The sequence below is a fragment of the Styela clava genome, chromosome 13 (genome assembly GCF_964204865.1).
Source record: "Styela clava chromosome 13, kaStyClav1.hap1.2, whole genome shotgun sequence".
Taxonomy (NCBI): domain Eukaryota; kingdom Metazoa; phylum Chordata; class Ascidiacea; order Stolidobranchia; family Styelidae; genus Styela; species Styela clava.
The window spans coordinates 3695625-3767713 of NC_135262.1; the positions used below are offsets into that span (position 1 = coordinate 3695625).

A 72089-nucleotide genomic window follows, 5' to 3' on the forward strand; every position below is an offset into this window, starting at 1 on the left:
GTTATGAAGTCAGTTCTTAATATATCTTAACTAGGTTTGTTGTTTTTTAATCAAATATTTCCACTTCATTTAATACATTTGTGAGGGCCAAAACAATATATGGTATCGATAAATCCCCTTTTTAAAAAATTTAAGACTTTATGCAGACCCTATATAATTGTCATATGATACAAACTTACTTGGAAATACCCAAGGCCAACCAACCATAATGATATTGGAATAAATAATATTGGATTGAAAACTAATATAACGGGACTGTTGATGTCGAATCAAGTGAACTCCCTTTATAATAGGAGTCTAGACTAATTATAGCCGTAATTAAATTTGCTACTAATGGTAAGAAGCAATACCATACAATCCTTATTTTTATCTAGGTATTTTTCTAAGAGTATTTGCTAACACTTCACTCAACTCATGAGTAATGGAGACATATTTCTGAGACAATAGTCACGGGATACTGCTAAAATATTACAAGATACTCAAACTGTATGGGATTATGAATTATACGCCAGTAAATACTGATTGTCGCAAGATTAATAAAAAGTCTAGTCTATACGATACTCACAAACCCACAGCACAATACTTACATCATATGAAGATTCTCCTTCAGACTTGGGGCTACGCATCTATAGCGCCGTGTAACAATCGGATTAGATAAAGACCCCCCAATACTTCATTAGGCTTGAATTTGGACCCGGGCAAACTGAGGCCCGCGGGCCAAATCCGGCCGGTTGTGTAGTTCAATCTGGCCGCCTGATGCTGCGCAAACAAATTAAATTGGGATGTTTTAGGTAAAAAATAGTTCAAGAAATTTGTTGAGATTGTGAATAAATTTAGTTTTGGCACGAGGCTTATTGTTTTCCACATTTGATTTTGTGACACTGCAAATATTGTTAATACAATGTATTTTTTTACGTCACACTTACATGGCCCGCCAGTCTAGGTGGGCGGATTTTTGGCCCCTGGTTCAAAAACCTTGCCCTCCCTTGGGCTTTTTTTCCAAGATCTCCCAATCCCCCCAAACCTCTTTTGGGGCGAGTGTCTTTATATTATCCCAATATTTCACAATTTGACTTGAACTGAAGGTTTGATATCACACATCAACATCAAATTTAGTCATGTCGATTTCCGGTCTAGGTAACTCAACGAGACGTTGGTATTGTGGTTTTATTCGCTGGTTATATTTGATTATTTATTCTTGATATTTATCATTAAATTCACAAAAAATGGTTTCGTTGGACTGATAAAGTGTGACAGGTGCCGAAAATGTTACCATAAAGTGTTAATGTGTAATTAATAAGGCAAGAGAGAGAGCGAGAGGGGCGTTGTGGGAGAGAGAATGAGCAAGCGAGAAGTGGGAGGGGGAGAGAATGAGTAGGAGAGAGGGCCACGTAGAGATAGAAATATTACGTTATGTCGGGAAAGGGGCGGGGCTACGTAGAGAGAAAAAGAGTGAGTTATAGCGGGATAGGGAGGCTAAGAAAACGGGGGCGAGGCAGAAGCAGGACGGAGTAGGAGATCCAGGATAGACAAGATAGAGAGAATACGCAGAGTCAGAGTGCGGGTGCAAAAAATGAGAAAAGGTGGGAGAATGGGAGTAAAATGGGCGAGCAAAAACAGGAAAGAAGTGGGGATCCAGAGTATAGGTGTGAGAGATTATATTGGATTTAGCGATCTCTTGAATATTAGGAAATTATGTAACAAAAGCGTGGAATATGAAAATGGGCGAAGAGAACCAGGAAAGAAGTGAAGACCCAGAGTGTAGGTTAGAGAGAATAATATATTGGATTTACTGATATCTTGAATATTAGGATAATTTACAAGATTTGTTATATAGCAAAAGCGTTGGATATGATTTCGCATATGTCCTTTCGGACACAATAATTGAACATTTTGAGTAAGAATAATACTATGGATACAAATTCACAAATTTGCTACATCATTAGCATATCTGAAAATATCATTTAATTGCAGAGTTTTGCAGCAAACTAATATGCCAATAAATATAAAAGTGTGGTAAACTAATGAAAATATATTTTAACACCGTAACCTTCTGAGCCCTCGTTTCGCAGAACTAAAAACTGTGGCATAAACGATGTCGCCGCAGACTGATCTTATCGAAGACATTTTATGTTCGATAGTACAAGTAAGCAAACAAACATCGCGAGCCGCACTTTGAATCAGACAAACGCTGTCGACCTTTTATTTTTTTGAACTTGTTGTGGCTTTAATTATTCTGCAGTCGGATGATTTCATGGCGGCATTCCCGGAACAGGTAAGAATCTTGATAGCCAAAATTTTCCTATTTTTATGAATCACGGACGCAGATGTTACTAAGCAACACGAGTGAGCTAGTGAATTATCTATTAGTACAATATCACACCAAGTGCGACACCTTCAACCAAGCATGAGGTGAATGCATTCGGACTATGTCGAATTGAAACGTCTTCTGCCGAAAAACGCAATTTTTATGAATCAAACTCGCATGTTAATTCTACTAGTCTGGCCTGAACAAACTACACCCCAACTCGGACCAACTGAAAAATTCCCCCTATGGGGTGAGCCCAACTGGATAATCTCCTCCCCAGGCGGGTCCGGGGGAGATTCTTAAGTTGATCCCAAAAGTCTATTTTCAGATGTATTTTTTTTTATATATATAACGTTTATACATGTATTTCACTCCGAACATGGCATAGTACAGGCACGCACACCACGTCATATACTAGCTATCTGATTTTACAAATGCCTAATAGTTACGTTAATATCTCACTTACGTAAGCTGGGCCGTCGGTGTAAGCAATCCACAAAAATAGGAGAACTTCGGACATCAAGATTCTAGTTCGAATGTTCTGCCATCACAATATCATATTACCGCGGGATTATAAACCACAACGTGAAAAGGAAATCGACGCGGGAGATTGATGGCAACCACTAAAATTTTGAAACGAGGTACAAGCTTTGTTGATCCAATATAATTGTCTCGAAAGCGTTAGTTAATAGGGTACTCCCGTAGTATAAGTACCAGGTTAGGGTCAGGCCATAATTTTATTCCGATTTTCTATATTGTAGTTCTATTACGAGTTCGGGGACTGTCTGTGTTAGCCAAGTGAATATACACCCTGCCCATGTGTTTCAGTCGTTTTACACAACCTGATATAAGTAGTTGAACAAAATTAGTTACTTCTATAAGGGTACACACACTTCTGGAGCGCCGTTAAAACAAATAAATGAAAAATGATCACTCAACGTTTCCCTTATCAACAAATAAATAAAAGTTTAGTTTCTAGACTGCAGTTTATCTCGAGATATCCCTGCACTTTCTTGGATTACAAAACACACCCATGGGTTTGGCGCATTTATATTTACAAAAGATTGTTAAGTGTTTTGATAAAGATAGCATTATCGTACACAAATAGAAATAATTTTACGAGACGATTTATTGAATAATCATTTTGTTGGTAATTTTATTGCGTGATAGACAAGTGTGTTTGCTTGGAGCAAATTCAACTTAAGATAAACAAACTCATTTGATTCAATCTCAACAAATTTCTTGAGCTATTTCCAGCTAAAAACATCAAAATTGGGTTTAAGTTTGGTTTTTGCACCATCAGGCGGGCCAGATTGAATTACCCAATGGGCCGGATTTGGCCCGCAGGCCATAGTTTGTCCATGTCGGCTCTAGAACCTTAATGCCATCATTATGACGTAGAAGCAATCTAAAATGACATTTTATTCCAGTACAAAAAGGGCGCTCCCGAAGTATGTGCGCCAAGATGGCGCACAACCTGAACCCTAACCTGGTACACATACTATGTTCAGGTTGTGCGCCATCTTGGTGTACATACTTCAGGCGGTTCCAAAAAATGATACCCAAGTGCTTCACCATGTCCAACGAAACTGTTCCAATATTCTCGCTCAGTATTGGTATTCATATCAATCGCAACTAGTTCCGAATTCGTGCGTAATCTCAGCTCACATCTTGTCTAAGCAAAACACACCGCTCCTAGAGAATGAACATAATGAACTTCCTAAACATTCATTTATATTAGAAACAAATAAACAACTATTTTTGTAAGACGAGATAATGACAAGTTTCAGTATCTGCAGAATCAACCAGTAATTGTAGGTTTCATTTGCTCTGAACAAATTAACTGTTTTCTTTAGCCTTGCAAATATTAGAATTTGAACGCGTGCCACACAAATCGTATAAAGCAGTGATATTTTTTCTGAGATGGTCTAAACAAACTATATTAACACTGAGTTTGAATATGATTTAAATATATCTGAGCAATTGCCCCAATTGTGTGTAATCGCTCTTCTGCATTTTCACAAGTGTACATCCTCTTATAACCAATTGAGATCAGGTATATTCAGGCGTACCATACGTGAGGGGTGTGCACCATTTTTGTCGGTGGACCCTACAACCAACTTTAGACATCTAGGTGAGCCACACAAAAATGACGAATGCGGTTATTGCTTAGCCTTACAGTAAAAAAAAAACGGGCAAAACGGCGAAAGATTTAACGCAGGGACAAGAGCAAAAAACATCATGTACATATACCATGTAAGCGACTATTTAGACATTAATTGTCCGATTAAGATTTTATGATTGATGGAGAAAAATTTTCAGTTTTGACAAGGGCCACACTAAATGGCTCGGTGTACCGGATTGTGGCCCGCGGGCCTCCATTTGCGCACCCCTGTCATAAGTTATACTATGAAAAAAGGTGACAATACGACTGCTCGACAATGCATTTGAGCTATGAACAAGGCACAGAAAAAACAGCTTCGAGCAAGGATTTAATATTGTCTGGAGTATTCCGAATCTTTTCGGATTATTTTGACAGGTTAAATTTACTTCTTACATTTTACAGCTTACCATCTGTTTTGTTTTTTTCAGCACGTATTGAAACTAAGAAAACATCCTAGTTAACGATATTTATCAAAAAACAAATAAACTTAATGAAGTCAAGAGTTTATCTTTCCTACTTTTGACGTCATTTGCCATTCACAAATATAATTATCGACATAGTTGGTCCAGGAAATAAAGTAGCAAGACTTTTCCTTACACACGGATATCTTTGCATCCTACGTAAGGATTGGGCGACGTTAATAAAAATACAAGAATAGTGTTGAGAGGGTATTAGCCAAACATCACAGTATGCAGCTGACATGGGCAAACTACGGCGGGCTAAATCCGGCCCGTTGGGTAATTCAATCTGGCCCGCATGATGCTGCCACAACTAAACTAAAACCAAATTTTCATGTTTTAGCTGAAAATATCACCGAAGGTATGTGCTGAGATTGCGATTAAATTTAGTTTTGGCACGGGGTTTATTATTTTCCACTTTTGCTTTCGTGACACTGTAAATATTGTTCATGCAATGTTTTTACGTCACACTTACATGGCCCTCCAGTTTAGTTGGGCAAAATGTTCGGCCTCTAGTTCAACAATCTTGCCCAAGCGCACCCATGGTATACAACATACATTTTCCATCTCAACATTCGTATCATAAACTCGAGATTTTTTAGTAAGGCATTTTCCCGGTTCGGTTTTGCCTTTCTAATTTATTTAAATCTTTTTCTTAAATGTTAAACGAGAATATCGGTCGGAGACCGAAGACTTATCGATCTTAGATCGGTAATTAGTCAATAACTCGCTCGACATAATTAACCCAAAATCGATAGGCGTCTGGTCCGAGGTAAGGTGCATGCACATGCAAAATTTGGAGCAGATTCAACCACGCGTTCGTGAGATATCGCGTTCATCTAACAGACACACACACACACACACAGACATACAAATACCTATCAATATACTTACCGATCTTAAGATCGATAAGTAATAACTTGGGTTCTTTGTCAATAGTTTTTTTTTCTAATCTTCTCTGGGTGTTTCCCGGGTTATGTATTTTATATTTTCCCTGTGCGATACACTAAAAGTGTGAAACTTATTTATAGATATTTTGATGTCAGCATTTTTGCGTATTTTCCACCTGATCAGTCAATAAATTTAATTTATTGACTAAAAGCAATTTTAAATAATTTGTGTAAGAACACTGTAAGCAAGAACTGACGCAGAAAATCTATGTACCAATGAGATCATTGCATTTTTTAACCGTTCCTACCTAGATTTCATTTCGCTTCTCGAAGCCTTTTTTCGCTGAATCATAGTTGCAAATCGAATTAATTCGAACTTGCAAAATTTTGCGCAACATCATTATGAGTCATCGTTTTAATATAGAAACAATTTTATTAGTCACATATAAAGTATAATATTTTATTATATTTGATTTGTTTAGCGTAATTAAATTTTGAAAGATTATATTAATTTTTTTGTGGCCAAATAGCCTTTTTCAGACAATCCTTCTTATTGTGATTTTTTTTATTATCGATTTCATTTGTATACAAATAAACACAAAATTGCACAGCAAGCTCGTAAAAATTATTGGTGTTTGGTAATAATAATACACAATTACGTACATAGACATATTGACATATAAGTGATAAATGATCCAAGACCACGCATTCGTGTTGAACAGCATGTATATACCACGAACTTCGTGGCACTGACTTTACAAAATTAAATATTAACTTTGACGTCACGCGGCAGAAAATAATGTAAATTGACTTTGCTTTTAGGATATATGGTTACAATTTCAAATTGTGTGAAATTCATACCGTGGTAACTCTTATTATTCATATTTATTAAATCAAACATTCCCAAAATAATTTGCTGCAGAATACTATATTTTATCAAGTCCACACATTTTTGGCACAAAGGAGCCACTCTCTCCATAGGCCTAATAAGAGTAAAGTTGTCTCAATCATTGATATTTGTGGCGTCTTTATTATAGGAAAATTCACGCAACCCTCATTCATTCAAGCTGTAATTAGAATAACAAATAGCCCACTGAACTAATATAAAGAATCTACAACTGATAAATTATTATTCTACCACATCAACGAGATAAGAAATCACGGTGCTCCCGTAGTATGTGAACCAAGATGGCGGACACCGGAACGTAGTATGTGTACCTGGTTAGGGTTAGATCACAATTTGGGTACAGATACTACGGGAGTTACTTGGCAAGTCTCCGAACTCGTAATAGAGCTAAAATAGGGAAAATTAGAATAAAATTGGCCTAACCCTAACCTGGTACACATACTATGTTCAGGTATCCGCCATCTTGGTTCACATACTACGGAAGCACCGAAGTTACTACGCCGAACGTAAAAGTATTTGGCCTTGTATTCGGTATGTATGTCTGTCTACTTATAGAGTGTGGTAATAAACTTTAGCTGCCATAAAGTTACGCCGTTGTATTAAAAGCAATTCACTGCAAAGAAAGGTTTGTTTCAAGTTTGCTGACAATTTAAATATTGAACATGGAACCTGTTTTATGCGGGGGCGTTCCGTGGGCGGGTTACTTTAGTTCAGTGTTGAACGATCGACTCGATCATTGTCAACGTGGCGTCTCAGACCTGTAGTTAAATTTAGACACGTGACCACGCTATTATAAAAAGCTTAAATAAATATCATTTAACGGTCGTCTCTATTGTGAGTCTGTAGAAGAACATATAAAAGAGATAACATAGTACGAAAATGTGAGTTGCTTGGTTGTTGTTAGGACCGGTGTTAAAATTTATTGTCTTAGCCAGGCCCACGTATGATCCATGCTAGAAGAAGATAAACAAATTGCCATTGTGTGAATTAAGGCTTTTGTAATATTAAAGTGATGGTAAATAGTAGTAAGCTTAAAGCAACGCCCATCACAGTAACCAAACTTGTAACATGGTTACCTATGCCGCAAGTACTTCTGCAGAGACCACATCGTTAAAGTACGAATGAGAAAAGTCACGTTCAGATTCAAATCCACTTCAGGTCATGTGATTTTTTGTGGATTTCATAATAACTAGACTGTCGCGATAATCACAGCTGTAAGCGGGGTTTCTTGCTCAGCACGGAACATAAAATACCATTCAGATACGTGAAAGCACGGTCGTGGGCCCAAGAAAATCCCCACAAAACCTTTATACATCATGATAGTTCTACAGAACCTACGCCACGGGTTAGGTATTAGGCTCATTCCAAAATCTCCCGGCCCTACCCTGGCTTACACATGATAGAACAACTAACAGATTTGAATGAGAACATAATACAACTGACTCAAATATATGCACAGGGACGATGTATACATCTGGGATAATCATTCTCATGGAGTAAGCGAAACACCATCATTGGAAGTTAAACACAACAATACGTTAGTAAACAACCCATGTTGTCCATTACAAAGTGTCGCAGAACAGACCAATATCAGCTACTGCTAGGGTACGTAAATGCCCGATAATGCGCCATTTTATCAGTGCGATTTTATCGCCACTACTTTCTACCCCAGACGCATAAACCGTGTACTACGTCGGAGAGAGAACCCCATTATACCATTTTTTTCACCTTTTGACTATGTCACTATCCTCAAAACAACAAGGAGGTCATCCATGACTGATATACCAGCTAGGACACGCAAATGGCCATGAATACTTTCTACCTCGGATGCATAAACCGTAATGTCCGGCGGAGAGCGAATTCTATCATTTAACTTTTGTTGAAAAATTTGACTATATCACCACCCCCCAAAGCAACAAGCAGGAAATCCATAACTGATTTGATTAATTTGGTGTTTTATTGTTTTTTTAAAGGTTTTCGTTTTTATAAAGAACAAATTAAATAAAAAATACTCAACAGAAATAAAAAGAAAATGCAGCACGTAAAATAAGATATAGCAAAGCAATTTCGCTAATGCTGACAAAGAAAATACAGAGTAAAAGATTCATTGTGAAGTCACATATGGGCCGACTATAAATTCAGATAATCAATCAAGTCGGACTTATAAATGGCCCATACATAACCAAGATTATGAACAATAAATCTCGTACCCAAAAGTTTAACGTTATATCACAGTGGAAACATTTAGAACAAAAAAAACACTTTCCGGTATCATTTCCGGGTCGATAACCTTTATTTTGACGATTTTTATCAACTGAAACAAAATTTTATCACCTCCACCAAATTTTATAACAAAAATCGAAAATCATTGACCCGAAATAAAGCCGATAACACACAAAAAGGAATGAATATTTGTAGATGATTTGATTCGGACAATTCTAAAATATTCGGCAGATTTGGAACTGTTCGCTGTAGCGCCTTGACCTCCTTCAGTTCACCTTTCAACCTTTGACATCTCTTTTCCCAACAGCTTTTGAGGAAGCTATGGTTCGTTACGATATCAGGGGCTTCCTATGATAGCCCAAGAACATTTCTTTCGTTGTAGCTTGAAGCTTAGTCTCTTATATAGTTCATGACGAAGAATTGATGATAGAAATCCAAAGCATTGATAAAATAGTGAAAAATAATGTTGAGAAAAGGCTCAAACTCAAATTTGAGGCTCCGTTTCCGCCGTCGCCATTGGTGGATCTTGAAGCAGCGATTGCCAAGTTTTTTCCGGAGTTAAGTGAGGTCGGTGTTACGGGTACGATTTCTGGGACGACTGGGGTTGGTTTATGTTCTTTCTTTGATTCTTTTTCGTTGTGATTTTCCTTGATTCTGTCGATGAAAGAAGTTGTTGGCTTTTTGGTGGGAGGAACAACGGTAGCTTTGGGTTCCGATTTTTCAATTTCGTCTTTTTCTGGAAAAATAAGAAAAATACAAATTTAGCAACTGAAGAAATTGCAGCAAACAGCAATATTTTTTGCAAAAAGTAATTTGCAAGAAACAGTGGTTTTATTGAGCTATATATCTCGGTTTTCGAGGAATATAGAAATTCTAATAATGACATGGCCTAGGGCGCTGGTTCTGTTTACAGTTTGGTCGGGTTATCTGCTTTTTCCGCGTATAAATTTAACTTAAAAAATAAATACTGTTTATAAATCGCGAGAATTGTGTTTATTTTGTATTTTTCAGTCAGCGTACGAAAGTTTACATTCGGAGAACAAATAAAACGTCAATTTTAACCCAAAATTTATTTTTTTTCATTCCGAGAAATTTAATACACTTTTCATCTAATTTTGTATCAAAACGTGTCGAAAAAATCGATATTTCAGCTTTTAATGAAATTTGACACGAATATATTACACGCCTATCTCAGTCATCGCACGTATTTCTTCACCCATGAGTCAGAAAAATCTAATAATATTACAAATAATACTCTTTTGTTTATAATCTTTTAAATCAGCGTAAAGACGAAGTAAAGTCCACGTAGCAATCAATACATTGTTCTAAATATGACATATTATACACCCAAATATGATATTTGATATCCTCACTGGTGTTTTGTATTTAATTACACATGGAAGGCGAAAACAGTCTGATTTTTAAACAAAGCAATCTTACAGAGTTCTGGTTTTATAAATTGCTCGGTTTAAAACAATATTTATTCCCAAGGGTCGAAATAGTCACCTCTTGGTTTATTTTTAGGTTGTTTTTATAAACATTGAAGTATAGAAAAGATTTGCCAAACATTGTGCTGAACCCAAACCATCAGCTCAAGGCTATATTTTCAAATCAAAATTGCCATTATTACAGGACAATTATGTACTCGAGTGGGAACGTGCGTCGAATTACGTGATTGTGCGTCACAATTGGATTGGACGAGACGACGACAACTCAATATCTAATGAAGACCGGTGAACTCAATTACATTTTCCAGACGGTATTGAGCGAATATTGATAAGATCCAACTTTTGCAAAGTTATACAAAACCTCATAGTAGATTCACCCGCGATTTGGAAACTTGGTTAGTCAAAAAACTCTAAATATACGCCTGGAGCAATCGGTTTGAATTTTGATGATTCTTAGATGGAAAACGACACTGTGTGGTTGCCTATAACCTACTAACATGTTATTTAGAAAATAAAGTGGGTATTTCATGCTATTTTGCACGACAAGATATTTTTATGCAAAAGTATTAAAACATGGGCTTGTCTTAATGCATCGAAACTACGATAAGCCGATCCTAGGTTTAACGGACAACATTACCAACAAGAATTATCTCACAATCTCCGTTTACACATTGATTCGAAGTTATAAACAAAGTAAAAATAAAGAGTAAACGCCAATTTTGGAGAGTCTATGTGCGTATTAACCCCTTTAATGCATTCAGACTCAACTTAGTAACAGTATTAGAGATTAAATATTACGGATGGTTCATAAGTTGTTAAGATCAAAGAGTTCGGTCAATATCACATTGCACTGCGGGCTATGCTCGTCGTATTAAGTCTTTGTTTCCATAACATTCGCACTGGCTTAATGTCAGGAATTAAGTTAAGAATTAAATTATTTAAAATTTGGGATTTTTCGGCGAATTTTATCGTGAAATTTGTGACTGAAGTTGCGAAATCTTACTTAGTTTTTGTTTTTGTTGAAATCTAAGGAATCTGCTAAGCGATTACGTTAACGGTGAAATGAGTCTAAGTTTTAAAATATTTATAAATCTCGAACAATAAGGAATTCTTGTTAAATTATTGTAGATATAAAACCACTGTTCCAAGTTCATATATATCAAGAGTTCAACTTACCATCAGAACATCCAACACGGATTCTCAATCTCTCAGAATCTTTTGTGCACTTGTAATGTTTTTTGCCACTGGCTTTATCAAGGGGAGATGATCTTTTGACGGCTAAAAAGTAAATAGAAACAATTATAAATTATTGCAATGCTGTATTTACCACTCCAACTATTGGTAAAACCGATAACCGTTATTTATATCGTAAGGTTAAAAGTGCGGTTGAATATCACTGAACTGGAAATCGGTGTTCAAGGATAATTGCACACTACATTTCAAAATACAATTTTAAATCACAAGCCATGTCTCCTCGTTCCAGAATGCGGTTTATTCAAAACATCAAGACTAATAGACGAATGGTGATAAGGTCACAAAAGCTTGAATATATCAAATTTCGGCATTCCTCGCTCTGAAATTGCACACGCCATATTTGGTATCATTAACAATACACTCGTCGACTTCGGAACTTCAAGTCCGAATGTACACTAGTGATTTCAAACGAAGACCATTTTGATGTCACAGTCGTTTTTACAACGCTTGATTGCTCATAGTTATTACATCACAACGGATATAGACACTTACCAAGAAAATAATATTCTTGACATTCTTGAAATCTGAATCCGAAGGGTGATGGGCTGATACTTTGAAACTTAATTGTCAATTTGTTTTCTTGGTCTGGCAAACTGCAAGCGAAGATAAGTCTTCCTCCTGTTGACGAAAATACAATTTGATTATTATGACAACACAATACGCTTTATGAAATGTCAATATGATAAATTGTGAGCAAACAAACACACATATGCTTAATTGAATTTTATAAACTCGAAACTTTTTAAATATGCCAGAATCAGCCCAAATTAGGATATTATCAAACATGGCAATACATATGGAAAATGTAAGCCAGCTTGTGTATTGGCAACTATCTATTTTAAAGTGGCAACAGGTGAGTGCATACACAACCCTAAAGCCGGGTTAAATACAACGACGTGCCCTATCTTTGTTTGCACTTGGCGTATGGGTACATATACTAATACGTGGCACTGTGACTGATTACCCATATTAGGCAAGTCAAGAGACGATGACGCAACCTTTTAAATAATGCATACGTAACAATGTTTTATACAATTTATTATTCTTTTCCAATATGTCTGAACGTGGGCGAATCGAGTTAAATCATAGTAACGAATAGGTCATTTTCGACAACTCCATAAAAGCCCTTCCGTCATGCTTTTGTGGCGGAAATGTATACAATTGTGACGTTATAATAGTGTCTCGAAATACGCATTAAGTCATCAGAGTGGGCTCGATTGATGGCATTTTGTATTCACAACCGGTACCCACCACACACATTAATGGTATAAAACCCGATTGAAAACAATAGATAATTTACGCGTAGCTCAATGGGTGTTGTTTTAAGGGTCCACTTTGTAAGCGCGAGCTAGTTGGGTGTGAAAACACCCCGAAAAAGACACCGAAAGGTAAACAACACTAATTGGGTTGGAAAACGACACCACAACTAATGGCGTGCGACAAAACCTACTTAGCAAAACATTAATCTCAAATTACTGCCCTAAATGAAACTTAAACACCGAAAATTTTGGGAATTAACATTATTTACCACCTAATTGGATTTCGTGTAACGTGTACGAATCCTCGATTATTGATATATTCATTTCATACATCGCCAGAACATGGAAACCAATATATATATATACAATTTATTCTTTATTGAGCTATGGAGATTATGTGGTGTTCTCGTTACATGGGAGTGCGGTGCGTAAACCTAAATACGATGCGTCAGACTTTGATATTGTATAGATGAGAACATTAGATAGCAATATTCGCACGGTTGAACACACTAAAATTGTCGAACAAGGGAGTCAAGTTGTCAAAAAAAATGGTTCAAAGTCAAGGAAGCGCTTCAAATTATGGTGTTCACAGCGAGGTGAAACCAGAGGCGTGAAATGAAGGTTTTGGAATAAACAGGAACCGCCTTAGTCGCAATGAGACAATATATCTACCGTTGAAACTGTGGTATGTCAGGGTCACACGCTAACGTCAAGTTATTTTTTGGGGTAACGTTGTGGAACAGTGCGCGTAGACTTGGCGATGTTACTCGCGGCCAAATCTCGCTTTACCATCAACGGAACAATATCTGAAGGATATTGCTTAGAGTCACGCATCACTGCACTTTTTAAAAATGATTGAAAGGGTAATCCATTCAGGTTTAATCCACGTGCAAATATCATCCTTTTACTGAATTTCTGTTCTATTTTGAGTAATTTTAAACCATTTCCACTGATGCAAACCAAAAAATTATGAACGATAGGCCGCAACATAAAGGATTTGGACTAATAATGTGGGCATTCTTATATATTCATGGAAATATTATTGTGGTGATATACTATGGCACTATGCTTATGCTTAGATATAAGCAATAAAGGTTCCATTGGGAATATCGAAACTATAAATACACCTATCAACGGTTTATGCCAATTGCCTTCTACCGGCAGTTGGATTTATTTAACCCAAGAGAATAATGATTTAAATTGTACGTTTGCAAACAATATAATGGAGTATGAAGGGTTAAATGAAATAAGTTGTGCCGCTAAATGCCTTTGGGAGTATTTTTATAATGTTTGAAATCACGCTCCCACGTGTGGTTACGATAACACAAAGGACTTAGTAGTTGCTGTCGAAAATTATGCTGTCGAAAATTACAATAAACAATCAAAGTTATTGATAACTTACCTAATGGGTTGCAGGTATCAAATCCTTCCTTTGTGACATTGTAAAGGTCGAAAAGCGCGGGGGGTTCTGGGTTATCAGTAATTCCGAGATTTGAGAGAGGGCATACAATATCCATAAAATGTCCCATTTGGACTTGAAGACTGTAGTTTGGGTCTTTAATACTGAAATACAAAATATGGATTGTAAGTAAAATGGAAAATAAACATAATTTAAAGATTATACTGTAATAACGTTCACACGAGGTTTGAATATGCAATTATATGTTTTGAAGACGCTTTCTAAGCCTGTAGGATTAAAGAAAACCCCTGCATGCATAGTGCGCGAGATAATAGGGCAGTTATGGGAATTGAAAATCAGTTATTTTCGTATTAAAAGCTTATATGCATGAAGACATATATTACAGCTATACCACTTAATTCAATTATAAGCCAAAGGCGAACTAAACGTATTTAAAGCATTATCTTTTTCATTCAGGTGCGGGCAAAACCATGTAAATTGTGCAACACTAAAAACCCTAACTATTCCTACACGGAAAACATCAGATTTTACATCACTGAAATATGCGGTTTCGTCTGTCGTTTTTTTTATTTAGCATTGAAAAGGGAATTACACGGCTCGATATACGGTTTCAATGAGCAATTCCACTTCGATTAGTATTGATTTTTTGCTTTCAGTCGACGTAGTGTGGTCATAATTCAAGAGGTCCCGTGGCGCGGGTTCGATTTCAAACAAAAACACTTGGATATCCGTGAAATTAAGTATCGAAATTTTGGCAAGCATTGGGAGCTCCACGAGTTCAATTTGAAGAGACAAATCGGGCCAATTAATGATTTAGATACACCAATTTAAAATCGTATTCAACAATTATAGAATAGAGAGGATATTTCGATCTTTTGAGAGTCTATTTAGACCGGGGAAAACTGCCATCCTCATTAATATTAACGATAAGGGGAGACGAGCGGATATTTCTGGTAGCTTTCAATTTTCCAAGTGGTTGCGCCCCGTCGGGTGCAAGGTACGCGAGACGGGATACTAATGGTATCTGCGGCGCAAATGTGACGTCAATATTACCACCCAAAGCTCACAAAATCCTCCCATGAAAGCGAACAAGCTGTGGAAACTTGTCTTTTATCAAAACATTTTAAGCTAATGCTTGAATAACAACATTATGTTTAGGTTTGATGTATAATACACGACTCGTATATCAACAACAATTAAATCTTTCGCGGTACAAAATGGAATTTTTTCTGTACATAAAACCAACTATACACAATTAATAAACGAAACAGGTACCGGGATTCATAAATTATTAATGCCCAAAAGACGACAAAAGCGTATTAGATCATAATTTTCCGTAAAGGGTGGAAAGGTGTAACACGGGAGCTGTCTACTTCATGTTAGCGGTAATTAAATTTCTGTGACGGCGTCAGCGACCTGTTGTCGGTTTTCCGTCAAAAGCTGCCGCATGGACCTCCAGACATATCACGCCCTACATTTGACATTAATACAAGATTTCAAAATATGATTTCATGGTTGCCATATGTCGTAAATTTTTATATGGTGGTTACATTAATATTGTTACATTAATATTGACCAAAAATCGAAACGGTAACAGCGAGATTTTATCAAATTATTACAATAAGTTACCAAATCAGTAAAAATGCATGTTTTTCGTGGTGGGAAACCTTTAACGATTACGGTTAGTAAAATCTAAGTACGATAAGAAGTAAACATAAAGCGCATGCTGAATGACTACAGAGATGGATTTGGTAGTTTACTTTAGATGTCTTACACCAGTCTCTCGCCACACGACCATTTTAAGCAGCTTTTTCAGCCTGCTGCTTGCAATTTGACACGGCCCGTCGGTGTTTTAGTTGAAAGATTTATATTTGCATAACCCAACGGATTTATAACTCATTGTTTACATCACTATGGTAAACAAATCGTCACAAACTAATAGAGACGTGTGCGTCTTCCACGAAGATATGGACCACGAGGAGTATTAAACAAATACTAATAAAAAAAACACGATTCGCTTCGCGTATATCACATTAGTAATATATACACCTCCATGGGAAAATAATATTCAAACAAGGATATTAAATAAGACGTGTACCGTGACAATAGCTAACAAGGATTTTAATAAGATAAGACGAAACAAATATCGGCGTTGACAATCGAGGAACGGCGTTTGTGGTGTCGTCGACGCGACTGCGGAGTTGATTGGGTAGAATGATGGTCTGAAAGGGCGCCTGCTTGTCCGGGGTCTGTCGGTTAATAAAAATCGCCACGAGCAAGAACAAGTGTATTTTTCGGTATTAAATAATCGAAGAAGTGTTGATCATTAGCACTACACCTAAGCCTTGAACAGGCAACCTTTTTTTAAATTACACGTAAAGGCATGCGAATACGAGCAACCTACAAGAACGTGGAGTTGCGTCACTTTATTGTGGGAATATCTAATTAACTATGGAACGGTTACTAATAACCAATGATGTTTATTACTGTAATCCGAAGATGGAAAGTTGTAAACAAAGAATAAAATAAGTTTCCCACTGAGATGTTGTAAACCACTAAAAGGCAATTAAAGAATAACCATCTATTAGGGTCATTGGAAAGTAATAAATGTAACACAAAACACAGGGAAATTGTCATGGATTGGATTTATTTATATGGATGGTGTCGATTTTACAAAAGGTTGTCATTGGTATAGTCTCTTGTTCTATTTACCACAGTTTAATTCATTTGCTAACTTAGAAGCGACTTTGTGTCGCCATTTGACCAAAAGTTACACCGTAAGACGCCATGAACCGGTAGTAGAATTAGATAAGGCTCGTTTTTAAATCGAACGCGATGGTATGGTCTTATCTGCACCTTTTCGATAAAACGTCATGTATGCTTTTAGCAAATAAAACAAAGGCTATAGGCAAATAAACATCTTCATTAGGCGAACGGGCTTGCTATTTCAATACGTCTATTAATTTTGAGCGCCACAGGTGGTTGAAGATAAATTTTAAAGGTAAACAACAATTCCGAATTATCATTGTGATGTCATCATAATTGTAACAATAGGGCACTGTGCAGAATTACAACGAAGCCGTAAATCTGTCTAATGTAAAGTAATTAACAAACAAAATTCGAAAGTACCCAAATGTATTAAATAGGCACACGAGACAAAGTACACATATTACGTGTCGTTGTGGAGTAATATTTTATTGTCCTCGGTGCCATTTTCGCGCCAGTGTGGACGAGAGGTCGCTAATATGTTATCCAAATAAGCAAATAGTATTACGTAACAGCCGATGGAAAACTGTCATAGTAGGACACACATGCTGTGGGTCACAAAACGTCAATCAAAACAAAGTGTCTACAATTACTCATCCCATAAGCAAATTAGCAAAACATCATGACGTATGCTTTAATATGGGAGTCTTAATTGGGTGTTGTTATGTTTAATGAAGCTATTGAGAATTACTGGTTGCTGCCAGGTACGAGACTAACAAATGATAACCCAACCTTTACTTAATTATGCTTGGTGGTAATTAAGGCGCCTGAGATTGTGTGCTTTGCACTCGAAATGCATGCAAAAATGCAATTGCTATGGTAGCTATCTTTATTTGCTTGCAAACTAGGCGTTATTGTGAGTGCAATGTGAGACAATAATAATGTGACCTTCGATTTTTAAAGACAAAATCGTGAGTTCGTGCACGAATTAAATTTCAGTCACGTTGGCCGCAAAATCGTTCAAAGAGTCTTAATATTATCAGATTTCACAAATAATTATGCTAACTACCGGTCTAAACGCAAACTAAACAAAATTTGCGCGTGCCGTCGGAAGGACAATACATCACATACTTTGATCATACAAAAACAACAACGTCAACAATGGAGAACAATTAATTTGAATTGTTAATTGATGTCGTCATAATTTGACACCAGACTACGAGCACCTTGCAGCTTTGGTGAATATAATCCAACTAAAAGGCCATTAAGACTATGTCCTCGAATTCAAGTGTTTATTATAAACGCTATTTGGACAAATGAAATTTATTAATATACATTGAGGTTGATATATTCCTTGGCATAATCAATCAACAATCCAATCTATAGCGATGTATACATACTTCATTTTAAAGGCTTAATAATGCCCAGTGGGAAATCATTTTGAGGCCGAATTTGAAACACTGGAGTACTTTGTAGGGGATTACAGAAACGCGATTTTGCTTTTAAGATTCCACCATCGTAATTAAGTTATCATTCTTTACAATACTAAGGTCAACCTTCTTGTACCAAGAGGGTGGAAAATATTGACCAACAAGTGAAACAAATTTAAACGAAAACGGAATAGATCGATGCGAACGTTTCGCGATACATTTTGCTTGAAATTTATCATTTGTCGTCGAATTTGTAATTTGATACAACATTTCAGGCGCCGAATCTTTAGTAAAGTGAAAAGGCCTCTTTATCAAATCATGATATTCAAAACGTGTGAATTCAGAATGACTTGTAACGCCACACCTATGTGTTTTGTTTGTATATTAGAGATGTTTCGTTCTGTTATTACAAAGATCAAAGGGCCTTAGGATGTAAATGGTAAGGCAGGCGTGAGAAAACAAAAATAATGTGAATTGATTAAACACTACGTAAGTGTAAAGTTATATGTAGGTATCGTGGTGTCTTCAGTAGGTGTCTACTTTGCCCTATATGACATCACAAGCGATTTGGTATGCTCCAGTAACCAAAGCTATTGGCGCGGAAGTCCTATTTCGCGAGATGCCGCGAAAGACCTTACAAATGGCGGTGATTTAGCTACGTTTATACTTCTCACACATCCCGTATTAAAAACTAACATCAACTCGAAATACATATTAATATCTTCGTTTGAACCGCCGAACTTGCTAGTTAAGGACACACGGTAAATTAATTAACGATCACAGCTGAATATACGCTAACTTTACAACACTTGGTAACGACTTCCGAATTCGCAACTTTCAATGGGTGATAATACATTCATGCCGAGGGCGAGAATTCGTATAACAGCGAATATATTGCCGATCCAAATTGGTAAAATACACGCTTGTTCCCAAATGTTGAATTTAGTACCGAAATTACTAATAATGCGACATCCCTAGGATTAATATTAGGTAATATCCTACTAGCCCAACAGCGAGGCAGCATAATGCAGCTGCATTTATAGATAATAAGGATTTATTCACTCTGGTCTTGACATTTCTAAGTCATCACGTGTTTGTTATTTAGGAAAATGAACTTCCTACGGTATCGTATGGTTCCTGTAGACATCCACACATATTATAATAATGAATACTAATTTGTTCATATTTTGAACTTGAGAGCTCGTTAATGAATAACATTGCACAGCTCGAGGCCTATTGTTGTCGTCGACGACACGGCGTAGTCTTCTGTTGCCGAACAATGGGATTTTAGTCGATTGTCCTAAATGAGCGCCTGTGTCGCCGCACTAATATTCCAGGTAGCAATTAGCTACCAGCCGAGGTTCAATAGGCTGATACGCGGTGGTACGGGTGCCCTAGCATTGGACGTGTGCCCTTCCTAATTACATGGTAAAGTGATTTTATTCTGCAAAGTTATAATTTTATCCAGATTTGAAGCACGATTTTATTTACGATTATCATTCTTGAACCAATGAATTTACCGAATCGCACAACATCACACGTAACGATGAGTCCTAAATTTGATTATACGCAACATATGTCACCAGGTTGTCGGGGATCGTTCGTAACATGCATACAGTCGTGTATGGATTACGAGTAACACTTTAACCCTAAATATTTACTACTACAAGTTCCAGTAAATAACGTTAGGATCCATAATATACAAACAAACTTACATTTTTGTGATGACAGGGTCCCAGTAGATGTAATGTCTTTTAGCTTCTTCGTCAAAAGTAAAAGACGAAACTTGGTGTTGAAATCCGGCGAATAGTACGACAATAAGAGCAGCAAAAGTAAGGTCCATTGTGGATTGATATAACTCCAATAAGTAAACACGAATCGATAATATAGATGTATAATACTTGTCTGGGAAAATAATATATGTTTAGAACAACACTTTTCGAATCAGGCGGGATTGTATAACCTCGAGTGTCTTGTTTGCGTCACTGCATAAGTGACCGTTCTAGTAAGCACGCCTCTCGAATGAGGCTACTTAGCTGCACCAGTAGCTTTTAAGTGTTCTTAAAAACTGGTAACTTTAAAAATAAATCCCTACTTTTCTTTCTTAATTAACCACATCGTCTAAAAGTGTGTCGCACTAAGCGCCCTCTTTGACATCTCAAGATCACTTATGTTACTAACTAGCTAACTCGATTGCAGATGAGTTCTCAAATCAAATTTGCAAAGATCGACCGAGCCCAACTACTGAACGAGCACGATGTTCTGAGCTACGAGTAAACAGCGAAGGCAAATAATAAAGCGATCGTTTCGGATCGCCTTTTTCTTTTTTTTCTCGCTCGCAGATAACGGCGTTCGTCGCTGATTAACCCTCTACCCAGCGATTAACTCTACGGCGCCCATTGTCTATCATAACAATACATTCGCCAAATGAATATCTTACATGAGATTTCAAATGCTTTGCATTGTAATCCCCTAATATTACATGTGCAGCCGTAAAGCTGGCGCGTGTAGGGTAAAACAGGCGCACTTAAAGCACCATTTAACTACAATACAACACTTTTCACATTTTTAAAACAAATTGCGTTTACAAAAACATAAGTAATTATACCTTTAATGCAGCAACCAAATAAGGAATGAGTGTATACTTGCGCCAGGCTGGAGCAAAGCTCGTACAACAGCCAGCTCAACCACAAATGCCATTACTGTTTACTACGACGCTCAACGCTCACAATAGTTGGACAAAAAACCTCATAAAATTTATACGAGGTGAATAAATTTGCCTTTCAAGCGACGGTGAAATAGAATAACCTGATCTAAGTGCATTCAGAGCTGGTCAGGCTATACATATCTTACCAATGCGTTGTATATGTAGTTGAAAATATTTTAAATTTCACTGTCTATTTTAAAGCGCACTGCATTACATTGCTACTTACATAATCATTCACGAGTAAGAACATCCTTTGCTACTTCTATGACCTATGTGAACATAAAGCCAATAACTTTGCACTGCCTCTGCCAACCGATATTAAGTTATAAGCGTTCAACTCTGCAAGGTGTCAAGTTTTAAACACCATTACTTAGGCTAAAACAACTGCCTTATTTCCTGTTATATCCGGTTTCGGGAACAAGTTTATTTAAGCTACCTGTGAAGTTCTAAGTGCGCACAATTAAAACATCCCAGGCGACAAATTAGCTCTGCGACAAGCGCGCTTCAAATGCGCCGCTACAAGGCCGAAGTACCGACAGTTGCTCGGGCCTGTGCAAACTTCCATTTTAATTCTAAATCAAAACTTTGTGGTATCCATAGAAATAAATCGAAATCATTTTTGAAATTATTAATTATTTCGTTTCTTATTCTCTGCAAAGCTTTGTCTATAGCAATTTATGAATTGATGTATTTTTATTTTTCTAGTTTCCGCCTTTGCTTCTACGGTACACAAACCACGAATGACTAACCGACGTCGCGACACTCTTATTTAATTTCCTGGTACAGCAATTTTTTGTGGGTATGGTACGATATCAAATTTTTAAGATAAAAATTTATAAGTTAACTTATCCAAATTGTGCGTTTCTCTTATCTTATGGATGTTTGCACAACGATAGTATTGTCATAATATCGAAATCAGCCTTATCAGTCGCTTATCTCTGCATATGCTATGCTTAACAATATACTCTTTCGCCCAGGTAGATTTATACTCTCGCTTACCATACGATAGCGATCGCCGTTAGCATGGTTATCAGCTGTATCGGAGAAAGTTTCGTCTAAATAATTATGAGTCAACGCTGGCAATAACAAGTGCATAGAAAGTCGATTTTTTTTTATCAAAAACAAGCGTAAGAATTGGAATTAACTCTCACTTAAACGCTCTCACTCTTGTAATTAACTAAAGGTAATAACATTTAGAAAAAAATCTATCTGCGTTTGTGAACAACAGAGTACTGGCCAAGAGAGTTCGTAAGAATTGATACAAAAAATTAAAAACGATTTCAGTTAAAGACAAAATCTATAATATAACTATTCCAAAAAATCCTTGACGTATACTATCACAAACTGCCCTGGTATGATGACAAGTACCTCACATCTCGTGCAACTTGTCGGAATAATGCCATGTGAAATGCTTCCTATCCATTCACGAACGGATGCCAGAAGCCTAAAATTATTGCCTATATAGATCGTGACGAGCAACGGTGCGAAAACAGGATTGAAAATACTTTGAAACACCTCAGTCAGGCCCAGCCAATTCTAATAGTTAGGTATAATAAACAAATTAAACAAATCAAAATTGCTTGACAACACAGGAAAATTCTTGATAAAATAGCCTAATAGGGAAATAAATTGGCCACTATTCAGAAGCTGTTAGCTATCCTTGATGTGTATCACTAAAAAAATTTTTTAGTATTTCATCAATAATATTTTGAGCAAAAGAGTAACATAGCATACTTCACAAATTTTCTCAAATCAATTTTATATCTTAAGCTTACTTTAATTATACTTTCAAGAGGTGGATTCTATGTGGGCCAATTTTGGGCCTAATCAGGCTCTTAATTTACAAACAAAACCATCACTCTACTTTTATTATAAGAAAGCACAAACAGCACAAAAAGTAGTGAGTTTTTCTCTAAAAATATTCCCGACTGGATTTATATTTCCTGACATCTGGTTTACTTAGCGTGACATGATCCGAATAAATCTCTGTATTTATAGCATTCATAACATGAGTTATAACAATTGTATTTCGTGACTTCTACAATAACAAGAAGTTTATCTAAATCAAAAAAAAAACGAAAATCAACTGTTTTCGTGAAATCAGTCTTTTTGCAACCAGTCTACCTTATGAAACGCTAACTAATAAGGAACTGCATATTGTTTTGGGTTAGATTTGCATATCATATTCGGACTTCTGAACATCGAAAACATTAAATAACTTTTAAACATTCGTAATTTTCTGCAGATTCAAACTCTTTTTTGTTGTCTCCCAAACCCACAAACTTATACTATGCTTGCTAACACAATAGGTTTAACGTAACAACACTTGTCTTCGCTTTGTTGCTGATAAATTTACTTTTACTGTTATGACAGTAGATTTGGAATTGTATGATATTTATGAATAGTGTTATAGCTCTCCTGTACAAGCTCAGTAAAACGACCACCGTGAACATAAATTAAGGATGTGTGTGACCTTTACACAAGGCATACTTTGTCTGCTAAAATTAAGTTAGTTATTCCACTTTGCTATGCTTCTAACGCAGTGAAAATTAGGCTCAAAAATAGAGAATAAAAATTGGGACATATTGAAATGGAATAGAAATCAGGAATTACAGACTGTACAGCTTATAATGTGAATACTGATGATCAAATATTTCGAACACAGTCCCAGTTTATCTTTTCCTATTCGATTCCTTCATCTCTGGCAACGCTTTAACTGTTTATATACAGTCATGTATAGGGAGACACAACATTATAAATTATCACTAGCACTGTTTTGACAGTGTCTATCAACGATTTGAATTGTCGATCTTGAAAGCAGTATAATTTAGATCACATGCTCGTCACACCACCTGCAGTGCCTTGTAAATGAAGCATTTTAAATTAGAAAATCACACAATCCTCAAAATCGTTACGGCACAATAGAAAGCTCCTTTAGAAAACATCTCATAAAATAGACTCTCATGGTGTTAGATTTGGCGCATGCATGAACATTTATAAGAGCCTGTTTTATAAAATATTCAAGCTTGGGAAGAGATATCGAGTCTGAACAGCACCGAATTTTTGTCATTCTTTGCGGAGTGACTAAGTGTTACAAAAGGCTTAGGTTTTAAGTGGGTGCATGTCTGAATGTAACAACAACGCAGTAGATATATTCTAACATAAATCCTCGCTCAGCACGTGAAGTAGTGTAGAGCGCGATAGAAAGCAGGCCAAGCGATGGCTAACCATGAATTTTGTGGGTTTCGTTTGAATTTCTAGTGATCCAACATATAAGATACTAGAACCAAGTACGATTTGGGCAACACAAATTATTCTTATTCCTGAACGCCTGCATTGTATCCAGCAACAAATCGATCACATCAGTGAAATTGTATTAACTCAGTTTATACACATTAGATGCAAATATTCGTTGTCCCGTGCTTGAAATATGTTTGAATAGAATGGAATTGTTTGTGGTACCTGATATTCCTAAAATCGGGATAGTTTATTTTTCGTTTTGCTTGATTGGTTTTGAAAAAGACGAAACGGAATGTGTCTGAACGACTTGACGCTAAATTTGTCAAAGAAATCTGATATTTTGACCCCAGAAAACTAGGTGGCTTCAACTTTGAGACAGTTATTTTTGTGTTAGTTTACTTTGAAAAATAAAGTGGTAACTAGCTTTATTTCGTAGAGTATGCAACTTAAACGTACTGGAAAGAACATGAAAGAAAACTATACATGGCTGTAATTTTGGAAACGCTATTAGTGAACACCATCTTTTGCGAACCAGAATCCACCTTCTCACAGTGTCTATAAACGAGAAAACTTTTTATTGAGCATTAGCCAAGCAAAATGGTTTACGGCCTTGTACATAGGTGATATATAAATAAATAACATGCTGAGGTATTTTATATTTCTAACAAAAAAAAATGAAATGAATACAATACATTCTAAAATGGTCTTACAATTAATTTGTAACTAAAAGCTGATTTAAAATGCCACCAGAATGCAACTCATTCGAGATTCAATCATGATACAAAAATTTTACCGTAATTTCATATAACCCATATTTGGTGAATAAAAGTCATCTTTCATGCATACTTACTTTGCCGTGATCTTTATGAAAATCCTTAAAACTTAAATATTTTGTCTCTTTCAATGTTAAGTACCGTGGATAAATCTCACGTTATACTGATTCACTTTGGAGGATACGGTGACATCCAGTTACCGATCCATCAATTCGACTTTAGAAATTTTCTATACAAATATAAAATATTTTGAATCTTACTAAAATGCTGTTGAAAAGGTTGGAAAATAGAGTTGTATTTAACCGTATTTGAATTACATTTCTGTGTTGATATTCATGCCTCAAATATTAGCGGAAAAATTGCACAGTTAGAAATGACGAAAGTAAGGTCTCGACTTGTAGACTGCACACGATGCTTTAATATTTATATTGAACAAATTTGAGCGAGATTACATTATTTCCAAATTTGTGAATTTTTGGGCGATGACTTGTCAGTTATCCCAAGCCATTGTTCGTCAACAATGCGACGCATCACGCTTGGGTAATTATAAAGTGACTTTTTATATTAATAAGAAACTGTCAAAACTAGCGTGTAAAGAATATAACCGAATAACAGCATTTTAATTCTGTGTTAGACAAAGCTGACCATCATATGCTTCGTGAACATTTTGCACCGATGTGATTAGTAAAGAATATTGTTAGTATTTGATGTAGATTACTGTCGAAATTTCGTGATTTTGATGCAATTTCTAATTTCTCCGTCAGACGAACGCTTCAAGATTTGAAATACGTATGGTTCGGGCCGAGAATGCTCAAGTTCGCCCACGAAGTGTCCTTGAAGTTTGAATTAAAAATTCCGCCATATGGCATTCTGAATGAAAAACGCGCCAGAATTGACACTTGAGATAGTATGACATCATTGTTTCAATGTTGTTTTGCACATTTTCACTAATTTAGACTCGTCATAATACGGGAATAATAATAGGAATATACTTTTATATTTGATGGACAGTGTGTCTATATTAAAAAAGAACCTGTTGTTTTTGTCCATAAAGTTCATTTACAATATTTTTAAGCAGTAATTGTTCAAGTATTTTTACTTCATTTAATACATATTTGAGGGCCAAAACTATTGATGAATTCCCTTTGCAATTTAAAATTTTTAAGACCTTATGGACACTCTGTATGTCAGGAGAGGGGCGTTGTGCAAATGGCGATTGGTACAATATATTTACCCTCTTCCCCACTATGTATAGCAGTCCAACGGTTATTTCAACTATGAAATGTATATTTTCGAATTTGTAATGTTGTTTTAAGATGTTATAGTGTTGGTCGTGAAATATCGATACATATGTAAGACATTCGAACGTAGAAGTGACATTGCCAGATCTATTTCACATTCTGTAATATTAGCTATAAAGTAAATTTTGTCAAGTTTGATTCAAATCAAAATAAGCCTTTTTTACATTTAAAATTATAGCTTTACCAGACATCAAAATAACGGCCCGCAGTTAAACTAGTTTCATCCTGAAATAAGCTAGTAAAATCAGTCAAGGGAAAGCGATACATCACCTTCAAGTGCGGGGGTAATGCTTAATTTTCCGCTCAACTTAACATGTAAAGGAAATTGGGTCCTGTGTTGGGTATTGCTTTCAAGGCGGGCTCTTCAGAAAGCAGTAAAAACAAGCGGTTAGGTCGGATTAGGGTTTTGTGACGCTACACGGTGTCATAAAAGACAATTTGGCGGCAGAAAATTAGGTTTATGTCGCCATAATTGAAGAATATGAAATTCGTCTTATGTTTTGAAATTTCCCAACAGGCTATGCATAATAGAGTAAGACAGCAATTCAATTCAAAATATGGCGCCTATCTTGCGAACAAATCATACTATCATAGCTTATTAAACGGATTAGCTACGAACTTTCAATTTAAAACAAACAATCAAAAAACAATATGTCGCTATGCTGCAATTTACGCATCGGCTTATAATGCTCCTAATTGACCTCTAGAATATACGCTTCATTATGGAGGGATTTATAATATCGTTCAACTTTGAACCTAAACACCTGTACGAAGTTTTGCAATAAAGTATTGTATTATTATAAAGCGCCAAAATGTCTGTTGTATTTGACAATTAGAAATGGTCATTTGAAAAAATTTGAATAGACTTAACGCTTGCATTTGGTATTTGGTGATCAAGATAAGATGTCTTAGTAAGTAGTGAGAATTCTGCGTTTGCGAATCATATCTATATTTTATAGTATAAGTGCAACATGCTATGGTTCGGGGGCGATGTGAATGTATTTCTGCATCCTTCGATATGCAGGACTCTGGTTCATGCAAACGTTAATTAATCGATTTTCCACCCAAATGTCGGTCCACCCATATTTCATTGTACAAAGTACATGAACTTATATTATCATCAATATTTCAAATTAATAATCGACCGCCATATTGTATCTAAATATTCAAATATTATTTGAAATTTTTTTCGAAGACTTCCAAAGTTAATTGCTGCAAACTGGTGGAAAGCGAGCGATACTGCTTCCGTTTACGTAATACGCTTTAAAATATTTATATTAGTCTAAATAGCATGATTTATTTATTAGTACATCCGCAACCGTTTTGAGTAGCGATGTCAAAATTTTGAAAACCCAAAATAGTATTTTTGACAAACGAAAATATTTTATTTCAAGAATAATGTTACCGTGCTGCTCTATATTCTTAAGTTTAAAGTAATAATTGATATTTTGACAGTTTAGGTAAGATTAAAATTAACAAATTTCAAAAATATAAATATAGTGATGGTTAACTGGCACTTCATTAACTTTGACGAATAAACAAATATAAGGCTTAGTGGTTTGTATTCATTATTTTGATGGTTAAACACGACTGCTCCTGTCAAATATTCGAATTTAAAATTAAGTGATAAGTATCTTAGTTGGGAACATCAATAAATCAACTATGGCGGGTACATATTCTGTTACAAAATGTAATGAATAAACAGCTTGTAAATGGCTTCATTGTTCTTCCGAGCACCAATTCATCTTAGAGTCATGCTTGTACGATGATAATAAAACATGAATAAATTGCTTTCCTTGGGAATATCCTGAGATATACATCTCTCACGGAATAATTTGTTTCTCTATTGTGACGTGTTATTCATCACAATGATGATTTGTCGAGGTTGTTGTTTCGCCATAAAAGTCGTTTCATTGCTCTAGACATGTCTTCCGAAGTGAAACTTCGCTGCGTGAATTGTAAACTTGTTTGTTGTAAAGTAGAACTCGGAAACAGTAGATTTCCGTGTGAAGAAAGTCGTAAACGAAAGGAATTGTTCTGATTTCCGTTCCTGGATTAACGTGAGAATTTTGTGAATTTTTAAATTTATGAATAACTACGTTTTGTATACTGCCGTGAAATACCTAAATGTTTTTCTGCTACATTTTTGATTTTTTTTTGTCTTTTTGTAATATCACTTTTGGTGTTGCATGCCAGAAATTCGTTGGGCAAACCGGAAACGCGTTTTCTCATACATCCTTGAAATACAGTTTAAATATAGTAATAAAATAGTAATAAACTTCATGTTCAGATTCGTTTCATTTTTTACCTCTAGAAAGGGAAATATTTTCAGATTTGAATGTGTAATTAATACATGTTTCAGACATTTTTACAAATTTAAAATAAGCACAAATTTGTCATAACAGTCATAAGTCAACAGTCATAACAATTTTACGGTCATTCACTGATAACACTCGATAATTCTTATCATTGGATTATCATGATATATCATGCTTATCTGATATGTATTCACGGCACCCACCATGCACTTTCTAATACAATATTATGATGTAAATTTTTCCCACGGTCCCCATAAAAAATATGATATCTATTATTATCAATAATTTACAAGATAAAAATTGATAAGTTTTATCGAATGTAGATATTGCAACTCAATTTTCCGAGCAGTTTATCTATGCATAACTCACTTTCTAACTAGGCAATTATTGCTATTACAGCAACCATGATGGAGATAGTTTGGGAATTGGACTCTCGCACTCTCTAAAAACCGTGTTGCTGCCTTATCGCAGTGCAAGTATGCAATTTTCGAGTTAGCCGAAGTGAAAGCATGTCCGTTGGTATCAGATTCTACCTGTAATATTACCAAGATATATCGAAACCAAATAACGCAATCTAGGATTTTGAAAAATATGTTTGTCTGCGTTTACGTCACACTCACATGGCTCGCCTGTCTGGATGGGCAAAATTTTTGGCCCCGGGACCAAAAACCTTGCCCCCCTCTGACCTAGACCATACACAGCTCAACTGTGTTGAACGACACCATTGTTTCCGGGATCCAATTGTGTTTCTGACACAAATTAATTCGACACCAAACGAAGATTCAAAATTACCTGATTTAGTGAGTTTTCTTAAATTTAAAGTTGAACGGCACGCAATGTTTTATCGACATCTAGCGGTACTCACATAAGTAACGAATGAGTGTATACAAAATATATACCAGGAACCACACTTCAGCCGTTCTTATTTCGTGGTCAAAGGTGAGAAAAATGAGAACCATATGCGTTACTCCAAACTATTTCAATTTTTCACAGCCTAATGAAGATTATAACCAAAATAATTGTGCCCAACGTGAGATAGGTTTGTTTGAGTCAAGTACCACTGTACTCGCATATAGGAGTGTCATTATAGCGAAATCTGTAAAAATTAAACTGTACTAGTTATATAGACAGAACGTCCTATATAACTAGTACAGTTTTTTTTTTACAAATTTCGCTATAATTTATATATATTTATATATATAAATACCGAAATACAGTTGTTATTTGAGTGTTTTTGTGCCCTTATTGCCATTGTGGATACAGTCCCTTAGGGCGAGAACAAAATTTAGCACCTCTATATAAATTCGTGATGTTTTTACCAAAGATGCGCATACATTACTTCAAAATGAACGGGGTACGTTACTTTTAGAACATATGTTTCTCATTAAATCTAAGTTTATTTCAGTGTCTCTAAATGTGAGCTAAAGAGTTAACAGAAGTGATTCGTGGAGAATCAAGACAACGCTATGCAACAAATTTCACATTTATATCCAAAGTTGATGAGCCAATGCTACAAAATCAGGAATCGGACGCGGTCCGAATCGAATTCTCGAAATGGACGGGTTCCAAGCGCGTTTGCAAATTGGGTAGCCCTGATGTATACTATAAACACATTTTTCATTTGAACAATTTTAATGCAACTATGACCACTGCATATTTTTCTGCTACATCAGCTCCCAAGAACGGGGCCGAAACAGGAAAGCTTTCAGTCAATTAGCTGAGAAAGTTGTTCGAGTCAACAGAGCACATTTCCCCGTGGATGTTTACATTATGTTAATCGGATAAGATAACAACGTTAATCTAGATAAGGAGAATTTTTGCTGCTATAAAAATTTTGTATCAATATCTCTAGCTCAACGAGATGCCTTCTAATGAGTAGAGAAATCGCTCTCGTATATAAAAATAACCAAATATCTATTAATTTGGCGCCTGGAAGTTATTAGTAACCTTACACTCGTAATATGTCTTAAAGTAGATGTAATTTATAAATTGAGTTCTATTATTAATCCTACTAAAAACTGGCATAGCATAGAACTCTGCATAAAGTGGATTAATACAGCGAAATCATGCAAACGGGGATAGTCCATATATCTGTAACGAAATACATTTGAAACACATTGTTTGGAGAACATAACTTTTGTGCGAAGTTTCGGGATTACTTAAACTTTTGGGTTTCAACCATTAACAAACAGAAGTGCAAGTGTTCAATAAATCTTCATAGAAGTAAATAAGAAATTTATGGGTTCTGTTAATTGGATCACCCTCTACGACGCGTCATGTGTAATATGATAACTTATATTTCGTCTGCCTTTATTAGCTTTACATGTTTATACGTGTAAATGTCGGTAGTCGTGTTAGCAAGCGGGCCGAAACAAACTGTCAATCCACAATCCACTGGACAGATTTTCAACAGAACGTCCCAGTTTGGCATTCGTACGCTTTCGGCGGAAATTCTATGTGGCGCAAACGAAAGTCTACTCTTTTATTAGCAGAATTCCGGATTATTCAAGTGGTGTCTCAACCTTGACCCCTCTGGGGGGTTCACAACTTCAATCCACTCAACCACCTACCCGTACGATTGATTCTACTATAGTTGATATAGGGGCAAATATCTGCATGCCCGATGCAAGAATATGACATGTTTTTAAACCTAGGCATTGAACACCTGGTAAACGCAGCCAAAGCTTCAGCATGCATCAACTTGACGCATGGCCTTCTTTCTGGGTTGTTTGTTCTGTTTGTAACAGAACCGACTGAAAAATATAACTTTTGTGAGGGAACCGGTTGACAAAACATTTGATTCCCACCACTGGGCATAGCCCATTCCTTCCCAAACCGGGATTGAATTCCTCCCCAAGTAGAAATTTTATGAGGGAATTTTACTTCTGTTTGGTGTCGCTGACTAATATGTGTTGGAGCTTTTGTACAAAGCCCTCATAAAAAACATCCTCGCCAACGCACTAAATAAGAAAATTGGTAATTATTCGGTTAGGGTACGTGTTAGGGCTAGTCATGTAGATTGCGCCATTTTCAAATCATTCCAAACTCGAACCCAACTGGATAATAACTAATCTCAAATTTTTAAATGGGGCCTACTTTCCTCTAATCCGACATTTTTTTCGTTAGTGGAGCTTTGTAAGAAATCCATATCGTTTAGTTTTTTAGTATTTTTGTACTACAAATTTATGGATTCATTTTAAGCTGTTCAAATTGTGAAAAAGCCAAGTCCGAGATGCGCTATTCACTAACAAAGGTTTTTTAAATATTGAATAAATAACGTAAACAGAGTTTTCATGCTTAATGAGAAAGGAATATACAGTTCCAAAATAGGAAAAGGGAAGAATTCATTGAAAAAAGTTGGGAACCGCTGGTATAGCCTATTTAATTTTAAAGCCCACTTTAAACAGAATTGTAATGTCTCTTTGAGATTCCATGAAATTTTCTGAAATCCGGCGGATAGAATCATTAAATCAAAATTACTAATCCACGAATCCCCCAACTCGTAAAATCGATACACCATACAGCGTTGTTTTATTTTGTCATAATTGAACACATATAAATAAATTAGCAAAAGCTTCAGATAATGACGTAATAATCTATTGCCCCCGGTAAGGAGGCCTTCAGCTATTTTGTAAACGAGAAGTCAGGTAGAGTGAGTTGAGACCAGAAGAATGTCAAATTTAGCATTATTCGAAGACACTGAGTGTTGTCAAGGTAAGAATATAAAAAACCCTAATCCAGACAATATAGATTTTCACGTCACATGTCTTAATTGACGTGATTAATGGCTAACGTTAGAAAGAATATTAGAAATGTCTTATTCATTCCGAAGAACAAGAATGATGGGTCAATGACACGGCAAACCACGGATTATCATCCGATTAAGGATCCATGCAGATATAGAATTTTGTTCCAAAAGCATGGAGTTGACGGTGGAGGAAGACGACTCGTGGCCGACCAGCTGTGACGTGAACTACCACAGAATTGAATGAGAATCTAAATAAATTCGAGATCCTACATTGGATTTAGAATTCATCGATTTTTATTGTTGTTGTTTGGCTCTGTTCTGTTTCTAATTGACAGAAAAGAAGCTCACAATTAAAAATTCTCAAAAGGGTTTCGTTGCGTCTATCATAACAGGTATGCCTTTTATTGCATTTTGTGATCCTAAAAAGTTCTTCCATATTGAGTGAGCTTCATCAACTTTTGGGGGAGACTCTACTTGTTTACTTAATTGTTTTCTCAAGGAACTGGATGGATCATGTTTTATCTGTTCCCGTGAGAATGAATTGAATTTGCACCATTCTGATTATAGTTATTTTTGGATTAGCAGCAATAGTGTAATCTTAAATCACTAATCTTAAATAACAGGTTTTCATATAATTGTAACGATCTTCAAACTGACCGACAGACAACTCATCGGAACAAAAGTATAACATTTTTCAACACCTTTCGCTTAAACCCGGGTTTGTTTGCTGATGCTTTTCATTATCCCACGAGATAAAAGAATGAAGACTGAAGGTAATAAATTGTGAATCAAATTTCCGCTGCGTTTGTTTACTCGTTGTCGCAATGTTGTTTATTTATTTGTCGCGGCCTTTGTGTTTTAATATTTAAAACCTCGCGATTTCATTTGAAGTAATGTTAGATATTTAAATATAGTATTGTTCTCAATATTTCAAAGTAAAATTGTTGATCAGTTGATTACCTGACATACGCAAATTTACCAGTGGTATAATTTTACCGGCGCTCCAGAAGTGTGTGAAGATGGAGGTAACTAATTTTGTTCGTCTACTTTGCATCAAGTTCTGTAAAGGGACTGAAACCTATGAACAGGGGGTTTATTCACTTGTCTAACACAGACAGTCCCCGAACTTGTAATAAAACTAAAATAAGTAGAATTGGAATAAAATTACGGCCTAACCCTAACCTTGTACACACACAACGGGAATACCTTTTACCATCATGACGAGTTCGATTAAAGAGGGAAAACGTGGATACCCAATACAAGCTTAACCAAGCCCCAACTTATTTCCAATTTTATTATACACAAAACTTCGAAACACATTGTGGATCTACGACGAGGGCTTGTTAATCGTTGAAGTTTTTCTGTAGCGCTGTATTCTTCTGCGGCCTTCATCACAATGAGGATGCGCTAAAAGATTATATGATAAAGGGTGTATTATAGTTATGTTATAAGAATTTTCATAGGATGAGCTAGTCTTGGCTTGAACGATATATACTCTGTATTTATCGATAAATATCGGAATCATATTCAAGAGCGTAAACAGCCAAATATGGGAGGGGGGCAAATGTTTCTACATAATGACTCGATACGACGCTCACTTGTGCCCTTTGCTCCAAACAAAGCCAGACAAAAAGGTGCTCCAGAAGTATGCGCACCAAGTTGTCGCACAACCTGAATCCTAACCGGTACACACATACTATATTCAGGTTGTGCGCCATCTTGGTGCGCATACTTCTGGAGGTCCAAGTTTCCACTGAAATCGAACAGTATTTTAAAGAATCGCTCGCTCCACAGATGAGCTTGGCTGTCGAGTATATCCAAGCCATAAGCGCGTGACCACCCCCTACATTAATAGTAAGTACTCAAATCAAATGCAATTTTTGATTCTATCATTTTTTAATTAAAATAAACCAACTAACATTCAGCCATGAATTAAGTGCGGTAAAATGTATCACTTTATTTAAAAGAAATTATAGAAATATTATTTATTCTAGAAGCACCAGAAGATAAATTGCACAAGAAAAATAAGCAAAAATACTGTCAGGGTGGCTGACGTTATTTGCAACCATTTTTCAAATTTTAATAGATGTGGACAAGGGCATGTGATGAAATATTATTTTCCTAATGTTTTTGAATCTGACTTGAAGACTTAGACAAGGATACTTCGGTAAGAATAAAGGCGCTCCAGAAGTGTGTGTATCAATATGGAGGCAACTAATTTTGTTCGCCTACTCTACATCAAGTTGTATAAAGAAACTGAAACTTATGGGCAGAGGGTATGTTCACTTGGCTAACACAGACAGTCGCCGAATATAACTAGAATAAGGAAAATCGGAATAAAATCATGGCCTAACTATAACCTGGTACACATACTACGGGACCAGAATGAGTATATTTCAGAATGTAAGAGCATAACAATTTCATTGGCTTACTTCTCCCCTAAATTTGGGCATCAGAAATTTGAAAAAGACATCAGCAAATTCACAAGGTATATAAGCCCACAAATCGACTTGCGGCAAACACTAAATCGCACAGATTCCGGTTCGTAGCTCTTTTCATGCTGGGTGATGTTAAAGCGAACCCCCCACAGGTTAAAAATAGAAAATTATAGTGTGAACAAAAAAGATTCAGTTCTCCAAACCCAAGAAACTACGTACACACGAGTAACCGCTCTTACGAAGCGTTTATCAGATCGGAAGTGAAGATCATCCCACAAAAAGTTCGTGACGAGCCAAGGTCAACAACACCTAACTAACATGGCTACTCATGAGTCATTCATATTAGTTAAAAATATATAAGCGCATTTGAAAGCTAATTAGACTAGAATTATTTATATAGCAGCAACAATAAGAAGTTTCAAAGTAATAAATGATGAACTTTGTATGTCTATAATAATAACACCCGATAATTAACAATTAGAATACAATAAGTTAGCCATGCGAAAGTACAGTGGCTAAAATAAGAGTGTTCAGTAAACTCCCCGTAGTGATAACCAATCGGCAGGATTCCCCATTGAATGCTTACCGGCCCATTTTGGATTCGCATTCAATTTTTTAGCAAGAGAGGCCAAAAATTTTATGAAGTCATCTGATGACTCTGGCCCGCCGTCTAACGACCAAATAATTTCTCTGAAAGTCTGAAGTGAAAAATTTGTTACGTCTATTTTATGTCCTTTGTAATTAACGCAACGAGGTTCACTCTTTTTAGATTTGCGCGTATGAACAATAGGTTTTGTAATGTCTGTGGAGTTAGGTGATTCAGCGCCCCATATATTTCCAGCTATATTATCAGAGTTTATTTTATCGTTACTCGAGGTCTCTGAAAGACCTGGCTTGATTAAAGCAGGATGCCAAATTACCCCAAACGTTGAGGGTACCGCTCCAATATCAGCTTCATTAATAGTGTCTTGTTGGTACTCAGTACTGTCATTCGGCAAGCTACTTAGGTCGGACGCTGTATCTAAAAACGTGTCCTGTTCGCTAGTGCGGATAAAACTATTCAAGCAGAGTTCTGGTTCCATCAGACCGTCGCCTCCCGATTTTATCGAACTGCTGGGCGAGGGTGTGGCACTCGTGCCCAATTCGAGGTATGACGTTTTTGCTGATTTTTCATGTACAAATGGCGATTGATTTTGTGAATTTGTTTTTAACGCATTTGGTGAGTTTAAAGCTTTTTCGTGAAGTTCAAGAGACATTGGCTTCTTATGCGAACGGTGGTTACTGTGATGGTGGTGATTTATGTGACCAGGGAAATTATGCCCATCTTCATGAAACTCAGGATGCACATCTTTTTTTACTCCAAACGGCGTCTGCTCTTGGTTTGTAGAAATTGGTGTACTTTGAGAAGACGGTGGAGTTATACCTGGGTTATAAGAAGAGGGAAGTTGAGTAACAGTGACTGTTTCAGAACAGGTGGATGAGGTTTGGTTCTTGTTATATGGTGTTCCAAATGAAGATGGCCGTATACTTTGTGGAACCGACGTCGTTTCATACGGATGCAGCAACGTTTTGCATTCCGATGGCCGGGTAACAGCATATTCATTTGAAATCTCTGCAACGCTTACACTTTCATTCAGCGATTCAGATTTAGTTGAGGAAGAAACTTCGTCGTTGCTCTCATCACTCTCATCGATAGGTGACAGCAGAGCGTCGGCTGTTGGTTTCGAGGATGGATCAGTGGCGCTAGAGACTGTGCCTGGATTTTGGTTCCCATGATTCTGCATATCGTAATGTAGTCTTCTTCTCAACGGAGGTCTCGACACTCTTCTGTAGCTATCAATAGATGTGTATGGAGCGTGCATTCTCCCCCTTCTATTTCCATACGGATGATTGTGAGGCAAACTATGAGTATTACAATGGCGACCGGAATACTCTATTGCGCTATCTCGCGAATGGTGCGATGAATTGAAAGGAACGTCTTGAAACATATCGTGAGGCCTGATCGTCCTTCGATAATTTTCAAAATCGCGTGAAAGTATATCGTATTTATTGCGCAGCTCGTCCAATTCATTTCTGTATCTTTCACAATCCATACAGTGCTGAGGATCCGTTTGGCACATCGATGATGTCATATTTGAGTACTCCGAAAACCCGTGACATTGTGACGTCATCTGTTCCCGAAAATTCATGTAGCTATTTCCGCCTTCCATCTCTTCTAATTTTGCTGTAAGTTCGTCTATTTCTTGGTCCTTGTTTCTGAGGGCAGTCATTAGCTGCCCTGCTTGAGATTTTAACGACTCAAATGCTTGGCGCGTCTGATCCAAGCTCCGCGCCATTTTCTCCGACGATTTCACTTTTTGCCTTTCGGCGTTCAAAGTCAATCTCAAACCTTGCGTTATTTTTACTTGTTTTTCATTATTTTTCTTTACTTTTTCATACTTTTCTTTCCATTCTTTCATTTCCATCAGTTTTTGTTCCAACTTGGCCTCTCGCTTGACTCTCATTATTCTTGCTTGAGTCAACTGTTTGCAAAGTTTTTCAACAGCAGCGTTCTTATTTGCAACAACTTGTTTAAGTGAGTCAATATGGCGGATGGCGTTTTCAGTGGTTTTACTTGTGCTTTTTAATTTGTCAATATGCACATGTTTTACATATTCAGACAGAGTTTGAGTTCGTGGAAAAAGTTTAACTTCATTCAGTGCCATTTTTGATAAATATTCTCTCAAAATTGCGAGATCTATTCCCCCAAATTCAGAACAAACACAGCTTTCTTTTCCACACATTTTGGCATCGCTAGAACATGAATTAGGAGCACCAACATTAGATGTCGCCAAATCTGTTCCCGCCAAAGTATTATCGACGGAGCTAGAGTCTGCTATAGCCGAACATGACGAATGCCGCTTTCGAGTTGTTGCAACATCATTTGGTTTGGGGTTTTCTGTAGACATTGTGGTCCGTAATGTTTTTATCTCCCGTAAGGCAATCCCGATAGCGCATCTGAACTTTTTCATAAAGTCAGTTTGCTCTCGCATATCCACTAATTGCTTCGTTATCTGCTCTTCGGTAAACATGAATGTTTTTCCAGTTTTAGATCCAATATTCAACAAGTTGTTAATGTTTTCACTTGCTAATCCACTTTCCATGACAATATCGAAACTATATATCCATGGTATATTTATGATAAGACATGATGACTGTGAAATGATATTCAAATATTAAAAATAATACCCTTCACAGGATTTTTAAGTAATAACAGTTTTGTATTATATAGATTATAGATAGAGGAACTGGATCTGGCATAGGCATACTAGGACTCGCGGGCCAAATCCGGCCCGTAGGGTAAGTCAATTTGGCCCGCCTGATGCTGCCACAACCAAGCTTAAATCGATTTTTGATGTTTTAGCTAAAAAAAAAAGCTCAGGAAATTTGTTGAGGTTGTAATTGAATTTAGTTTTGACACGGCATTTTTCGACATCCAAAAACCTTGCCCACGCCTGAATTAGATATTGATATACACTATATAAATAAACCTACCTTATAAAATTATTCGCAATTAAAAAAATGAGAACCAATGTTATTTAGAAATGCGGAGACGAGAGATGTGAGAGATAGGATTCTTTGAGTAGAGTTTAATATTTTTCATATCATCTTTCTAATTCACCATTCCTGAAGTAAGGCATGATGACCCTCCACCATACTGTAAAAATCTCATAAAAATTTTTACCGTAGTATTTCAACTTTTGAGCGTATATCAGACCAACAAATTATATTTTGGAGTTGAAATTTTGCATGAAAAATTGTTCCCAATTGCTATTCTCGTGTAGACTCTGTTGTAAAACTTTCAATACCTTCGCTATTCTCTACAATCGACATTGTCTAACTCACGGATCGGCAACCTTTAACATTGAAAGAGCCATTTGCTATTCTTCCCGTCAAACTGAAACCTATTCGCAACATCTACTCTATGATGTCAGTGGCTATTAAAACTCTCGGAAAACCACTTATGGAGCATCATTCTAGTTCTTACTAAAGAGAAGCTTAATAACTTGATGCAATAATTCAGTTAATTCATAATAATTAATTCAGTTTATAATTCATTCAGTTAATAATTCATTCAGTAACGACGAAAAGAACTGAAAATTAAAGAAAAAGCTTGTTTTGACAAGTTTGATTCACCGTTACCGCTCTCGACTTCTTATACCTGCTGTGATGTGTAATTAGTAAGTAGTAATCGACTTTATGGCCCCAATTTCATTGAATTCCCACTGTCTCTAACAAAAAACTGTTGTAGCTAATTTGATTCACAGAAGCCAGAAATCCGAAAAGAGCCGCAGGTTGCCAATTGCTGTCTAACTATACACGATCCACAAACCTTGAATCAACATACTGATATTCTCTGATCAGATCATCCCTCAGTATTCGTTGTAAATGATTAATTTAGTCCTATTTGTGAACACTCGTTATATATAGAAGACTATTGTCTCGACAAACATAGGACCAGACAATTTTTCCTTGCCTGGTGGGAATATCTGCCGAAGATAAATATATGTAAGTACCTCGTTTATTGTTAGGGTGTTCACCCTTACCTTTTTATCGTTCATTTATACGGGGATATAGTCAGCAGACATACGTACATTAGGAGGCTCAAAAAAACAAAAGGCCATGAATTTGTTCTTTCCACATTTGCAGAAACAACTGTAGCATTGGTTTGTGTTTTATGAGAGAAACCTTTTGCCTTACCTAACTTCATATGCCTCATTTAACCATTTGCCAAGAATGTTAAGTCTACCTTAACTATTGTATATATTATCTATTCAATTACTTTACGTTCGTGCATAGTGTATATATATTATTTATTACTAATAAAAAAATATATATATCATAACATAATACCAAACGTATTATGAAAAACGTCGTCATGGTAGTTTATTCAACCCTGGGAGATATAGATATGAACTGGGTAACTGGTTGAAACGAACCGGGATTATCCCCCATAGTAAGACGCCATATATTGGGATATCAGATCTTGACTGTGCTGATTTTTGAGTTTATCGTCCAAAAACAAAAATTTATCTGTTAATGACAGCGGCATCTATTGAAATCACGAACCACGCAAAGATCGAATAAAACACGTGTAACCCGTATTTTTAATGATATTTGAGCGATAAACACGCTTTACCTGAATGATTGCGACTTGAAATCGTAAATGTTTTGATGATCTATGTCCACATAACTGCCAATGGTACCATACGCTGGCTGGGAATTGATAAACTCGCAAACATGGTGTTCTAAGTTCGGCAATAAAATGCAATATGCAAAGTATTCCACTAGTATAGCTAAAACATCATGTATTGTAATGAGAAAAAATTTCATGAGTGGTTCTCAAAACTTTGTGATCAGACACCCCCTTCCGAAAAGTCTCAACACCTAGTCTATAAAAATACCTAGTTTTTCCCATGACATGGTTTTTGTTACTCAATGCGCACGTTAAATACTACAAACGCCAACAAAGGAGAGCAAAAGAGCACATGCATTAAAGTCAAAAATAAAATAAATCACAGTAAATTCATTCCAGATTAATGCAATATTCACGAATGGCACCTTTGCTCGTGGGCCATGGCCCGCAGAGAATCGCCTTCTGTCCCCAGATTGGGATGGCCTGGTGTACATAGTGTCACACCGAATTGTGCCCCGTTGATAACTGTCACTGTCAGGCGAATATCTATACAACTGAACTGAAGGTCTGTCACAGCCGGAAGAAATAGACATGAGATCAGACTTTACCCTACACTCTTGAATACGCAGCTTTATCTTGTTCAAGGTGCTTCATAGTATTAAATTTGTTTTCCGTTCAAGTCGCGCATCCGCGACAACGATATTAAATTTTGATTACTAGTCTTCAGCTGTAATAATATTATATTAATAAACCGGGCTCTAAATAATTTATATCAATTACTGAATATGACCCACTGGTAATGTAGACGGTTTGTATATTATTTTTATTACGTTGTGGAAACCGTTCATTCATAGGTATGGAACCTAATATACAATACGGCCTTAACTTATGTGATATCTATTTAATAGTTTCAACTATTTTCATAAAAGATTGGATTTTATTTGATGTTTCGCTTTTTTTAGCAGCTTTTGGGAGAACGGATTATGTATCTGTATGAGCATATATGTAGGTTAAATAAGCCGATGTGCAGTTCCGCAATTGTCACAAAACACAAATAAACGCTCTATCCGCAAGCGTAACTCTAGCCCAAGAAATAATTCGGTGTCTGAGCAGTAATTTCGATTGTCTCAATTACCTAATCTCATCTTTTGAATTTCAGGTAAATCCATCCATGTATTTAAACCATTATGAGTTTGTTGTTAAAAATTGTTCACCATACATCGTTATTACAGATGACTTTCATATATTTCTTGCGGCACTAGCAGTTCCATTTACGCTTCAGTTCTAGGCCTATGAATACTATATCAAAAGTCTCATATTTGGGTTTCCTTGTACACAGTTAGAATTTTGAAAATACTATTAACTATAAAGGCCGAAGGCAATTATTCTGAACGACTTCAGATTGAAGTTATGATAATATCGACCCTTTATTATCGACTATAAACATTGGCTACTCTCTTAATTATTCTTAATATTGGTGCTAGTGAACTATATTAGTTACTTAAAACCCCAGAGAATTGATTTCGTTCACCAAGTGTTCGTTGACTGCACGATATAGGTAATTTGAAAATAAGCACTCCGTTAACTGTAGCTGTGTTTATGCATCTAAGTGCAATTCATGCACAGGAAAGAATAAACACGACTGATACGTAGCAAACTCTCGTAATATAGATGCTACCTGAGATATTTGAACTGTGATATTCAAAATTTCCCGAACAATAAGTTCAAGACAATAAAATTGCAAGAAAAAGAAAGACATGCTGAAAAGTCTGTGTTGATTGAGAGTCCTCAAAGAGCTACTTCAACTCGTACACATTTTTGCAACGATACGGTAACTATTGGAATTTTTCACAACAACCAGCTTCGATGCTCGATTATTACAATTTCATTGTTTCAATATTCCACAACTTTATCTAACAAAACTTCCTATAATATAGATAAACTGGGAAACATGTTAGGGCACTTCACGCATTCATACAGCAAAGAATAAACAAAAATACTCTAGCTTCCAATGCTACTTCCTGTTATAATCTGAAGTATCTACTGACTGTGTAGATACGCTCGTGCTGTGTATTCATCTTTGTAACGATACGGAAAGTTATCATAATTCCTAGTAAATCTCAACTTTTTTGATTGAATATTTCAATTCCATTATTCCACAACTGAAGTATCTTTTGTTATAATACATTACTCAAATTCACTTCATCTCAACTAAATTTCCTTTACACATAAACGAGCTGGCAATATGTACCACATGCTGACACGAACAAACTGAACTACGTATTTGTGCTGAATAGCCTGCGGCATTCTAAAGCATGTATGACGAAATAAAGAGCCGACAAAGAACGGCCAAGGATCGAGTTTTTTGAAACGTCGTCTTCAAGCGTTATGGATTGAAAATAGTTAACCAGCACGAGTGGTCGATATATAAGCTATAAAATGTATTAATAACCCGTGATAGCAATCGCTAAGTGGTCATAATCCGCCTACCATTACGCGTATTATATATTAATTTGACGAAATGAAGCCCGTAGTAATGAAAGAACGCCGCGGGTTCGGAAATTGAAGTGGATAACGATACGTGATTAACGTTCGCCCAATTATCAATAAGGATTGGTAATAGGTCACCTGCAAGGGCATTGCTTGTTCAATAAGTAACACATCTAGTAGGCGTGGAAACAAAATAACGAATGAGAGGAGACGCCGCCCAAATTTGGCCCAGTTAAGGGCCACCTTGGTAGAGTCGTAAACTTTTTTTGGTGTTACATGATATTATACGCTTTTATTTTTCTAAAGAAACTGGTTTACCGACCTCTGGCTAACAACTAATCATCGCATCGTTGACACGCATATGTCCTAATGAACACTATAAATCCAACGACTTAAACCAGGGGTGGGCGTCTTCTCTAGTCGACGGGCCAGATGTGGGGAAATGAAGTTTGCGGTGGGCCGGATTATTACATGAATAGTATTCAATATCTTAATCACATATTTATTTGCTAATGCAAGTAAGAAAATTATAAATCGCGTTTAAAGTAAAGTTTAAACTTTACAAAAAATAAAAACCAAAAAACACATAATGAATTTATCATAATGTACTAAAAGTGCAATAATATAATATCATAATGTACTGATGTACAGTCAGCGGGCCGGTCAAAATCTTGTCGCGGGCCGTATGTTGCTCACCCCTGACTTAAACACTCACATGTCTAGTACATAACGCATGTGGTTGGCATATCGTGTGAAGCGCTAGAAACACACTCGATTGCACCCGTGAGGGTTCGCGAGTCCAATCCCGTGAGGAATAATCATGTGCAATAGGATTGTTGGGGCGGCTGCGGACTTCTCCGCCATCAAGTTTTTGCAACAGAAACGACTCACTGGAAACTATTTCCACACCAGATGTTGATTGTTATATAAACCAGACAAGAAACCTTGGTGAGCTATATTATCAAATCACTAAAAGATAATAGAGTCACACTATAAAATTTTTTTTTTTTTAATTCGCGTATTTCGGAGCAGGCATTCAATTTAAGCGGTCCTACTGAACTCCTCGTTTCGGAATAATTATCAAAATTTCACTTCGCATTTCCCTATGTGGGTTTGCGCTTTGTGCTACAAGTGCGCTGTACAAACAGGTGCTGTCAAGCATTATTAAAATCAATACACTTGACTCGGTCCAGAGGATTTCTTTACGGATGTAGGCTGTATACGACTCAGCGTATTTGAATTACCTATTTTTGCAACCTTCACCTCTAGTAAAAAACACCTAAGACTGAATTTAAGTTTTGCAAATGATTAAACTATTTAATTGTACAATTACCTACTTAGGCGGGTTTATCTATCATTAAAATATGTGGGTGTTGGACAAAATCCAGACGAATAATTTTTGCCAGATTCTTAACTTGTGTTAACATCTTTCTTTGAAAACCGAATTTGTCCGCGAATGACCCTTCCCGCAAAACATACTATTTGGGACAAGCATTTACAAGGGTGTAGTATTGTAAGAATTATTATTTACAGGATAAAATTTTCCAGACGTGGAAGACTATTATCTTCAAAGGTAAATTGGAAAAACATGTACTACTATATGAACACTTCAACCCAATGGGTGAAGGCATTGCCTCTGTGCGTGACCACGAATCATGCATGATTTACGTATACTGAGGTGAAATGGATTGTAAACGCAGAAAGCCAATAAGGAAACGCGGACGCCCAATTTTGACACCTCGATAAAAGCATATGGAGAAATTTGTGAGAATAGTTTTACAAGCGTTGCAGTTTCTTTATCGTAAAGATGATACTTGCAAACGGTGTTTTCTCGCGTCAACAAATAGTAAGCTGGCAAACGTAGAGGATTACAATAAAACAGTGAAATATAGGGCCCCGTGTGCAACGGAAAAAAGTAAAGCAAGATCATATTTGATTGGTATGATGGTTATGATAAATAGCGATTTTTTTCATAACAACGACGACAAAATATAAAAAATCGACTCGTGTACACACTTTGTGTCTAAAAAGTTTATCACCCTCCTTTTACGAGAACCAACATGTAAAACAGAACCATCGTAAATTTGCCAACAATAGGGCTGCGAGTCAAGACGTTTTGATAAGGACTGGTCTCTTAAAATGGTATTTACATTTAACATGATTCGCAGATCATTATGTGACCCATAAACGCCTTCAGTAAATATCGATTAGAGCAATCAAAGTTCGCTAAATACTTTAAAATGAATGACTTCCTCAAGGCATAGACAACATCCCTCAGCCAACAAGTATAATTTAACATCCTTTAAAAGTCGTAAATGTGGAAACTTTTGAACCACATGAAAATTCCGTTTCGATTTTTCTGCAGTGTCTTTGGGAATACGAATCGACTAACACAAGGATAGGGCAAAAATAACGGTATTTGGAAACGCTTTACTCTAATCTACCTAACCTGAACCTGATAAAAGTGGTTCCAAAAGTTGACTGAAAGGAGCCAAAATTAAAATGGAAAGATATTCGCGAGCCGGGGGAGGGGAGCGCCCGCGAGGGGATGTTACCGGTACCGATACGTATGATTAAGAATAAGATACCGGTATAATGGTATTGTGACGAATTTACACGTACTTAAACTATAATAGAATGTAACATTTGGCGATATCTAGAACGCAAAAAGAGAAAAACATATAAAGTGTTAAACTATTTCATTCAAGTTCGGCGGGCAATATTAAACCGCTACGCGGGCCGTGATTGGCAGTATAGAAACCCCTGCTTTACTCTAATCAACCTAACCAAAATGGAACTAGACTTATTCATAAATTGCCAAAACCTATCTCGTTTGGGTCATTTCGTGAAAGGATTTTTGATAGCAAGCCAGGATCGCTCAATAAAACCGTTTCAATTGCTGCATTATACTTGTAGCCGCATCCAGCGCATGATTTTGGGGAGAACTAAATTTGTTTTTGTATAATGACGTAATATGACGCTCACTCGTGGTTTTTGCTCCGAACAAAGTCAGATAAAAGTAGCCACTGGTATCTAACAATATCATGAAGAATTGCTCTATAGGCTTACTTCGCTGTCCATGTTAATTAGGCGGGTGACCGTACATTTGAACCCACGTACATTTGAACCCATGCGTATATCCACGGGTTCAATCTATATGCGGGTGCTAAAACCCATGGGTTAGGGTTAGTATGGGTTTAACTATCCGTGAAACAAAAAAAATTCCATAGGTGCAATAGCATACAGGTGCAATTGTCATGGGTTCAAATGTACGTGGGTTCAAATGTAATGGAACCATATAGGCGCATCTCATTTGGTGAAAGGATTTTTGATAGCAAGCCAGGAAACGTCCGGTTTTCAGTAAATCGTTCAAGAATAGAGCAAAATAGTGTTGGAAAAGGCGTATGAATTTATGTCTTACTGGTAATGAGGCAAAATTGCATTGAAAAAACCTCCTGGCTACGAATATGCGAATATGGATCCACTAACACAAAGACGGGGCCAAACGGGTAGTATTTAGAAATAATTTGGTGTAATAATCCCTTTACCTAAATCGAAACTTGGCTTTTTATGAAAAAGTATTCATTACAAAAGGCACATACTTAGTCACGTGACATCAAATTGACTTTTTCCTTCTGCTACAAAAGCTGAAGATTAATGGTGATGTGCTCATATTGAATTCTAACCAGCCGAAACAAATCTATCAGGATTACACAAAAAAACAACTCCACGATAGCGTAGAAGGCACAAGTACATGGTGAAAACCGGTCACCTTCTAACATAAATCCTAAGGTAAATAACAAACCACCTAACTTTGGAAAGCTCTCTATATTTCCTGAAATATGACGCTTTCAGTCGTCTGGGTCAGTTTATTCCACGATATATACTGCGGCCTGGCAAAATTTCCAGTAGACGTTGTGTAAATACATTGCATTGATCACAAGCTAGGTATAGTAGTTTTATGGAAAACTGAGATATCTGTCTCAAATCGAAAATCGAGTCTTTCCTACTTGCTACAATCAGAAGATCGTGAGTGTCTAACTTTTCATAACATTGCTTGTCAGTAATAGAACAAAATTCAAAATTGCAAAGGGAATTTATCGATATCATATATTGTTTTGACCCTCACAGATGTATTAAATGAGGTAAAAATACTTGAACAATTACTGATTAAAAAACAACAAACCTGGTGAAGATATATTGAGAACTGACTTCATAACAAAATTGAAATTGTAAAGAAGCTCAATAGACACCCTGTATGTATATCTTATAATTGCCCGTAACTTCTCAATCTTTTTGTAATATGCTTGCTCAATTCTTCTTCTGTCATTTATAAGCGACTCAAATTTCGTAGAAAATCTGTTCCCTGTTTGAAATTCGACCATAAAAATGCAAAATTCACACTAGTATAATACATAGGCTTATACCAAGCGCATCCGCTATACAGGCATGCGTATATCCGCATGTGAGGACGTGTTCATAAGCGTCTGACGTTATTTGCGTAGCGCGTGTGTGCCTCGTGCGTCACGCAACAGCTGTTTCGAAAATCAAAACAAGTCTGAAGTGCGTCACATGCGTTTTGGGGTTCTGAACGCCTTTATCACATACCGTGTTTCCCCGAAAATAAGACCTAGCCTGAATTAAAAATTTTAAATATAAGCCCTCCCCTCAAAGTAAGACCTAGTCGGGATTGTAACTTGGGTGGCAAATTCTTAGAACACATCACAGACGGCTGTGCTAACAACGCACTAAAATCGATCTACCTTGATAAGAAATTTTCATTCAATGTCAATTCATTCAAATTCAGTTAAATGGAATCTTCATTGGAATTTATAATTCTAATGACTTTCAAGACATTCCAAAAGATGATGATGTGGTCATATTTGAATAATCTATGTTTAGCAGTTTTTCTATAACATGTTATTTATAAGTAATCGATATCGGTTTTCATATTTTTGTATATTTAAAAATCTCGTTATTCTCTAAATTTGTAATTTTGCTTTTGATAAAATAAAAGTCACCCCCCTAAGAACGGGCCCTAGTCTTATTTTTCGAAAGAAATTATAATGAGAACCTGTCACGGTAGAAGTAAGGGTTCAATAATTGATTTTGGCAAGATATGGATGTTCATTGAAATGGGTGCCGATGCTGCAGTTTTTCAAATAATTTTATAAAATAAATATTGAGTATTATGAATAAGATTACTAAGCCTAATTTAGCTTGAATTCATTCACCAAAATTTTGAATTGCTTAAAATACAAATCGTTTCAGCAGTTCATTAGAACCCGGGTGTGCAACCTGCATCCCACATAGAAAAATCGGGCGGACCGCGGAGAAATGCTAATTTTAAATGGTGTGCGGCCCACGAAACGAGTTTTCAATTAAGTTCAATCTGGTACGTGAGAGTAATTCCAATCCTATTGCGTTGCAGCGCCTAATTTTTTTATTACCTATTGCTGTGACGTTACAATGCCTTGACAGCTAGCATGTGCAAAGCGAACAACGCATGTCATAAGAACAATAAACACAATTTTTGAAAGGAAGCGCAGTACTGATATAACTGCTGAGAAATCTTCTATGCATGTTTCTCGTGCATCGATTTTCTTGTTTACATCTGTAACAATGACCAATCAGCAAAAATTACCTGATGACGCAACAATGGCAATTTTTGAAGCCGCTCAGACACGTCGCTCGCTCAGGCAGATATTTAAGCAATACTTTGTCTCGTGGTTTTGCGTATTATTTGTCAGATTTTAGTTGTATTTCCAAAAATTAGTTGTAAATGAGGTAAGTCAGGATGGTCAGTGCCAACTATCCAACACATTCGCCGGACTGACGTGGTGGTGGGAATACTTAATCCAATCTGTTTCAGTGCGATTAGCTATCTATGCTTTTTGTACATGAGAAGTTCGAAATGTTCGGTTTCATATTTTACCTGAGGCGAAGTTAATTTGTTAAAATTCGGCAACCAAGTTCTCTTTTCAGATCCGTGTATCAGCTAATGAATAGATCTAAAATTTTGAATATTATAACGATAAATCAGTACAAGAGAGCTACGCACAAATATATGCACACGTCAGACAAGAGCGAATCAGTCCTTACCGGTATCTTTGACGCTACCGGTACCGTCAAAAAAGTTCTGAATTTCCAGTAGCAAGAATTTTGCAGAATCAAAACGGACAGCCAGTCATGACACTGACTAAAATCCGTGTTCCCATGGATAAAAAATAATACAGCAAAATTTTAGACGAAATATCAAATTTCATAGAATTCACGCAAAATTTTGAAATAAATAAAAGTAATAGCCTTCTAGCGAAAAAATTAATCTTCAACCACTGAAAATTTCAAAGCAATTGGTCCAGTATTCGAAGAGAAAAGCGACTTTTTAAAAACGTGTCAAAGAACAAGAACAACAACAACATAATATTGAAACGATCGTTATGTCCATTTCGTGTCCAAAAATACCAAAAAGAACAACAACAACAGAATAACAAAACAATCCACAGGTCATTCATATACCTCAGAGTATTACTCTATGTATGGATCTTTGGCATTGCAGACAGTAGTGTGGGGTTGAATGATAAGTTTTAATTATTGCACTCAAGGCAGCTTCTGATATAAATACCAGAAATATCATTACCAAGGTTTTTGTTTTTCTCCAGGAAAAGCGGAAATTCGATATGATGGTGTAAAGGTATGGCAAACCACACCTCTCGTTCGGTTATCAGTCAATGTCAGGTGTGGGATTAGTTAGACAGTTAAGATGCGTAAACTCTAAGAAGCTGGACTGACATGCGCGTGCGAACCACCCTACGATGACGAGGAGTCCGGCAACAAACAAAGATTATTTTGCTGTAAGAGCTGCTATTGCTGGATTGTATGAATTGGATGTCCTGAATTGCGTCGATATGATAAAATATATTATATGAGAATGAAGGAATTTTATTACTTTTTTTGTGCAGACAGTATCTACCTCACTTAACCAACCCAAATCACTCAATTTACCTTATCCATCAAACTCACCTTATCCAATAAAATTACTCCTTATAACTCACTCACTCAACTCACCCAATTCCTTTAACTCACCCAATTCCTTTAACAAGGGTTACCATATTTTTTTGACTTCAAAGCGGGACGCTGTAACTTTACAGTTTCCGATTTTACTACATGGGCCTACATTTAAGCCATCCCGGCTGTCTTCATTGACCATATTGTCATCGAGAGTTCATGCGCATATTCTCTGTCTGAATATCGAGTTCAGTTCGAAAAATAGAAAGGAATAGACGCTAACGATACAAATGATCCGAATTTAGATTTTTTTATGTACAGCAAAAGGAATAATGAAATAGTCTGCCGTTTTCAAGCATTGAGAATTTACTTATTCGCCCAAGCATGCTTTTCTGTAGATAACGCCTTTAAAAAACGTTGTTCAATGTTACATTCACGCGAACGTCCAAACAGGACCAATTAGAATTGATTTTACATGTGATACGTTCGCTAACAATGTTAGCGGGAAACAACGAAACAAACAAAATAACGCATTCACCTTCAGTAAGTACGCTAGCGTTGCGCTACGCAGCAACAACAGTAACGAGAACATGTAGTGTATTATGCTTGATGGCTGAACGCAAAAGCGGGACATTTGGCTGACTTGGCGGGACAAGACGCTAAAAAGCGGGACTGTCCCGCCTAAAGCGGGACGTATGGTAAGCCTACCTTTAACTCACCTAATACACCTCACACACTTGACTCAAATAACTACCTCACTCGAGTCACTAAACTCGCATAACCTATTTAATTCACCTAATCCACAACACCCACCTTCACCTTATCCACTAAACTCACCTATCTACATTACTCAACACACCTAACTCACTTAACTACGAAACTCAAAGAATCCATTGAAATCAATTCACAAACCCCACTCAACTAAACTTACCAAATTCACTAAACTTAATCAACTACAAAACTCACTTAACTATCTGAGATCACTTGATTCAATTAACTCACTCAACCCGCCCCACTCCCTTAATTCAACTAACTCGTTAAACTCACCCAATTCACCTCACACACTCAACTACTAAGCTCACTCAACACAACTTTCTTACCCACTTAATTCACTAAGGCCATCTAACTCACTGAACACTCCTAACTCACTGAACTACTAAACTCACATAACTCAACTCATTCAATTAACTAACCTAATTCACTCAGCTCACTTAATCCACCAAACTCACCTAAATCACTAAATTCGTTAACTCACCCAATTTACTATACTCACTAAATTCACTTAACTCATCCAATTCACTTCACTCACCCAATTCACTAAACTCACCCAATTCACTTAACTCACCTAATTCACTAAAGTCACCCAATTCACTTAACTCACCCAATTCACTAAACTCACTCAATTCATTTAACTCACCCAATTCACTCAACTCACCCAATTCATCAACCAATTCACTTAACTCACACAATTCACTCAACTCACCTAATTCATCAACCAATTCACTTAACTCACCCATTTCATCAACCAATTTACTTGACTCGCCCAATTCACTTAACTCACACAATTCACTCAACTCACCTAATTCATTAACCAATTCACTAAACTCACTCAATTCACTTAACTCACCCAATTCACTAAACTCCTTCAATTCACTCAACTCACCTATTTCATCAACTAATTCACTCAACTCACCTAATTCATCAACCAGTTCACTAAACTCACCCAATTCACTTAACTCACCCAAATCACTAAACTCACTCAATTCACTTAACTCGCCCAATTCATCAACCAATTCACTTGGAATTTATTATAGAAGAGCAGCAGACACTGATATCTAAACTGCAGTTTGCGAACAGGACAAGTCAAAAACTGATTTCAAAACTTCAGACTATCACAAGTAATCTTTATTAACTCTTGTAATTGTATTGTAGAGTTTGAGATGGAGTAAATTATTAAACTTAGATGTTTTTACTAATGATGCAATCTACGTTTTGCGCCCATTTGCCCGTACAAACTAATACCATCAGTTTATTTTCCATTTGATTAAATTATCATATATTACGCCACTAAAACGTTATTGCTTTTATACTTCTAAATTTTTTTTAAATCGTTGGATGGTATCATCCCATATTCCACGTAAAATATTGCTGTTTTCTTTCAGTTCACGTCTTGTTTACCTCTTAAAGATTTCTTTGTTGCCGACGACGGTGTAATATTTTGGTTCGGAAATCATTATTATAATGAATTAGAATATTCCGAAGCCGTTGCACAATGCAAGCAGCACGGATCGACTATAGCTCACATAAGAAATATACAAGAGTACAATGCAATTGTAAAACTAAATAGGAGTATTTAACTTCTTCTGAAAGGGAACTCATATCGGTGTGGACAGGAACTGCTATCAGTCCACAGGTTACACAAATAAACCTAAACTGGTTGGATCAGTGATTCCCCTTCCATAGGGGATGAACAACCCCTAAATATAACACGGGCTTTGTACAGCAGAAACGACCTGACAAAATTCAATGCGCCAAATAAAAATAAAAAAAAACTGTGAAAGATTTTTCGATTCAAATTTGAATAAACAGGATACCTCGAGTGCTGTATATGAATTAAAGGGTACTCCTGAAGTATGCGCACCAAGAAGTCGCAACATGAGTTCAGGTTGTGCGCCATCTTGGTGCGCATACTTCAGGAGGTCCAATTGAAGTATATACATTTTCATCTTATTGTTGACCCTCGGGCCAGTTTGCTGCACTGATGCTGGGGTTCAAAAATCACTTTTCAGACACCACATATAGACCAATCAATTTCCAGTACCTAAAGATAGAAACAGTCGCTGATCGAGCCTGCAACAGATCCAAGCTTCCGAAAATAACTTACCATCTAATTCTATACCCGGCATGGACTGGCGACCGGAGGAGAGCCCGTGGTCCCCCATATTGATAAGCCGTCATATCGGATTTCCTCTCCACTGGGATAAATATGCAAACCCTACCCTATGCTAACGCTCTTACTTTTTTCATATTAATTCTTAGTGTTACGGGCCCAAAATATCACCGAAAATTTCTTTATTACTTATCGATTTCAATCGGTAAGTATGTTGATAGGTATTTGTTCGTCTGTCTGTCTGTTAGATGCACGCGATATCTTACGAAAGCGAAATTGAATCTGTTCCAGATTTTGCATGTGCTTTAATCATATATCGTGCCAGAAGCCTATTGATTTTGGATGAATTATGTCGTATAATTAGCGAGTTATTGATTAATTAGTGATGGGACACAAGGTGTCACTATGGAGTAAGAGCGCTGTTTTGGGGGATCCCCTACCTTTCGATCGATAAGTCTTTGGTATCTGACCGATATTCTCGTTTGTTTTATTTATAAATCATAGGCACGTATTTCTATCTCATTCCGTAAACATCTTGACAATTCTGACATTTGACAATTCTTTTAACATTTGGCTTTGGCTCCATTTCATCTCTCTTTTTTTTTTATCACAGACAGGTGACATTTCACCACCGAATGCCTTCACCCATTGGGCACCAGGGGAGCCAATCAAAGGAGTCGATGATTTAACGCATAACGAGCTTTCAGTGTCTGCTGATTCTAATTTCACTATACAGGGGATGCTAAACATATGGCCATCAGCGGATTGTAACTCTGTCTTATGCAGCATTTAACTTCCTCGCCTTCAACTGATTGCTCAATGTAATACATACTTTGAGAAATACTCAGTTGCTTATGCCCCCGCTACTAATGCAAATATGTGAGATTTGGGAAAATACTTTGGCCACGGTTTAAGTAACAAAATATTAATTATCCAGTTGGGTTTGGGGATGATTTGAACTTCCAGCGCAATTTGCATTCCTAACCATAACTAGATAATTGCTAATTTTGGTGACCGTACATTTGAACCTACGTACATTTGAACCCATGTGTATATCCACGGGTTCAATCTATACGCGGGTGTCAAAACCCATGGGTTAGGGTTAGTGTGGGTTCAACTATACGAAAAACAAAAAAAATTCCATAGGTGCAATAGCATACAGGTGCAATTGCCATGGGTTCAAATGTACGTGGGTTCAAATGTAATGGAACCACTAATTTTATCAGCTTGAGCGTTCGCGAGGGCGTTTTGTTCTTAGTACAAGAGATCTGAAACTTTTTGTATCATGCGGTGTAACCAATGATGAGACTTAAAATTCTAAGAACAGGTTCTCTTTGCTGATTAACAATTAACAACGAGTTCCCTCGTTTCAGAGAATGTATGGATGTCCCTAAGTCAGGTAAATTAACGTGGCGCGCTTTGCATAGATCTAAAACATAACATTCGAAACATCAAATATTGTCGTCATCAGGGGTGCACTGCGAAATTATGCGAAAAGAAAATTGAGTCTGGAAAATTCAGGAAATATTTCGGTACTCCCGTAGTATGCGAACCAAGATGACGACACCGGAATTAAGTAGGTGTACCAGGTTAGGGTACACATACACGCCATCTTGATTTACATACTTCGGTAGTACTATTCTCAATTTAGAGCTTTGTTCGGGATGAACTGTAAGGCTTTTGTAAATCATATGCTGTGTAATAGCATTTTTGCTCATTGTCAATGCAGCTTTTTGATAATATTATGGATTGATTGATAATATTATATTACTGCATACTGAAGATACCAGCTTCGTCAAAATATCAAGTTTAGTCATTTTTCATTCAAAAAAGATTGCTCTTGTGGTTGGTCTTGGTAAAAAATAGCGAATATTTTATGTTTTTACTTTTGTAATATTTGCTCTGAAATTCCTGAAAAGCTTCTGCTCTCTGTGGATTTTGGGCCGCCAGGTGACAACTGACTTTTATGTCCATATATCTGTGCATTTCAATAAATATAAGTTTACTTTTTGCGATATTTATCATCAAAGAAATCATACATCATACAAAGAAAAATGATTTATTTGCGATAAAATAGCTTTTCACTCATTATTAATATAATAACCCACGCTTCGGTTATTCATAACTATTGTTTTGAGGGAAAGCGGCAAAACTACAAAAAGAATATTACGTCGAATTATGAATTTTAATAGATTCTAAATGTGCTTGTATCGTGAGTGTCCGTCAAGTAAAAGTGAAACAGATTTTAATGCTTGGCTATTTGTTTCTATGGCAGTCGAGTTGGATAAATAAATTATTCGACGATGTTGTTGAATTATATGGAATTCAGTGAATGTTTGGCAAGCTTATTGCGTGTATGAAAGCAAGAAATTCATTGCATACAACAAGCAGAAGTAGGGATTAAATATAGTAACTGATTGAGTTGAAAATAATTTAGCGAAAGTTTGAGGGAGAGAAAGCAGGAAATGCGTATCAAGTAAGAAAAGAACAACATAGCCTATGTGTAAATATTGTAATATGTAAATATGACCGTTACGCAGATGCATAATCATCACGGCCCTTATCGCGCGTTTTGGTGTAAACGAAGATTTTTCATTTATATTTTTGTTGGGGGTGCACATCTGTGTCTAGGCCAGTAAGGTCGTCAACATGTATTCCATATATCTTACACCCAACTGTTTGTTTATTATGCTAATCCTGTTACATTTTTGAGGCAAATAAACATACATACAATATATTATTAGTGATGTTTTTATTTTTCATGAGATTATATATATTTATATACTATTGCCCCTTCCCCATCTCTCCCCAAACACATGACTACCCATGTGAATTTGAAAACTTATAATGTGATATGGTAGTAGGCCCTCATTTCCTATGAAATTTAGTATATTTGGTACAAAGTAGACATATGGATCGTTTTATTATAATGTTTTTTTTTCTTGTTGGTATTTTTCTTCTTAATGTTTTAAAAAAAATGACCTTTTCTTTCGTTACTGGTCCAGTAGTTAAATGGAAAAGCGATTTTTTTCATAGAAGAAATATACTAACAAGAAAATTAAATTAAGGTGGGACGGACAAAAACAACATAATGACAGAGCGATCCATAGGTCCACATCCTGTCCAAAAATCTAGAATCTCGTGGCGGTTCCGCGTTCGTGTCATCAGGTGAAAGGTCAAGTGAAGTCGGGAAGAATACGGTACCGTTAACTTACTGTGACAGATTGCAAACCCGTACTACTTCCCTTTGACATTCGCTTCCGTATGTTCGAGCACCATACTCTCTTGTTTCCATAAACTCGAGTTTGTAGCTATAACTTGTTGCTTCATGGGCTTGCACATAATGGGGAGCTTCCAATGGCTCTTTTAAAATTATTTAGAATAATGTTTAAGAAAATATTTTAGAAAAATAAAAAATGTCGAAAAACTTTCATAATTTCAGCTGAACCTATTATATGTTTATTGATCTTATTCTAATATTCAAAAGTTTGCCGTATATATAAAAAACTACGAAGAGCAAAAGGGCATGGACACAAAAAACAAAGCCACAGACGATGATAAAGGTAGCATTGATAGTAAGATAGAAATATGATATTAGATAGAATAAGTGATAAAATTTATATTTATTTGAAATAGTTTTCACAATTTTCTATTCATTGGAATAGAAAATAGGTTTTAGTTTTTTTTCTTTGATTGATTTTAATATATAACATAAGCACTTCACATTGAAGGCATTTCGCGCATAATAAACATTATTCACACTTTATAGAAATATAAGATAGTATATTTAGTATCCGACATAAATACTAGTTGTAAAATAATGAACCTCACGAGGGCTCCTCATGCACTATTGCAAGTGGTTACTAAGAAAATGAAAAAATCTTTGAAATTTTACTCACTTCATCTACTATTTAATATTTTCAGGACCAAAACTTGCGCTGATAAAACATAAAATTTTGATTTTGCTCGTTTTGTTTGCTGCCGTTGGGATTGGAATGTCTTTGACATTGTTTCTGTGTAAGTATGGATTGTTCGACACAAAATGGAACTATGGATCGTTTTGTTATTATTATGTTGTTGTTGTTGTTGTTGGTATTTAGTTTTGTTTCTGTTTTTTCTTTTTCATGGAGTTAACATTGTTGTGAAAAAATCGCTTTCATCTTTCACTACTGGACCGATTACTTTTAACTTTTTATTGGTAAATTAAAGGCTGTTGTGGTCGCTAAAGAAAGCTATTACTTTTATCTATTTTCTGTGGGCTCTATGGAATTCTTTTTTCACTATAAATTTTTGTATGATGCCGTCATCGAAATTAAAAGTTACGCTCCTTGTGGCGGTTTCGCAATCGCAGTGGTCGACTATTGAGGTCGGGACGTAGAAATATGGCATTGAGACCAAAATGATATTAACTTAATAATTGTCCAAAACGAAGAAATACGCCGACGACTTGAAATGCCCCAATAAGTTCATTTTATTCTTTCTCAATCTAATATTTTCAATATGCCTCGAGTTGTTGTGTTTATCTGAAAATTTATTCGTTACAGCTAACAAAAAAAGTCAACATATTATCGAAGAAAAGCAATCTTTAATAAAAGAACAGCTGAAGGAAATTAACGATAAACAGAAACGCGTAGAAGAAATACAAACAGCTATCTCAAAGAGTCTCAAACTCACTAATGAGCTCAAAACGGTGTTTAGACAGGGCCGTGGTATGTTCTATTTTGCAATTTTTTTTTAATATATTTTGATTTTACAATTGGAAGGTTTAATTTTATATAATTACCTGGTATATTTCATTCCTTCCTAATTTATTAAATTCTCTACAAAAAAAAGAAAATGTCCGCTCTTGGCTACAAATTGGTTTGAAATTTTTAGTGGTTAAAAATTGTGGTCATGAATTTATTGTTGTTGAATGAATTTTTAAATTTAGTTTATTCTAGTACGCGTGCGTAATTTCCATCCGTTTAGCATTGCAAATTCTATACATGGTGCCTATGACGTTACAATGCGCTAACAGCAGGCTTGAAAACTGTTATGCCTGCAAGTACTAGAAATCCTATGTTAAAATAGGCTGCGGCCAGTTGTTTTGCCCAAATATTTCTATCCGGCCCGCCTGTATTAAAGGTTGCACATCCTCTTGCATACCAGGTGGCGTTTTTGCATTCACTGTGATTTGGTGGTCAGTCGAAATCTGCAAGACTACGATACGGTTCCCGGTAAAGATCAGATACCCGTACCACTACGTTTTGGCTTTCGTGCCCATATATTTGAGCATTGTTCTCTTGTTTTCTTAAGCATCCTACGTTGCTGACGACGGTGTTGTATTTTGGTTTGAACCCCGTTTGTTAATGGATATGAACTACGAAGAAGCTGTTCTCTTCTGTGAGACGCGCTGGTCAACTGTCGCAATATTCAGAGATGAAATAGAGTATGAGGGAATTATCAAGCTGATACAAGATGAGTACACACCTCATGGTCTTCTTCTTGTTGATGCTTGGATTGGACTCACCCTAAACACAACGGTGCGTAAAAAACTTTTTCAAGTAATCTAATTTTTCTATTTAATGTACGGTAATAGTCTTTCTGCACACTAACATAAATATATATCTGTAAGGTTTTGTTTCACCAAGCCATAGTTGAAAATGCTTGTTTGAGTAAGTCTAACCAAGACCAGAAGAAACGTTACAGAAATACATTTTTGAGTTAGCGTTCAGCAAGACTCACTTAAAAGGGTGCTCCCGTAGTATTCGTACCAAGATGGTACTCAACCTGAACATAGTATGTGTACCAGGTTAGGGTTAGCAGGTTGTGCGCCATCTTGGTACGAATACTACTGGAGCGCCCTTAAAAGAGCCAGCCTGTTATACTTATCTGAATATTATGCAAATATTGAAATGATTTTTCCTGCAAAACTTCACGTGAACTGTATCATTTGTTGTTAAAAGTCATTTTTTTTCCACTCAGACAGTCAAAGTTACACCGACAGGATCGTTCACTCAATGGCATTCAGCTGGACCGACTGTGAGCAATATTGGTGACAAGGGACTATCTGCTGTTTATCTCCTTGTCTCCAGTGGGCAATTTGGGATGGGAATGTTAAATCAGCGGCCAGATGAAAATTGCTTCACAGTTATATGTCAAATTTAAATAGTTTGAAAAATTTGCTGTGTCACATTATCACTTTGATTTCCATCATACCGAAGTCGAGATATGAGAACATAAACAATCGATGACATATTGCCGAATAACAGGCGAAGCGGCACATTTTATTTCGAGCATTCCTTACTTTCAGATAAATATTACTGACAATTTTGAATTAAAATATCTGTCATTTCCAATGTCACGACTCTCCGATTTTAGTTCCGAACTCCGAGATGATTTGCTACGTATGTAGATCTTTTTAATATAGATCAGACATGGGAAAAGTACGGCCCCTGGTTCAAAAACCTTGCCCACCTCTGATATAGACATAGTGAAATTAATGCTTTTTGAACTTTTGTAAACGAATCCAACTTCTTTTATCCTCATTGTAAGTCCAAATACCACTTTCTGTGGCTCCATCTCAATGCAATGAAAACAAACCATTCTCCCACTTCACAGCCCTGTATTCCTGACGCCGTAATTTTACTCCCAAATTGTGTTGGTTTTGAGAAAAATTCAAAACGCCACGTGCATTCATTTGCGCAAAGTTTGATAATCATGTAATAAAGAACGCGGTATTTGGTGCTGTTTAAATTGTCGTTCATATCTGTGCATGGCGCCCTTGGTACTCCCGTAGTATGAGTACCAAGTTAGGGTTGGGCCCTAATTTCATTCAGATTTTCCTTATTTTAGTTCTATTACGAGTTCGGGTACTGTTTGTGTTTGTCAAGTTAATATACCCCTTGCCCATTGGATTCCGTCCCTTTTCACAACTTGATGTAAAGAAGGAGAATAAAATTAGTTACCTCCATATTGGTACACATACTTCTGGAGCGCCGTTTCATTCTCAATATTTAACAAAACACAAACAGAACATAAAAATAATAATATTGTCAATAAAAAAATTTACCATTCAATTGGATATAATGAGACATAATCGACATTTTTTTCACTTTGTCGAATGTAATTATATTGAATTACTTTTGCTCTATTTTTATTATCAAACGACAATAAAAAATTCATATTGGCGCTCTCGTAGTATGTGCACCAAGATGGCGAAAACCAGAACGTAGTATGTGTATTAGGTTAGGACATAATTTTATTTTAATTCCTGTTACTTTAGTTCTATTACGAGTTCGGGGACTAGCCAAATGACTCCCGTAGTATTTGTACCTGGAATTATGGCCCAACCCTAACCTGGTACACATATAAACCAGCCGTATGTCAATCGTACTGATACAAATTGGATTGGGTACTCTCATCGGTCATGTAAGTCGTTTTACTTTTGTTAGTGAGGAAGATTCAAATCTATAGATTATTTAATGATTAAATTGATCACTAGATTTCTCAGCAGTTAACATATTAGAGAGATAATATTAAAGAATGATATTTAAGATTACAAATCTAAAGATTTGACATGAGCAAACTATAGACCGTGGGCCGAATCCAGCCCGTCGGGTACTTCAATCTGGCCCGCCTAATACCGCCACAACCAAACTAAAACCAAATTTTGATGTTTAAGCTAAAATATCTCAAGGAATTTGTTGAAATTGCGGTTAAATTCAATTTTGTCACGAGGCTTATTGTTTTCCACCTTTGCTTTTGTAACACTGTAAATATTATTCACTAAATAACTTTTTACGTCACACTTACATGGCAAATGTTTAGCCCCTGGTCAAAAAATATAGTTCCTGGCAGTATAGATCGTAAAACGAAACGAACATACCTTACAGAATATGCAACGGCCATATTTAGACTCGGAAATATATCAAATTGATTGTCTTTTTTAATCGTTGTTTAACGTGCAAAGTAGAAATTATAAAATAAATATTATTTAAAAAAAATGACGATATTTCCTTTTAACAAGTACTGCGGGAAAGCTTTTTAGACATTTTTGGGTACTCCCGTAGTGTATGTGCCAGGTTAGGCTTAGGCCAGGATTTTATTCCGATTTGTCTTATTTTAGTTATATTACGAGTTCGGGGACTGTCTGTGTTGCCAAGGGAATATATATCCCCTGCCCATAGGTTTCAACTCCTTTATACAACTTGGTGTAAAGTAGGCGAACCGAATTAGTTAACTCCATATTGGTACACATACTTTGGAGCGCCCAATTTCGAGTTTGGGTAAAGTAAAAGTGAAACACGTTGGTGCAACATTATTATTCATCATTATTGCTAAAGTAAAATTCCTATCGCAGAACCCGTATATACCAGGGTGGTCGCTGCTAGAAGAGCAGAAAATTTGAAGATCAGATGAGATCACGAGTTAAATGCGTGCTTATTCATTTCTTTGTCGATACGTTTTTATTGGACACGTAGTGGACATAGCGATCGTTTCAATATTATGCTGCTGTTGTTGTTCTTTGACACTTTTGGACACCTAGTGGAAAATCTAAAAAATCGCTTTTCTTTTTGATTACTGGACCAATTGCTTTGAAATTTTTAGTGGTTGAAGATGAAATTTTTCTCCAGAAGGCTACTACTTTAATTTATTTCAAATAATTCTGTCAGCTCTATGAGATCTGTTTTTGTTTGCTGTGACGTCACTGGACGTTCTGCGGACATCGGACGCCATTTTGTGTCCGACTATACTGCTTCGCTTGGTGTGAATATATTTGTAGACTGTGATCTGACTATACGGTAACCCGTACTGTACTGCAAACAGACGTGTCTATATATTTGGGCGTAGCTCTCTTGTATCTTTTAGGTTGATACCTTTTCGGTTTTATTCGATTTCTATTTTTGACACCCACATCAATCAAGACGGCAGGAAACAGCTTTCAGACTTTGAAAGGAAAATGATTATTCTTTTCAAAATGCAACATGGGGACTGACAAAATGTTTGACTAATTTCCTATCGATCATCCTGTACTTTGTGAGTATGGTGTGTTTGAGAGCGGTGAAAATGAGGCAAAAAGTCATGTGGTTATGGAATGTTATTAAAACATTATTTTTAAGAAAACACGATTTTTTCATTTAACAAGAAATGTGGGTGCTCCCGTAGTATGTACACCTAGTTAGCGCACAATCTGAACTTAGAATGTGTACCAGGTTAGAGTTCAGGTTGTGCGCCATCTTGGTACACATACTACGGGAGCGCCGAAATGTGACCGCAGGTAAGCTTTTGAGACAAATTTGAGACTTGGGTAAAGTAAAAGTGAAACCAGTCGACGCAGCCTTATTACAAATTATATATAATTATACCTAAATTGAAATTCTTTTCAGAAAACACGTAGGCCTATATTGCTTATAAGTATGGTGCGGTGCGTTTGCGAAGAGTAAAAATGAAACAAATAGTCACGTATCTATTGAATGTTACTCCGAGACATGGCGTAGCGCAGCGTTAAATAGAGTAGTTCATGCATTGCTGTTCAGTTTCCTAATGCAGGAGTGTGCAACCTTCAATACAAGAGGGCCAGATACAAAAAAATGAATGAAACCGCGGGCCGCACCTTTTTTCAACATAGGGATCTTAGTTGTTGCATGCACAAAAATTTTGGGTATTGATCTCATAACCTGCGTTGTTCGCTTTGCACAAGCTAGCTGTTAGGGAATTGTAAAGTCACAATAAAAGATAATCAATAAGGCTTTGCAAAGAGATTGGAATTACTCTCACGTATCAGATTTGTTGAAACGATTTGTGTTTTAACCAATTCAAAAGTGAATGAATTCAGGCTAAATTAAGCTTAGTAATCTTATTCATAATACTCAATAGTTTACTTTATCAAAAAAAATTAAAGAAAAGAACGAGCATGGACAACAAAACTTCAGGTACTCCAGAAAACGGAACTACAGGTGAACAACTTTCAATGATGAAAAACTTTGAAATTAATTTGAAAACGGTACTCCCGTTGTATATGTACCAGTTTAGGGTTAGGCCATAATTTTATTACGTTTTTTCTTAGTTCTATTACGAGTTCGGGAACTGTCTGTGTTAGCCAAGTGAATATACCCCATGCCTATTCCCTTTATACAACTTGATGTAAAGCAGGCAAACAAAATTAGTTACCTCCATATTGGTGCACACACTTCTGGAGCTCCCTGAAAACAAAGCAATGTATACGTGTTTAAAAATAAGATACATCGTACTTTGAAGATACCAAACAAATATTTTATCAAATATTTATGATTGAATAATTTCCAGTCATGGAAAACTTTAAAAGTTAATTTGAAAACAAAACAATGTATTCGTGTTTAAAATAAAGATACATCCTACACTGAAAATACCAAACAAATATTTAAGCCAATATTTATGATTAGTTCCGATTATGTACGTATCCCCAACCCTTGACCCCAGGTTTAGTATTGCAAAATTGTATAGGCTTATTGCACACAAAGTGAACCAATGGATCGTTTTACTGTTATGTTGTCGTTGTTGGTGATTTTATTCTTGTTCCCTATGAAAAAAAAATCGCTTGCCTTATTCACTAAGGCAGTGGTTCCCAACCCTTTCTACACTGGCAGACCGGTGAAATTGAATTAAATGTACTCGCGAACCGTCAAAAAATTGAAATGACCGGAACAGAAAAGAATAACATATATTTGCGTAATATAATGCAATGTCGGGCACTCAGTAGGCTTCTAGCCAAAAAAGTCACACTTAAAAACATTTCACACAAAGAAAAACTATCAAATAATGTGACAGCCAAATATTGAAATGATGGAAACATAAAACAATACCATATATATTTGCATAATGAAATGCAGTTTTGGGCAACCATTATGCGTAAGAAAGGCACACATGAAACATCTCACATAAAAAAACATGTACATACAAAATCATGTACAAACACAATTAACTATAAGGAGAATTTTGCTGCTGTTTCGTTTCCAATATAGGATTGCAAACGAAGCCTCAAAGAAGTTTCTGCAACACGTAGCGGCGTGCAGCCAATTTACTTGCTTCGTTCTAATTAAGGCTAGTGATGAAAATGTTTTTTCGCAAAATGCAGTAACTGATTGAAAATACGGACAACAGTTTGAATGCTCGATTATGAATGAATTTTATGAAATGATTTTACATTACAATGACAAAGTCGTCTGCAACTTGGCACCAGGCTCAAAATCCTACTGTGCCTTCTCAAAATACTGGAAAAGATTCCTGCGACCCATGCTTTTTGCGCGTCTCGTGACCACCTGCAGGGTCGCAACGAATTCATATCTTACTGGAATATTATACTGTTCTTGACTGTTTTCTTGTTTAAACAAAGAAATATGCACAACGTTTTATATGGATGGTCATATTAATCAGGAAAAGCACGCGGAACAGAAAAAGCACGCGTGCCGATTTTTAGATTTTTGAATCTTGCGAGATTTGATTGAGCGCATTCGCGATGAATCGAAGCCGAAAAAGCGGAAAGTGTGATTACTCAGCGCCAAGATGTCGCGAAAGACGTCGCAATATGACGGCGGAAGAGAATAATGTAATAAACCAACGCAACCTCGTCTTCGGTAAAGCTTTCACTTTTGATTTTTCCCTAAATTTTCTATATTGAACATCCTTTATTTCTGCATTAGTAATGTAAAATCATTTTTTGTTTCAGAGTTCAAACCTATCGTGAAAACATGGATAATGAGAATCCTGGTTGTTTTAATCATTGCTGCTGCGATTGGACTTCCTTTGATGTTTGTTCAGAGTAAGTTAAGCATTTGTAGTCAACTTAATCGAATCCAGGAAGGATCGATGGCCTAGCAGTGGTTCCTCAAGTCTCGCACCCCACCTTGAAAATAACTAGCTAACAATAAGCTACAAATAACCAATAGTGAGGCAAAAGTATGTTTTATTAAAAAAATTACGTGAATGGAACGTAAATATTCAAAATAAGAAGATGTAAATATCCAAAATAGGGCGGAAAAGGTCAAATCAAACGATAATTTTTAATCAGCTTCACGCTTCCTCAAAAATTTTCTTCGCCCCCCTTTCGATACGACCAATAAGGTCATCAGAGTCTGTTTTTATGGAATTTATGCTTTATATGGAATTTATGTTTTGCAGCAAACAGAAAAAATCAAAGTATCATCAATGAAAAAGAGTTCATATTTAAAGAACAGATGGAAAGAATTAACGGACTGCAGGAAAAGTTGGAAGATCTACAAACAACCTACGAAGCAAGTCAAAATTTAACAAGGAAACTAAAGCTTGCTGTCGATGGAAGTAATATATGAATTTCTTATATAAACATTTTATCGCTACCTAAATGTGTGATTTGACATGCTTACACGGGCCAAATCGTCCCTGCTGAATAAATGTTTCATGTCTACATTTTTGAACTCGTAAATCGTTTTGTTATTATTGCTGCTGTTCTTTATTATTTATTTTTTTCCCTGTCGTTATGAAAAAATCGCTTTTCTATTTGATTCGTGAACCGAATGCTATTAATTTGAAATATTTCTGTGAGCTCTGTGGGATTCGTTTTTTGTGTGCTATGACGTCATCAAAATTTGCGCATCTTGTGGCGGTGGGAAATTGATGATAAACTATTCAAATTTTCCCTCCGTGTCCACATATTTGAGCATAGCTCTTGCATTTGAGCATAACTCTCAAGTTTTAATCAAAATTGTTGTTTTGATTCTGCCGTTGCTAGTGCATGTATCCGAAAACAAATTACTGACTAACTAATCCCATACACGACATGGACTGGTAACCGGACGAGAGGCCGTGGTTCGCCATATGATTAAGCCGAGTTATCGGCTCTCCTCTCCCCCTAGTTAAATATGTAAGTCATGTCATGTTACTTATATAAATACCCAAATACCCTTTTCACGTTATAAAACCAATACTTGAAGTATTTTCATTTTTCCAGCTTTCTATCTTGTCGACATTGATATGGTTTTCTGGTATGGTATTTAATGAACTGAAACTGAAATAAATTTACAGATATTTTTTTTCTTTAGTCAAGTGTTGTAACACCGAATGATTCATTCACACGATGGTATCCGAAATATCCAAGATCGAGTCAATCGACAAATAAGACAACAAATGTTTATATCGTAGTGAATAGAATTGCTGATAATAAGAATCACAGTATGCGCAATGCCGAACGCTCTCTTGACGCCCACACTACCATATGCCAGATATGAAAATGTCAAGACTTTGATTTATTCTTGTAGAAATACTAAATATGTACATTATGAAAATACTAAACGATTTAATACGAGGACAGTTACGTGACGTTGGTGGGTAATGGTATTAGATAAGAAATCTAGTTGCGGTCGTCTTTGGTTAGACACATTTACACAGTGCTTGCATTATTTTTATCCAGAGCCTTCTAATCCCCATTATTGTTTATAATAGCCACTCCATCTTCCGCTATTTCAGAATTTAACGAGGTAAAACGACACATAATAAATATTATGTTGAGAAGTAATTGTATATAATGAGACATTGTCGGCAATTCTTTCACTTTGCACTGCAATTTATCGTTTTGTTTCATTTGTGTTTTAATAAAAGTTGTTTATGGCCGTAATGTTATTTCTCGATGAATAGGATCTAACTGAGGTATGTACGAGAGAGTAGGTCTGAATGGTGAGGCCTATATTGATATAAATACGTTCACATGGCCCGAATGCGAAGAATCACGCAGCTGTCACATGTATATGAATTCTCACCTCAAAAGCATATCACAGGCTTTAACTTGAGTCCCGAATGCATTTTACAAGTTGCCACTGACACCTAAGGATATAGTACTTTGGAAAGATAGAATATTTGAAGTTTTGTATTACCTAATCAACTTTCTACCTGGAGAGGTCTGGGATCTTTTGTACAAAGCCACCGTCAAAAAATTAGTAAATCAGTAACTATCCAGTTAGGGTTTGGGTTCCAGATTACGCTGGAAATTTTTAAATGATCCTTACCTAGACTGGATAAATTACTGTTGTTGTTTTTTTTTAAACGTGGCGCTCTTGTTTAAAATCTCACACTTTAGCATTAGTGTCGGGTGCTTTGTACAAAAGATTCGAGGTTTTATATATAGAGCTTTCCCTTACCCGCACAGCGTATAACGCCTTGGGTGAGATTTGCATTATAGACAAACCACACTCTTAGCGTGCCATGCTCCAATTGGAAATTTACAGTTGGTTTGTGTATCAAATGTAACTACGTAACTCGTAAAGGCGGAAAAGCAGACATAATAAAATATAAATTATTTTTAAATTAATTACTTAACATGCAACAAACCAGCAAAAGTTTTAGATTTTAAAAATAAAATATTACCAGTTTGGTTTCGTGGCAGAATTTTTGTTGGCAAATATTGCTGCATTATCATAGTTTTTTCATATCACCATTCACCAAACAACAATGACAGTATCTGTAGATGTTTCCCCGACCCTTAACCCCTGCAGATCTCCGTATACAGTACTTTATCATCGCTGATTTGGAGCGTTTTTCGGAGAGTTTTTTTATTTATTTTTATTCAAAACAATGAACAACGTGCTGCTCACAGGTACTGATAGACAATTCTAGACTAGTCTAACGCAGCCTTTGCGGTACAATTTTTGATTATTGCAACCAAACTAAAGGTCCTCGGAAGACACTATGACAATTAACTTATTTGATTTTCAACTACCGGTATTTTTTGGAAACACAACTAAAACCTGACAAATAACACGCAAAACCTTAAAAAACGAGGCATTGTTTACAACCACGCCCGAATATTTGTTTGAGAGGAAGAAGTGTCTGAGCGACGACATAAATGCCAATTGTTACGTCATTGTTAATTTATTGGTGATTTGTAATTGTTACGGAAATAAACAAGGAAATCGATGCCCGGGGAAACATTCATTTAGTTAAAAGCGATAGGGGTCAAAGGTCACTTAAAATCCTGTTTTCTTTAAGTCTACATATCAGTTGTGTAATATCACAGCAGGCCTGTTGTTATTGTGCCGCAGCGTACGGTGGTTTATTTTATAGTAGATATTTGACCAATGTCTAACGATAATCATAATTCCCGATAATGGTATTTTATGACAAAATGCAAAAAGGAATTGAAACTTTTCCATCAATTTGTATATCACGTTATTTGCCTATTATATTATATATATTATAATTATATATATAATTATATATATATAATTGAAATTTGACGTGAAACACTATTACCGCGAAATTTTGATATAGGTCGAGTGTTTTAATTTCGAATTTAATTTTGAAGTCTTTCCAGACGGTAGAATTTTTTTATTTTTTGATATTTTTCAGTTGAAGTACTACGTAATATGAGTATTTAATTTTTTGAGGAACAAACCATAGGATTATTTTCAACTGATAATTGAAATTTTACGTGAAACACCATTATCACAGAATATTGATATCGGTCGAGTGTGCTAATTTCGAATTCGATATTAAAGTCTTTCCCAAAGGTAAAATTTTTTATTTTCAGATATTGTTTAGATAAAGTATTATTTAATATGAATATTCAATTTCTTGAGGAACAAATCATAGGAACATTTTCGATTGATAATCAAAATTTGACGTAAAACATCATTACCGCATAATTTTAATATCGGTCGAGTGTGCTAATTTTGATTATAATGTTTAAGTCTTTCCCGACGGTTAATTTTTTTTATTTTACAATATTTCTTAAATGAAATAGGATCATTTTCAATTGATAATTAAATTTTTACGTGAAACACCATTATCACAGAATATTGATACCAGTCGAGTGTGCTAATTTCGAATTTAATTTTAAAGTCTTTGCCTACAGTAAAATTTTTTAATTTTCCATTATCAATTGAAAATGACCCTATGGTTTCTTCCTCGAAAAATAAAATTAAATAATCACCTTACATAGTACTTCATCTAATTAATATTGAAAAACAAAAAAAATTTAAAGTCAGGAAAGACTTTAAAATTATATTCGAAATTGGAACACTCAACCTATATCAAAATTTTGCGGTACACCATTACCGTTACCATTTTTTAATTTTCAAATATCAATTGAAAATGATCCTATGGCTTGTTCCTCAAAAAATTGTATAATCATATTACATAGTTTTTCATTAAAAAATATTAAAAAATAAAAGAATTCTACTGTCGGGAAAGACTTTAAATTCAAATTCAAAATTAGCACACTCGAGCGTTATCAATATTTTGCGGTAATGGTGTTCCACGTCAAATTTTAATTATAAATTGGAAATGATCCTACGATTTGTTCTTCAAGAAATTGGATAGTCATGTTACATAGTATTTCATCTAAAAAATAACAAAAATCCAACATCGTGAAAGACTTTAAAATCGAATTTGAAATTAGCACACTCGACCGATATCAATATTCTGTGATAATGGTGTTTCACGTAGAATTTTAATTATTAATTGAAAATGATCATATGGTTTGTTCCTTAAAAAATGAATTCTCATATAACATTGTACTTAATCTAAAAAATATCAGAAAATAAAAAAATTCTACCGTTGGGAAAGACCGCAAAATCGAATTCGAACACTCGATCTATATCAAAATTTCGTGGTAATGGTGTTTCAAGTCAAATTTCAATTTTGGGCTGGGGGAACACCAAAGTTACCCCAGCTCACACTCGCTCAGCCCACACTCAGCCTGACGTCAACGGGTTAATCAACTATTTTACTGACTTTATAAACGTTATTACATAAAAACTTAGTAGCTCTGACAATATAGAGATCATATCTGATATACACAACGCAAATGCAATACCAAGCACGTCCCATTTACCCCTAGTATGGCCTGACAAAAACGAGTGTGGGCTAGCGTCACACGAGTGTGGGCTGGCGTTCTGACAATCTTATACGATAAGCTAAGGCATCCTAAACTTTCACAGATTACTAAATTACATATATCCATGTTTAACTCAGCACCAGAACTTCTCAGAGTCCGGCAATTGATAGCACAAAATGGCCACAATTGTCGGGAAAATGAATGAAAAAATCAACTGAACAATAATATCTCTATACAGTGTTGCCAGATATGATGAAAAACAACCTACCGTCGCGAAAACAAGAAAATTAAAATCTAAGCTAAATATCACAACTGTTCTTTTTATGAATAAAAAGTAAAGTAACATCATTTCTGGAATCAGCACCCTCAAATTTGTTAAAAACGGTTAAAAACATCTAAGGCGTCATGAAAAAAAAATCTCTGCTGCTCCAGCCAGCCTCGATGAGTTTTCTATTTTCTTTCACATTTCATCCTACTGTTTCCGTTGAGCCATTGCTGAAATTATATCTCCACTCACTTCTATTTCTTTAGGGCTAGGTTTGTTTTCCATTTTAACTTCTTGCAACTTGGCTGCTGTTTCTATTTTAGGTAAATTTATGCTTCAGTCAGTACACATGGTTTTTCTATTTTACTTCATCTCTATTTTTATATTCCCTTGAGTTTCGTTTTCTATTCTCATTGAATCTTAATTTTGCTTTAGGCCTCTATTTTATTTCATTTTGCTTTTTTCATATTTCTTCGTTTTTGAGGCTTTTTTATTTACATTCGTAATTATCACTTCTTCATATTTCGTCGATGCCGGCCTTTTTTCTTTACCCTAACTTAACTCGCATGCGCCCTCTTCTTTCGTTCGTTCGGCCTTCAACTAACTTTTTAATTTCCACTCTCGCTCTTTATTATCCAGCCCCGATGGGCATCCGTTTCCTTTCTTCTTTATTCATTTGATGCTGGCTGGGCCTTTTTTCTTTTCTTCTTTAATCATTCGATGCTGCCTTTTTACTTACCCCCTTGGCTGCTTTCTGATGTCACTTGCGCTAATCTCCGTTCTCTTCTTATCCCTGCTTGGCTCCTCCATTCACGCCAATCTCCTTTCTCTAACCCTGCTCCTCTCTCTTTTTTATCGCCTGCCCCCTTCTTTTAATTGTTTGAAACACCTCCCATTCTCACGCTCGTTCTATCTGAACTTTTTTTTCTACTCTGCTTGGCTCTTCTGCCTGCCCCCCTTTTTGTGGGGTTTCTCCTAATTTTCACACTCGCACGTTATCTTAACCTCGCGGATTTCACTCTCACTCGGCTCCCTGTCACTTGTTTCCTTGCTTCATTTTTACCCCGCCCTGACCGCCTGGCCTTGCCGCTGGTCTATTTTCGCTCACTCTCATGCTGGGTTCCTTCCATTCTCTGCTCTCTTTGGTTGCTGCTCTCACCTGCCCCTTTCCCCCTCGACCGTCTGCCCAAGCTGCTGGTCAACACCTACGACTCAATCTACCATGTGGGTTCGAACCACGGTCCTAATGTTTGATCATGCCTCTACGCTCCCCCTGAGCTACAGCCACTGGTGAGGATCGGTTGATTAGAATGTTACTTTATTAACGACGTCACGCTTGGCAGCCTATGACGAGGTTAATTACTCTCGAAAAATTACATTGAACATGCTTCATTGATTCAAAGCCGGTGTATTCATACTGTAATTGGAAGCGTTCATCTGGGACTATGAGGTGCGTTGCTTTAACAATTTAATGTGTTAATTACTCTTTTTAATTTTTTGTTTCATTTTAGTTTAGTTTTTAATGAAAATGCTAAGATATTTCAAATTAGTGAATGTGCAAATCAAATTTCTGACTGTCAAAGGAGAAATACTAATTTGATTTTTTCTGTCTCTTGTGCTAACTGGCCGTCGTATACTTTTCTAAATTTATAAAACATCTCAGATCAAAATTGGAGCGACGTTATGCCCTGTTATAGATTCAAATAATATCATATACACTAAAAAATGAAAAACACCTTAAATTTTGTCTGAAGAGCAGTGGGGTGCCTGGAGGGGGGCGGAAGGGGCAGCCGCCCCGGGCAGCATGTTGTACGGTGGCAGCAAAACCATGCTGTAGAGTAGGCGTTGTAATACATGTTTTTCCCGATTCTTATTAAATCAAAATCTGACAATATGAGTGACCGACTGTGATGATGGAGAGTCAACGATGGATGTTTTCCCGACTATTGACTCTAGAAAAATTCTTCTTATCCTATTTTACAATTGCAACATTTTGGGAGCTCATTTTAGGATGGTTTCGCGATTAAGCGCTTCATACTAGTTTATATGCCTTGGCTCGGCGGTGTGGCGCATCGTGCTGAGCGTTAGGAATACGCTCGCCACCACATCTCTGATTACCCTTCATGGGATGGCAGGTTTGAATCCCATGCGGGGATGATCATGTGCGAGAGGATTGCTGGACTCCTCGCCGCCGTAGGGTGGTTCACGTAACCGCTGGTCGGTTGCGGCTTCCTCCACCATCAAGTCCATGTTTCCGGAAACAAATAACTGGCTAACTAATCCGATACCTGACCTGGACTGGTAACTGGACGAGAGGCCGTGGTTCGCCATATGATTAAGCCGTCTTATCGGCTTTTCTCTCCCCCGGAATAAACATGTAAATCCTATCCCATCTTATGTTTCAAACAATCATTTTGATTCAAAATATTCAAACCTGTTATTT

The 72089-nt window shown here is 36.3% G+C and overlaps 3 protein-coding genes across 3 annotated transcripts; 1 reads left to right on the forward strand and 2 right to left on the reverse strand.

The window, feature by feature from the left end:
* Positions 1–8781: 8781 nt before the first annotated feature.
* Positions 8782–20400, reverse strand: LOC120333183 (uncharacterized). The gene is made up of 5 exons (XM_039400552.2): positions 20183–20400; positions 14314–14474; positions 12145–12270; positions 11575–11676; positions 8782–9686 (listed from the first exon to the last, which is right to left on the reverse strand). Exons 1-5 carry the CDS (start codon positions 20308–20310, stop codon positions 9358–9360), a joined length of 846 nt encoding a protein of 281 aa, XP_039256486.1. The 5' UTR covers positions 20311–20400; the 3' UTR covers positions 8782–9357.
* A 14058-nt stretch (positions 20401–34458) lies between these two features.
* LOC120333166 (uncharacterized) lies at positions 34459–38997 on the reverse strand. Its single transcript, XM_039400532.2, has 2 exons — positions 38527–38997; positions 34459–38186 (listed from the first exon to the last, which is right to left on the reverse strand). The coding sequence occupies exon 2, from the start codon at positions 38133–38135 to the stop codon at positions 35523–35525; it is 2613 nt and encodes an 870-aa protein (XP_039256466.2). The 5' UTR covers positions 38136–38186; positions 38527–38997; the 3' UTR covers positions 34459–35522.
* Positions 38998–55997: 17000 nt separating this feature from the next.
* Positions 55998–58793, forward strand: LOC120333190 (uncharacterized). Its single transcript, XM_039400558.2, has 5 exons — positions 55998–56119; positions 56481–56573; positions 57101–57265; positions 57852–58078; positions 58521–58793. The coding sequence occupies exons 1-5, from the start codon at positions 56083–56085 to the stop codon at positions 58701–58703; spliced, it is 705 nt and encodes a 234-aa protein (XP_039256492.2). The 5' UTR covers positions 55998–56082; the 3' UTR covers positions 58704–58793.
* The last annotated feature ends 13296 nt before the right edge of the window (positions 58794–72089 follow it).

What these genes read in the sequence shown, in the direction of transcription:
- LOC120333166 (XM_039400532.2), bottom strand. Translation starts at nt 38,135, where the DNA reads ATGGAAAGTGGATTAGCAAGTGAAAACATTAACAACTTGTTGAATATT.
- LOC120333183 (XM_039400552.2), bottom strand. Translation starts at nt 20,310, where the DNA reads ATGGACCTTACTTTTGCTGCTCTTATTGTCGTACTATTCGCCGGATTT. An exon ending in TCAAGAATATTATTTTCTTG is followed by an intron (nt 11,677 to 12,144) that starts GTAAGTGTCTAT and finishes TTTACTTTTTAG; the next exon opens with CCGTCAAAAGATCATCTCCC. An exon ending in CCGTGTTGGATGTTCTGATG is followed by an intron (nt 9,687 to 11,574) that starts GTAAGTTGAACT and finishes TTATTTTTCCAG; the next exon opens with AAAAAGACGAAATTGAAAAA.
- LOC120333190 (XM_039400558.2), top strand. Translation starts at nt 56,083, where the DNA reads ATGGACACAAAAAACAAAGCCACAGACGATGATAAAG. An exon ending in AGCCACAGACGATGATAAAG is followed by an intron (nt 56,120 to 56,480) that starts GTAGCATTGATA and finishes TAATATTTTCAG; the next exon opens with GACCAAAACTTGCGCTGATA. An exon ending in GTCTTTGACATTGTTTCTGT is followed by an intron (nt 56,574 to 57,100) that starts GTAAGTATGGAT and finishes TATTCGTTACAG; the next exon opens with CTAACAAAAAAAGTCAACAT.